At 37.5% G+C, this 72089-nt stretch overlaps 2 protein-coding genes and 2 long non-coding RNA genes across 4 annotated transcripts; 3 read left to right on the top strand and 1 right to left on the bottom strand.

The window, feature by feature from the left end:
- Positions 1-34201: 34201 nt before the first annotated feature.
- On the top strand, positions 34202-41736 carry LOC133818836 (serine carboxypeptidase-like 34). Its single transcript, XM_062251928.1, has 10 exons — positions 34202-34770; positions 38159-38269; positions 38396-38491; positions 38717-38809; positions 39957-40045; positions 40207-40512; positions 40691-40827; positions 41097-41189; positions 41263-41368; positions 41467-41736. Exons 1-10 carry the CDS (start codon positions 34470-34472, stop codon positions 41614-41616), a joined length of 1482 nt encoding a protein of 493 aa, XP_062107912.1. The 5' UTR covers positions 34202-34469; the 3' UTR covers positions 41617-41736.
- Positions 41702-45636, bottom strand: LOC133818837 (porphobilinogen deaminase, chloroplastic). Its single transcript, XM_062251929.1, has 5 exons — positions 45231-45636; positions 44220-44625; positions 43155-43361; positions 42282-42459; positions 41702-42173 (listed from the first exon to the last, which is right to left on the bottom strand). Exons 1-5 carry the CDS (start codon positions 45473-45475, stop codon positions 42061-42063), a joined length of 1149 nt encoding a protein of 382 aa, XP_062107913.1. The 5' UTR covers positions 45476-45636; the 3' UTR covers positions 41702-42060.
- Positions 45637-52523: 6887 nt separating this feature from the next.
- Positions 52524-54666, top strand: LOC133816476 (uncharacterized). Its single transcript, XR_009885272.1, has 4 exons — positions 52524-52565; positions 52957-53035; positions 54357-54433; positions 54526-54666. It is a non-coding gene; the product is annotated as an uncharacterized LOC133816476 (long non-coding RNA).
- A 1340-nt stretch (positions 54667-56006) lies between these two features.
- On the top strand, positions 56007-56922 carry LOC133816475 (uncharacterized). Its single transcript, XR_009885271.1, has 2 exons — positions 56007-56572; positions 56872-56922. It is a non-coding gene; the product is annotated as an uncharacterized LOC133816475 (long non-coding RNA).
- Positions 56923-72089: the final 15167 nt, after the last annotated feature.

Here is a 72089-nt window from a genome sequence, read left to right as displayed (position 1 = left end):
TAACCTTTAAAATATATTTTTGGGATGTCAATGTTTACAGTAAACGTTTTAGTGAAATGTTTTATCTTTGACCAAAATTTTTAACCCTAAACTGTTAATCATACTTCGTTACACGATTATGGCCAAATGACTCAATTAGCGAGTTTAGCATTGTTTAAAATGTACACTGTAACGGTCCCTGGGTAGTAGGGCATTACAAACTTGGTATCAAAGCGATCCAAGGTTAAGGTTCCCAAAGACAAGCTGGGCATGTACACTCATCACTAAAGATAGCTTCACTCAGGGAATGGTAACTATTTCTGTAGTTATGTGTTTAACTGCTTAAATAGAATGTAAATGCTTTACCTGCATATTGTATTAAGGAGCATGAGATTCTGATAGAGCCTGGCTCTTAACTATATGATTACATGTTTAGTGAATATATATATATATATATGTGTGATATTTGCAGGCTGGAGTTGGAAGCATGGTGTATATGTTGGAAGAGCAGGGATTATGATTGATGTACGAATGCTATGGGCATGTTTTTACCACTGCAGTGGTTTGTGATTGTAGTGTGGTATGATTGTTCTAGTGGGGAAGGCTTTTGCATATGCTCATCATGTTTAATAGGTCAAGTTATTGATTGCAAATCATTTAGTAGTTATGTATCCAAGGCAGATAATGAGACCTGGTGGTGGTTATACTGACACCGGGAATTACAGCCAGGGTTTGAGTTCTTCACCTGCCCCTCAGAATTTTCAGCAGGTGTTTACAGATGTGCAATTAAGATTGCAGAGGCAAGAGGAGGAAATTAGGTGTTTGAAACAATAGCAGGTTCTATCAAGGAACACCTCTTCCCTTGCTATGCCAGGAGTGGCACCAGTATTGGCTCAGCCTAGGGTTGAGAACAGATGGGAATTTCTCTGTGGAAGATTCTAGGAATATTACCCTCCAATCTTTGAGGGAGGCCTAGATCTATTCAGAGCTGAGCAATGGATGAGCATGATCAGTTCCATTCTCGATAGTATGGGGGTGGTAGGTCACGATAGGGGGATATGTGCTACATATGTATTGCGGGATGATGCCAGACGTGGTGGGAAGTAGTATCCCGGACACGAGACACAGCTGTGATTGACTGGAAAGAATTTAGGCAGTTGTTCAATGAGAGATATTACTGTGATGCAGCCAAGACTGCTAAGATGAATGAGTTTCTGAACCTCGTTCAGGGCAATGCAATAGTAACAGAGTATGTTAATATATTTGATGGGTTGGCCAAGTTTGCTTTTGATATGGTACCCACGGATGTAGCTCGTAAGGAAAGGTTTTTATCCAGGGATTGAATCCCAGTATAATTCAGGGCATTAGAGTAGCCCCAATGCATGAAATCTCTACCTACGCTCAGGTGGTAGGAAAGGCTCTTACTGTTGAGAGCATAGGAAATTAGACTGAAAAGGAGAGTGCTAGAGATCACGGAGCTCAAGCAATGATACCTCCATTTATTGGATCGAGCAAGGACAAGGATTGGAAAGTTTACCCAGAATGCACTCAGTGTAAGAGGCATCATCTGGGAGAATGTCGAGCAAAGGCATGTTCTTATGTGGAATGGTTGGGCATTTCAAGAAGGATTGCCCAAGGCGAAGGAAGGATAAGAAAAAGGGGGTGGACAACTCGACTCAAGCTCGAGTGTTCATTTTGATGCAGTCAGAGTCAGAGACTGAGGCTAGTTCCTTAGTGATGGCAGGTCAGCTTCCTAGTTCTGATTTCTTTGTATTGTGTTGACTAGTTGTGGTGCCATGTTATAAAGACACTAACTTGTTATATAGATCGCATGGTTATGTTGTGATGAGTTAGAGTTTTGGTGGAAAGGACTCATCAATTGTTTTGATAAAGTTGCTTATGACTAACTTCAGTATGATCCTGGATATGGATAGGTTAACCAAGTGTGGGGCAATGCTAGATTGCAAGGAAATGATAGTAACTCTTGGGTTTGAGAGTGGGAAACCCTTGTGGTAGTTGGCACAGTGCATGGAATTTTGTATGCTAATGACATCTATATTTAGAGCTAGAGATCTATTGTAGGAGGATGCATAGAACTCCTAGCTAGTGTGATGGATACCACTTAGGTTGTGCCAGTGGGATTAGGATAGACTGGATTAGTCTGTGAGTTTCTGGATGTGTTTCCAAGGGATTGTCAGGATTACATTTACACAAAGAGATAGAATGGCGATTGGATTGGTGCCAGGGATGGAATCAGGTCTAGGGTACTGTATTGAACGGCTTTCAGCAGAGTTGTAAGAATTAAAGGACTCAGTTATTGAGTAATATGGTATTCTCCAAGGTGGAACTTTGATATGGTTATTATCAGCTGAAGATCAAGGAGAAGAATATGTAGAAGTCTGACTGTTGTATCGGATAAGGGTTGTAATGCCCCAAAATCACTAATGAGGTTTAATGGTCGGATTAGTAGGTCGGGAGGGCCATAATTGATTTATTATGCCATTAAATTATTATATGCATGTTTATGTGAATTATATTATTATATGATGACAAATGCATGCATGTGGGTCCACATTTCATTATAGGGGCATTTTGGTAATTTGGCCCGTTGAGGGCATAATTGTGTATTTTCATGCATGTTGGTGAACTATTGATGAGGCCACATTATAATGTGGATTTTTTTGAGCCATTCGGCATGATACGATCTTTTAATGCAAGTTAGCAGTTTTGTCATAACGGGGTTGATTTCGGGGCTCGGGGTGAGTCTCGGTGTAATTTGGTGATTAGATCATTACTGGGAATTAATGGGTAATGGGATGTGATTTATTAGCATTTGAGAATATTGGGAATAACGGTTTTGGAGAGCGTTAATTATGATTAACGAGATAGGCGGGAACGGATAATTTTGCCCTTGGTGGTTGTTAAGGGTTTTATTTAAGTCTAGGGGCAATATTGTCTTTTGACCTAAGGATAGATATAAACCATTTGAAGGCTGTAGAAACTTGCAACAATAGAGTGTCTTCATCTTCTTCTCTCGTTCATCTTTTCTCCTCCTTTTCTCTTTGGATTTTTGAGCTTCATTTGAGGAATCAAGCTTGGGAAGTGAACCTTGAGGGTCTAGGGTTGTGCTCCACCATTGAAGAGGGTTCCATACTAAGCTTAAGGTAAGTTTCTATCCATTAGAACTCTGGTTTTCTGCTCTGTTTTCATTTGATTTTCAACTTGAATTCTAGATTGGATAGTTGAGAATTGATGGGAGTTTTTGACAAAGATTGATTGGGTTATGATGCCTAGGACTTGTAGAGTGGATATTTGGGTTCATTTGGGATTTTGGGATCAAGTTTTTAAGGTTGGAAGTGGAGAAATTGGAGGGAAAAACTAGGGCAGTTCAGCATTGTCCTAGGGCTACAACACCCAAAGGAGGGCGCTACAACGCTAGCCAGGGCAAACTTCCCTACTTGTAGCGCTATGGCGCTGGGGGGCAGCGCTACCCTGTTCTTCCTGATTCCTATTTTGAGCACTTTTGAGGGTTTTGGCTCGGGGTTTCAATTCCTAAGGCTCGGGATTGAATCTAATAACTGTTTGGCTACGATTCGGGGTCTCGGGAGTGAGGTTTAGGTCAAGAACCTTTTGTTGCTCATTTTTATTAATGGGAGTTATATTTGGTTATGACTAGGAGACCGCTAAGGAATCCAAGGATCAATCATTCTCAAGGGTCGCTCTTTTAACTTATTTCACGCGCGAACTAGAGGTAAGAAAACTGCACCCCATATGTTACATGCATGGTTATTAATGAGGCATGTTAAGTGTGTTAAATGTGGACTTTGATTGCATATTAAATGCTTAGCAATCTTGCTTATTTGTGAATGGCACTGTCTCATTAGTCAGAATCGGCAATGGTGTCGGTATTAACTGTGAAGTTGTGACTCATTAGTCAAGTTCGGCAATAGTACTGAGCATTGGTCGTATGGTATTGGCTTATGAGTCAAGAATGGTATTAGCGTGTTTAATGCAAGCCAAAAATATTAGATCTAATTGACATAAGCATTATCGTCCTGAGCATGAAATGCATGACTGACCTTAAGTTTGATGAAAAACAAAAGCACTTGTCTAGTCTAATGGCTAGTTACTTAGAGCCAGGGCTAGAAGGCCCAGGTGACTGCATCGTCGCATGGCTAAGGGTGCGAAGCCCAAGTTAGTGACTCACTCATCAGTCACTCATCTGGTTTAAGTTAGTGACTTACTCATCAATCACTCGTCTGATTTAAGTTAGTGACTTACACATCAGTCACTCATCTGATTAGGGCTACATGCCCCAACATGATTATCAGAATCTTGATATTATCTTATTAGGGCTACAAGCCCTAGCATGGTTACTAGAACCTTGAAATGATATTCACTCATCTGTTTAGGGCTACAAGCTCTGTATGATTGTCATGATCATCATTTGATATTATATGCATGCAGTAATGAGTTTTCTTGCTGAGCCTTGGCTCACGGGTGCTATGTGGTTCAGGTAAAGGGAAAGAAAAGCTCACCCAACCTTGAGTGGAGAGCTTAGGTGGCGATGTGTACATATGTGGCCGCTTGACCACCACAGCCAAGGTGTTTCTTAGAGGAACTAGGGATTAACCCTATTTTTGGCCGCTTAGGTCGGCAGGTTGTAATTTTTACACTATAATGACCATTTTGTATTGTAAACAACTTGTAAACGTTTTTATGGCCCATGTACAGTTTTATGTTTTAAATAAAATATATCCTTTCCTTTTTATTGAGATTTTTCAGCTTAGCCTTTTAATAACATCTAGATGCACATTTATAACCAAATGACTCGATTAGCAAGTTAAGCACGGTTCAAAGTTTACAGTAACGGTCTTGGAGTAACCAGGGCGTTACAAGGGCACTGGGAGTGCTGAGTTATGTTTTGAGGATTTGGTTAATGCCAAGTTGTTTTGATGAATTAGATGGACTAAGTATTCAAGGATTATCTGAATTGGATTTGTGATCGTCTAGATCGACGGTGTTGTGGTTTATTCTCTTCGGAGATTTGCCAAGGTCAAGGAATGCCTTAGGGGTAGGAGTTTCCTTGAATGGGCTGGATATTATTTGTGTTTTGGGAAAGAGTTCTGAGTTATCTTACCGATCAAAACCAGTTGGTAGGTTGTTATAACACCTCAATGACATGGAAAATGGATTGCCTATGCATCATGTTAGTGAAAGGATATGACCAGAACTAGAGTAGAGTTACTAGTGGGTCAAGTGGCCAACTTTATGTTTGAGTTACTCTAGTAGAGAGGATCAAAGGAAAAATAGTTAAGTGAACCATAGATGGGAAGAATTGAGAGGAAAGTCTTGCTGGATTAGCTAAGGACTATGCAGTGTCAAGTATGAGTTTATTGTGGTATAGGGATCGGACTCGAGATCCGATGAACACTGAGATTAAACAAGAGATTCTTGATGAATCTCATATTACCCTCTTAGTCTCTTCATCCAGACATCATGGAAAATGTAACAGAATCTGAAAGATTTATATTGGTGGTCTGGGATGGAGATAGACGTAACAGAATACGTGGCAAAGTTCCTAACCTGTTAGCAAGTCAAGACAGAGTATTAGGAATCAGTAGGGCCATTACAGCCTTTGTGTATTTCATAGTGGAAGTAAAGAAACATCACGATGGGTTTCGTGATGGGCTGCCCAGAATTGTGGGACAGCGTGATTTGGATTGGGTCATTATGGACTAGTATTTTAAGTCAGCTCGCTTTGTATTAGTAAGGATGAGTAATACAGTTGATCAGTATACAGACCTCTATGTGAGAGAGGTAGTATGCCTTCTTCAGAATTCAAGGTCTATGTTACTAGATTAAGACTCTGTTTTTACTTCCAAGTCTTGGGGAAGATTGCAGAAGGCAATGAGTATATAGATGGAATTTAATACTATTCATTATCCTCAGACTGATGGTAAATCAGAGAGAGAGTTATCCAATTATTGGAAAGGCACCTTATGAGACGTTGTATGGAGGAGCATGTAAATCACCCATTCATTGGAATGAGATGGGTGAGATGTTATAACTGGATCCTGAGGTAGCTCAGGGGACCATTGAGGTTATTGAAAAGATTAGAGTTTGGATGCTTACTTCTCAGAGTAAATGGAAAATTTATGTTGATTTGAAATGAAGGAACATGGAGTTCCAAGTGGAAGATTGTATCTTCCTTAGAATATCACCATGGAAAGGGGTGAGGAGGTAAGGGCAAGTTGAGCCCTATATTTTTGGAACCGTTTGAATCCTGGATAGGATCGGTCAGGTTGCCTATGGATTGGCCTTATCTTTGGCACTGTCGGCCGTATACAGTGTTTTTCATATTTCCATGTTGTGGAAACATGTGGTTGATGAGACTCATGTGTTGAGTTATAAGGATCTGAAATTAGCAGTTAAGTATCCTGTAAAGGGTAGCCAGTTCAAATTTTAACAGAAAGAACAAGGTTCTGAGGAATAAAGTTGTACCTTGGGTTAAGGTATTATAAGAAAACAGTGAGGTCGAGGGAGGGACCTGGGAATGGAATCAATTATGCGGAATTGATATTCCGAGCTGTTCAGATAAATTTTGAGGACAAAACTTTTGTAAGGAGGGGATAGTTGTAATGACCCAAATTTCCTAATAAGGCTTAGGGCCTTGATTAGTAGGTCAGGAGGGCCATAATTGATTTATTATGCAATTAAATGATTATGTGCATGTTTAGGTGTATTAAATATGCATGTGAACCCATTTCTGTTCAATTGGGAAATTTTCATATTTTGGCCATTTCGGGTATATTTGGCATATATGTGGCATGTGTGTAGTGCTTCATTATTATTTTGTTATGCTAGGGTTACTCAGCATGAGAAGATCCTAGGAGGTTAGCTAGTGGGAAAGTCACAACGGGATTTATACTTGACTCGGAGTGAGTGAAGGGGTATTTAGCACATTACCGGGATATTGGGTAATGGGAATAAATATTTGATGATAAATTGGGAGTTAGTGAGATCAGGGGGAAATTCTGGGAGTTTTGACTATTTTACCCCCGGGGGCATTTTCGAGTCCCCGAGCATTAGGATTTGCTTGAGGCTACTTAATCTTGAAGTAACCTGTTAGAATCATAAAAGAACGTTCAGAACATTCTCACTTCCTTCTGTTCCCTTTTCGACACCCGATCACCTTTTCCAAGGAATCTTGAGTTCTAGGACTCAGTTACAAGCGAGGATCGAGGCATAGCGATTCTAGGGTTAGAAGCTTATTAGCTGAAGGATTTAGTTGGGAAACGACATAATCGAAGGTAATCAAAGTTTTAAGTTCTATGTTTTTAAAGTTTTTAAGCTTGGATTGGATTTTGTGTTTTGATGAGATTTTGAATGAATTGAATCTTGGGTTTTGTTGGTTTTGGATCATGGGGATTTTCGGGAACTTTGATTTTGGGATTTGGATATGTTTGGGTAGGAATTTGGAAGGTTTTTAAATGGTAAAAATGAGGTTTTTGGGCTGGTTCGTGGTTAGGTCGGGGCCCTGTTCTAGGGCACTGTGACCCAGGCTTGAAGAAGGAGGAGGCTGACTTCTGTCTGGAGGCGAGTCGCGGCATGGTGTTTGCAGGGTCGCGACGCTTAAGAGAAATTTTGCCAGATTTGGTTTTTAGTTGTGGGAACTTAACTATAAGGGCCTGCGATCGATTCTACTACCCAGTTGAGTGGGATCCGACGTCCCGAAGGCTTGGGTTGGGTCCGGAAGTATTTATTTACTCAATTTGATGAGGTTTCATATTATGGTTGTGACTAGGTTATCGCTAGGGACTTGGAAACAGGATCGTTCTTGTGGCTCGTTTATTGGTAACCTGTGCTTGGACCAAGGTAAGAAAATTGCATCCAGTATGTGATGCATGAGATACATGTGATTAGGGCATGACATGAATATTGAATATGAGATTGATCAGAGCTTGAGTCTCTATAAATATGCATGATCATAATTATGCTAGTGATTGTTAAGTAAGAATGTTGAATGCTCTACATTTGGGTATTTGACATATGGTACATGCCTGGTTGCATTGCTTACTTGAGTATGGCTCTGACCCATGAGTAATAAATCGGCATGAGTTGTATGGTATTGGCTTAAGAGTCAAGAACGACATTGATGTGTTCAACACAAGCCAAAATGATTAGATCTAATCAACATAAGCATTGAATGAATCATCATGAACATTAATGCTTGACCGACCTCAAGTTCGATGAAAATTAAAAGCGCTTGTCTAGTCTAAAGGCTAGTTACTTAGAGCCAAGGCCAAAAGGCTCAGGTGACTGAAACGTCACATGGCTATGGGTGTTGAGCCCAAGTTTGTGAGTCACTCATCAGTCACTTATCTTATTAGGGTGCGGAGCCCAAAGTGTGACTCTCTAGTAACCTATCTGATTAGGGTGCAGAGCCCAAAGTGTGACTCACTCATTCGATTAGGGCTACAAGCCCCAGCATGATTACCAGAATCTCAAAGTGTGAATCACTCATCTGATTTGGGCTACAAGCCCCAGAATGATTTCCAAAATCATAAAGTGATATTCACTCATCTGATTAGGGTACAGACCCCAGCGCGTGACTTAATTGTCACTTATTTCAGTCACTTATTTTAGATGGACACATTGGCCATCTATTTTCATTATGACTTTAAAGTCATCAATACAAAGGGCAGGGCCCATAAATCACCTATACAAAGGGCAGGGCCCACAACCATTATTTGGACTTATTTGCATGCATGACTAGGGCTATTATTGTTAGGCATGCCTATTATGATTTAGTAACATGTTCTTATTGTTCATGAGCATATTGAGTTTTCTTGCTGAGCTTCGGCTCATGGGTGCAATGTGGTGCAGGTAAAGGAAAAAGATAGTTGGATCATCCTTGAGTTGGAGAGCTTAGGTGACGATGTGTACATATGCGGCTGCTCGACCACCACGACTGAGGGTTTAAAGAGGAACTAGGGTTAAACTCTATTTTGCCGCTTAGATCGGCTAGCTGTAAATATTTTGTTGTAATTAACCTTTAAAATATATTTTTCGGATCCCAATGTATACAGTAAACATTTCAGTGAAACGTTGTATCTTTGACCAAAATTTTAACCCTAAACCATTAATCATACTTAGTTACACGATTATGGCCAAATGACTCGATTAGCGAGTTTAGCACTGTTTAAAATGTACACCGTAATGGTCCCTGGGTAGTAGGGCATTACACTCATACAGGAGTTCGCGCATTTGATGTTTCACCCGAAGGAGCCGTCTAGTGGTGGGGATTCCCGAGAAGCCCGCGTGCTCTTGACAATACTTGTTTTTTGCATAGTTTCTAAGTATTTTCCTGGTCTTTTAGAAATTCTAATATCTGCATTTTCATTTTGCAGACCAAATGAGGTTGTCGGTGACCCAAGCTGGGGCGCCCGCAACTCATGTTACTACGCATGCGGCCTTCGTAAAGGTGTCTGTGGCTCAAGTTGTGGGGCCTGCAATCCAAGTTTAGGGGCCTTGGGTGGTGGATCTACCTGCCATTAACCTTTTGTGTGGATCTCCCACCACTGGAGAAAGGACTTCTAGGGCAAACAAAGTCCTCGAAACTACTAGAGTTCTCGACGTGCTGGAAAGCCCTGCTGTTGAGATCCTCTAGTTACTTATATATCCAGAGCATTACGAGGGGGAGGATCTTGACAAGTACCAGGCCATGGTGGATCACTTTCATTCTCGCCTGGATGATGGCGATAAGACTTTCCAAGCGCTGGACGAGCACATCTAACAGTACAAGCTGCCAAAGGGCAGACCTCCATTGCCTCCAATTGGCATGACCAAATTGGAAATCATCTTCGCAGAGAAGTTGGGTGACCTTGTCATCCCATTGGCGCCGGAGCTCCTTCAAGGGATAAGCTCCACAATGTGTGAGATGACTTCTCGCAGCATCACGTTGGTCGGAAGCAATAACGAGGCTGCTCTCCTCGCCATCTGCCAATACTCCACCACTAGGGTAAGTGTTGGTCCTTTTTCCTTAGTCTTGGAGGATTTCTTCCATTTTTGGTTTTGACTATTTTTTGTTTCAAGTTGTAGTGATATGCCAACATTTGGTGGACATTATGACGAAGAGGTCCTTTGAACTAAAGAATGCCTAGGAGGAATTGGCCAAGTTGGGGGTCTAATAGACCATCCCTCCCAAGGAGCTGGAGCAGCTCAAAAAGGCCCTAGAGGGAGAGAATGTCTGCTCCTAGGCACTTGAAAAGGTATTTGCTGAGACAAACAAGGCAGCTAAGGAGGAGAAGGCCTATTCTCGAGCACGTGAGGAAGCATTGTCCAAGGCAGTGGAGGATGAAAAGGCTCATTCTCAAGCACTTGGGGAGGCGTTGACTAAGGAAACTGAGGAGGCCAAGGTCACCAGATAATAATCTACCAAAGCCTTGGGAAAGGCTTCTCATGCTGCCAGGGCCAGCGGCAAAGCCACTCAAGCATATGACAAAGCTCGGGTTACTGTAGCTGAGGTGGAGTCCCTTCGACACGAAGTGTAGGAGCTCAAAAAGGAGGTCAATGAGCTCACCAAAGATATTCTTTATGTGGCTTGGCTGAGTAATCAGGACATGGATCTTGCTTTTGACTTAGTAGGCCAACATGAGGTTGTTGTTCAAGAAGCACCTCCAAGGGGAGGAAGTTGTTGCTGCTTCTGCAAAGGCTGCCAAGGAAGTGGGTCGAGTCCCGAAGTCCGACCTGATCATTGATATTATTGAAGAGGTTCTTCTTGGAGATGTTTAAGCTGTCCTTTTTTATTTTTTCTTTTGGACATTAGGCCTGTGAGCCATCTTTCATTGGGGTACAAACAAATTTAATGCTCGAGCCACCGAGTAAAATTGTACAAAAAACAATTAATGGCTTTTTTGCTCTATTTACTTATCTTCTTTCATTTTTTACTTAACACATTTTACGTACATTATTTAGTAATAATGAAAATTGGAGTTAAATTGCACAAGGTTTTTCTCAACTAGGAAAATCAGGTCTTGTGTGCCCAAGTTCATGCAACTAGGGACATGTACCCGAGTCTTAGTGACTCGGGTCTTTGAAAGCACATAATAATTTTGGCTCTCAGACACTTAGTGTTGCTTTGCAAGCGCTTGGTCCTCGGGAAGTAACTTTGAGTTATTTATCTTGTGCACCCAGTATAAGAGACTTAGGTCTTTTGTGTCCAAGTTTAGGCAACTTGAGACTTGTGCCTGAGTCTAGGGGACTCGGGTCTTGTTTGCTTAAGTTTAGGAGACTTAAGACTTGTACCCGAGTCTAATGTAATTGGGTCTTAGATCCTTTACCATTATGGAACTCGGGAACTTAGTGTTGCTTCATGGGCGCTTTTCCGCGGTAAGTAACATGAGTTCTCCGCCCTTAGTTATTTTAAGTAGTGACACTAGGTTTACTCTAGGGTGCCCAAATAGGCTCCTCTAACTTAGTTCCCTAGGTCATGCTTCTTGGAAACTCTCACAAGCTTTATGACACTAGGTTTACTGCACCCATAATAGGCTCCTTAAATTGAGTTCCCCAGGTCATGCTCAACTAGCGGTTATCTCATATGGTGACTATCCCACTTATGCCCCCCAAGTGATCAGAGAATAGTCTGCACTCACTTGTCCAGGCCAGCAAGCGAGTACTTCCTTGGGTAGAAAAATGGAGATAATTAAAAATTTAAAAATACAAGCAAATTTTCTTAATTTCATCTATCATGTTTTGCATACACAATTTTCACTGAGTGCCCGTAGGCTACATATGATTCATAAAATTTTGAAAATACATAAACTGCTTGCATCATTGGTAATACCGGAAAAGGTGCTCAGCGATCCAGGCATGGGGTATCAATTCCCCATTTAGTCGAGCCAACTTGTATGTTCTAGGACACACAATGCTCTCAACCTGGTATGGGCCTTCCCTATTTAGGGCCCAACACTTCAGCACTTGGATCTCGAGTTGCCGGGAAAACTCTTCGCAACACCAAATCCCCGACCTCGAATTTTATGTCCTTCACTTTAGAATTGAAGTACTTGGCCACTTTTAATTTGTTGGTAGGACGCTACACGTAGCTTTGAAGCTTGTCAGAGCTCCTCAACAAGGTCCAACAATTCTTGAAGTAAAGCATGATTTTTTATCGGGTCATAAGTTGCTAGTCGGTGCATGGAGACTGGAGCCTCAAATGGGAGCATGGCCTTATACCCATATTCCATGGAGAATGGCGAATGGCCAGTGGATGTCCTAGCAGTGGTACGATAACTCCATAACACTTTACGCAGCTCATCAGGCCAAGAGCTTTTCGTCTGTTCTAGCAATTTCTTCAAAGTGGCTTTAAGCATCTTGTTGACTGCTTCCACTTTCTATTTGCCTGAGGATGGGATACGAAGGAGAAACTCTTCACTACTCCATGCCTTTCACAGAAGTCGATAAACAACTCACTGTCGAATTGTAGGCCATTGTCGGAAACTATCTTCCTCGAGAGCCTGAAGCGACAAACAATGTTTTTGATGATGAAGTCCGGTGCCTTTTTGGAGGTGATCATAGCGAGAGGTTCAGCCTCAACCCACTTCGTGAAGTATTCGACTGCCACAATCGCGTATTTTTCTCCTCCATTTCCCGTGGGCAAAGAACCTATTAGGTCAATGCTCCAAACTGCAAAGGGCCAGTGACTTGTCATCTGAGTGAGCTCATTTAGAGGAGCTTAGGGAATGTTGGCGTAGTGCTGGCATTTGTCGCATCTTTTGACATAATCCATTGAATCATCATTCATCGTAGGTCAGAAGTATCCTTGTTTTATAATTTTCTTGGCAAGGCTCTGCCTCTCAGCGTGGTCACCACAGAAGCCCTCAGGCACTTCTCGGATGATGAACTTGGCTTCCTTCCTACTCAGACACATATCAGAGTAGTGGCAATGAATATCTTCACTTGTACAACTTACTGTCCACGATTACGTATCGAGAAGCCTGGTAAAGTAGCTTCTGAGCAACTTTCTTGTCCTGTGGTAGTTCTCTGGAGATAAGGTACTTCATGATGGGATCCATCCAACCCTTCAAGGTCTGGACCACTTCCACTTCCTTGAACATTGTGATGCTTGAAGAAGCCAAGTAGTCAATCGAGACTACATTGAGCATCTCCACATCCTTGGTGGTAGCTAGCTTGGCCAGAGAATCAGCGTTGGAATTTCGCTCATGTGTAACTTTTCAGATTGTAAACGTTTTGAAGTTGTGTCATATCTTGGGTCTTAGCCAAGCAAGCAGTCATCTTGGTTCCTCGAGCTTGTTACTCTCTGAGAACCTAGTTCACAACCAGTTGAGAGTCACTGTATATTTCGAGTCCCTCAACCTTAATCTCCAGGGCTCGCAGTCTAGCTATCAAGGCCTTGTACTCAGCTTTGTTGTTTGAGGCATCAAACCTGAATCTCAAGGCATTGTGAACCCTATGTCCCTCGAGAGACACTAGATTAAACCTGGTCTAACCTTGTTCTCGCTGGAGGACCCATCCACGAATAGCATCCATATGGGTCCGACAGATTGGGCCTCCTCGGGCCTTTCGTGCATTCACATGCACTCCTTGGTGAAGTCCACCAGCGCTTGTTCCATTGTGGTAGTCCTCGGATGGTAAGTGATATTGAACTGAGTAAGTTCAACTGCCCATTTAAGGAGCCTCCTGGAGGACTCTGGCTTTTGGAGGACTTGCCTTAGAGACTGGTTGGTGAGAACTTTGATGGGATGTGCCTGGAAATAAGGCCTATGTTTCTGAGAAGCTATTATCAAACAAAAGTTCAGCTTCTCCTTTAATTGATATCTTGACTCCGGTCCAAGGAGTCTCTAACTCTTGTAATAGACAGGGTGTTGGGTGCAGCCTTCCTTGCACACTAGGGCTGCGTTAATGGCACTCTCTGTAACAGTCGTGTAAAGGAGAAGGGGTTCTCTGTCTACGGGCTTTGACAATATTGGGGAATTTCCATGTGCGCTTTGAGATGTTAGAAAGCCTGCTCACATTCCTCCATCCATTCAAATCTTTGACCTCCTCAGAGTGTGTTGAAGAATGGGAATCACTTATTGGTAGCCTTGGATACAAAGCGGCTGAGACCTGCTATCCGACCAGTCAAGATTTGCACATATTTGTGCTTCCTTAGAGACGACATCTTGATCAACTAGGTCAATGTACTCAGAATACTAAGGAGTGTACTTCTCCTCAGGAGAGCCAGTTCTCATTGGCTTCTTACTCCCCCTACCTTTCGCCCCGCATTTACTTTCGCTAGGGCCCTCGCTAGGCGCAACTGACTGGGCAGGAGCAGCTGTTACATCACTAAAAGCAGACTAAAAAAACATTGAATCGAGTGGGAGCTACTCCGTATCCGGCGGGTGTGGTATTGTACCCGGCTTATGTGACAGCTGGACTATACTGTGGGGAACTCATTACACTCATTTGGATTGGAGTGTAAGGCAAGAATTGGACCCAAAGCTGTGGCAGCAAGGACTGTAACAGCTGGAAAAAAATGGTCCTCCAAATGCTCCAACTTGGGCATCCTCACAATGGAAATATTCTTGGGCCCGATGAATGAAATCATTATGTCTGTGGCATCCGCACATTTGTAGGTCATGCTATAGAGAAGAACCTGGTCAAAAACCAGCTTGTAGGGCCATCAACTGTTGGTCATCATCACTTCTTCTTTAAAGCGCTTTATGTACTCTTTAAGGGTCTCAAATGTTCCTTGCTTAATGTTAGCCAAGGCATTGACCTCGAAATGAATCTTCCAAGCAACAATGAACTATCTTCGAAACACGGCGGATAGTTGGTGCCAAGAGTGGATGGAACCTGGTCTGTGCTTCTTAAACCCCTCATCAGCTGGTCCCATCAAGGTTAACGGGAAATAGTGGCATCTGGCGACCTCAAAGACGCGGTGAACAGACATCAGGCGGTTGAACTTGGATAGATGGTCGAAAGGGTCTGTAACTCCATTGTAAGGAGTGATATCTACCATATTAATGCCTCGAGGTAATGGGGTGATAAGTTCAACTTTGATCATATACTTTTAATTTCCTTAGGCTTAGAAATTGTTAGTTTTTAGTTATTTCAATTATTTTAATTTTGTTTTTGGTATTTTGTGATTTTTGGGTAAGAAATCATTTCAAGGATAAAAATACACATTTATTAATATAAAAATAAATTAAGTTTGATTAAATATTTCTATAAATTTAATTTAATATATATATTTTGGAAATACTTAATTTTCATTTGAGACTGTTACAACCATATTTTGGAAATGGTTGGAGCTAAATCTTCACGAGCGATTTTGAGACTGTTACAACCATATTTTGGAAATTATTCAAGAAATAAAAGTTGTAGATATTTTCCTAAGCTTTCTAAAAAATATTGAACCGTCTAATTCAGATTTATATAGAGGGAGATATGACTAAAATATGATTAGTTGCGTGGGAAAATTCAGTTTCTTGAGGAATACGAAAATATCAGATTCAAACTCCAATTTTGCAACCAACAAGCAGATATTTTTACTCCAAATTTGAAAATTACAGATATCACAATAATATTGAAAAAAAATTAATATCTATTAGTTTTAGTTTAAGTTTTAAATGTTAAATTTTATTTTGATTAGTTTTAGTTAGTATGAGACTATTATAAATAGAGGTCTATCTCTATTTGAAAACACGCTCTATTCTCTCTTTTAGAGAGACATTCTCTTCTACTCTTTTTCTTTTAGTAAATTTAGTTTTTATTTAATGTTGTGCTTATTGTTAATGGTGATTTCAAAGCACTACATATGATTTCTTAATTTTAATAATTTTCATTGATCTTTTATTCCCTTATATTAAATTGTTTCTATTTGAATGTTATGAATCTTGTAAAATCTTGTTTAGATGGCGACTAATTAGGGTTTTTCATTGTTCTACTATTATCTTAGAATTGCAATTCACCTAATACTTTAGGATTCTAAGCAGAGTGATAAATTACAATTAGGATATTGTGACGGGTATCTTGATTGTGATGAAAAATAGAACCTAGGTTAAATAAATTGCATGCTTAATGAATTTGTTGCCTAGATTAACCTGTTTCCACAAAATGTAATGATTTTCCTTGGTTAAATAGAACGCATGTTTAATGGGTCTCTTGCTTGGTAAAAAGGGTTAATTAAGAGCGCTTAGCTTCAATTAATTATAATAGGGAAACTCGGATAATTGACTGCTTAAGTGTTATCTGCGGGGTTAATAGTTTAATTGGGAATATAGATCAATGTTATGATTAAAATGCTTGAATGAATATTTAGTGGTGGAGGATGACATCTTAACTATTTTAACTATTAACTATATTTTTAATTATTTTTATTGGTATTTTTATTTTTATTTTCAAAAACCCTTTATTTATTAATAATTTTTTGTCATTTGAATGATAAATTGAATAGTAGTCCTCGTGGGTTCGATCCTTATTTACCGCTATACTGAAGTAGTTGTTATAAGTGATTAAAATTAATAATTAAATTTGACACGACACACGAAACCCGTCAAATTGTTGGCACTGTTGCCAGGGACTATTTTATTCAATTTGTTATTTTTATTTTTAATTTTAATTTTACTAACTTGGTCTATTAGTTATGGTTTATGTTTTCAGAACTTTCATATAATTTAGTTGGGGACATGGCAATGTACTATCAAATGTTTATCAATTCATTCAATGTCTCACAACAAACAAATAGTTATGACCAAACATAATGACCACATGAGCAAGACTCAGTCGAGCTAATGACGTTAAACAAAGCATTTGTGAGAGTTTTTCATACCCATATCCTTTTATTTTGCATTGATTTTTATTTAATTTGTGCATTAAGGACAATGTTTACATTAAGTGTGGGGGAGGACAACTGTTGTATTCTATTTTTTTTATTATTAGTTTTTAAAAAACATGGTTAAGTTGAAAGTAATTAGTCTATGATAAGATTTTTAGTTGTGATTGATATGATTTTAGGAGAATGATAGATTTTGCATGAATTGTGTGCTTGACTTTTTTTTATTATTATTACTTCTTAGATTTGATTCTTAATTTTTAAATTTACACATGATTGAATTTGCTTAGTTGCTAGTACATAGTGAGATTTATGCATGCTAAGATAATAGTTTTTGTTTAGTTTCTACCACTCTAGAACTTATTAGATGATCATCTGAGGCGAAATTTATAAGCAACATATGATTAAGGATATGATTTAGGAAATTTCTTTGGACCAGTTGAGCCTTAAAACCCTACCTTATTTATTTATTCCCTTGTTACCAATTTTGAGCTTTATTGATGCCCTTTTTTTTTTTTTTTACCCTAATACATGAGCCTTATGAAAAAATAATAATATATCATTATCTTTAAACTTGTAACACCATAGATATAGTACTTGATTGTTTATTTATCATGAATGAGTTGTAAAGAGGGAAGGTATTGAGATTAATGTTTTGTATTAGGGTTGTGCTTTAAATGTATAAAATCCCCTATTCCTCTAGAAAAAAAAAGTTTGCAAGATGAAAAAAAGAAAGAAAAAAAAATACTTGCAATAATTCAAGTGTGGGTGAAATAGTGAGATTTATGTTTGGAAAAAAAATAAACATTTTGTAAATTGTTGGGGAATATTTGTAAGGGTTAAAAGTAGAAGAAAAATGTATGCTATGGTGTGATTTGAACCTAAATTGTCTTTCTCATTACCATTAACTTTAGCCATACATTACAAGCCTAATAAGTCTTATTGATCCGTTGATTATGTGTACTTACACTAGTGGAGAATGATTAAATAATAAGCCTATGGAGTGGATATTCTTAATAATAAATTTATATATTTGAGACACTTTTAATTAGTTTTGGCATGTATAAATTGATTTAGGTGCAATTGATATAGTGAATTTAATTGTGCACATACATACAAGAATTGGGTTTAAGAGGTAATCATACTTAAGTTGAAATTCTAAGAATTGTGAATCTAGATTTTTCTTGGAATTATATATTTGTGCAATCTTTGACACGATTATTATTTTTGACAAGACCATGACTTTATATTTTTATTGTTTATGTGTTTAGTTTAGTTTAGTTTTAGTTTTGTGTTTGCTAAAGAACTAACAAAATCTAAGTGTTTGATCATATATTTTTAATTTTCTTAGGCTTAGAAATTGTTAGCTTTTAGTTATTTTAATGATTTTAGTTTTGTTTTTGGTATTTTGTGATTTTTGGGTAAGAAATAATTTCAAGAGTAAAAGTACACATTTATACCTTTTTAAGCCCTGTGTTTTGACTCATTACGTGTTTGGATCCTTTGTTTTGACAAATTATTTTTTGGATTCTGTGTTTTGTAAAATGGTTCAAATATGCCCCTAAACCTAATTTTGATGAACAAAAAATTGAGTATAACAACACAGTTCTTAGGCAGAATGACTGTATTTTTGTTCTGAGTTGTTAGTTTGATGATTGCTCCTATTTTGTTGGTCTATTAGACTTATTTTAGTGTTTACTTTATGTGTTCTTCATCTTTGGTAGTCAAAGGCTTAGTTGTTAATGTTGTTAGCAATTCTATATTTGTTTTTTTTTATTGTGTTTGAAAAGAAAGTCTCGGTTTGCTTTATGTGGAAATGGAGTTGCGATTCATTTCACTCTCTTTACATTCTTATTTGTAATTAATGAATTGTCTCCTCTGTGTAGGATGGGAACACTTCAAAAAAAATAAACAGATGTCTATATCCAAATTGTGGGACTAAGGTGACAGTCTGACATCTATAATAAGTCCTGTCTTTTGAAAGCACTGGCCAAGAGGCATCACCCTTTTTGTTGTAGTGATAATCTTTTATATTTTTGGCTTTGGATTTTATTTGGTTTAGGACAAATCTTGATATGTACTTTGGATTTTGATTTTATGTATTTAATTTATATTAACTATACTCTGAGTTTGAATTTTATGTACATATTCTTTCAAAGATTAACAATCGTTTGATACAGTTGTGAGCAGAATGAGATTCATCCCCACGCGTAAAACCAAATTGTAACCCTATATATTTTATCTTGATTATTAACTTTTTTTTACAAGTGAAATGAATCACATAAGAACGAAATAGAAGGGGAGGGGCTACTTCCAGTCAACAAGTTAATTATCTAGCCAAATTGTATACAAAGTCAAAATATGAGTCACTAAAAAACAAAGCGACTGATATAAGACAAAGTTACCTCCGGAAATTTAGACAAAACAAATTGAGACCTGTTTACCCAAAAAAATGGTTGTTGATAACATGGCAAGAATTTCTCACACGTGGTTGACACGTGGCAAAAGTACTGCTCGACTATCGACCAGAAGCACACCGCATCGTCAGGGTTAGTTTTTGATACGACCAGGCTGGTCGTATAACCTGATTTATTTCATTCTTAAGCTGTAATCTTATAATAACTGCATTAAATATTTCTTTATTATTATCTTGATACGCGATTATTAAGGAAAGATAGGGCACGTTGGCATGTGTAACCCTCCTTGAGCCTATAAATATGCATGAAATAGCTCAAGGAAGAGACTTTTGATTTTTGATTCCTGAATCTTTTTGCTAAATATTGAGAGAAAAAAAGAGCTATAATGAATTGTGCATCGTCTTATTGTAATACATTCAAGGTTTGTGAAACTCAAGAACCCTAGTTCTTTGATCATGACTTTGAGATTCAATAATAAGAATATCACTAAGTGGACGTAGGTCATTACCATTCTTTGGGGCTGAACCACTATAATTCCTTGGTGTTTTCTTCCTTTCTGTTAGATCATTTTTCTCATTGTTGTTTTATACTTTGTCGTGCATTTGATTCCGTGTCGTTGGCCAAATCAAGGGTCAACATTCTGGTGCTTTCATTGAGAGGTTGAGAAAGAACTGTGAAAAAATCTAATGACGAAAACATCCAAGAAGACTGGACAGGCTGCTGGTGCTGCACCATCCCAACCTCCTCCCCCAAATGTGGCTGAGAATGAACCTCATTTGGAGTTTGATGAGGAGGAATTAGATTCCGAAACACTGAGGGCAACGCTGGGAGTATTGCGAGATGAGTTGGCTAATCTGAGGGCCAATCAAGAGAATGCTATGGAGACGATGGCATTACAACAAAGAGAAATAGAACGCCAGCGTCAGGAGCTGAGTGAGCGGCAAGCTGAGATGGATCGTCGGCAGAGGGATTCCATGTCCACCCTTAAAGCATCCATTCAACTGGCTAGGATTCAAGCTTTACCAGCCTCCCAACCATATCAGCCACCAAGCGCACCACCTCAAAGAGGACCCAATCCAAGCCCTCCGCTCCAGCCAACAAGCCCTCAAAGGCTGGAGCAGCCGCCTATGGCTCAGGATGATGTCCCACCAAGGGGTACTGAGCAGGAGCCTCCATCTCAGGCTGGTCGAGGCAATCCCCAGCGCCCGAGGCAGAATAAGGCCAAGAAACCACCCCGCAGCCCTAGACGCCCAGGGGATGAAGAGCCGAATCTACGAAGCAGGGGACAGCATCCTTCTGCCAACAGAAGGAACGGAGAGTCAGGCTCTGCGGTGAGGGGCCCCCCACGGCATAACAATGCACGGGGACCCAACGACCAACACAGGACTCCCCCTGCTGCTCGAGAGATGCCACCCCGAGGAGGAAATAACGTGAACAGCCGGTCACACCATAGTCAGCCACAATTCAGAGATGGCCATAGCTATAATGAAGTTGATTCCGGCAGAGGAAATGCTGACCGGAGAAATGAAGAAAGAGGTGGAGGCAGAAGGCCCCCACCTAGAGAAAATAGGCCAGCTAGCCACAACGCTGGGGGGTAGCCCAGGCAGCCGAACGTCTTTAGTCGGCTAGGTGCTAGCGAGCAGAGACGTAGAGACGATGATCTTAGGGACGTACTTAACGACCGCCGTGAGAGGCACGATGAGTACGCTCCCCCGACACCAGCGGCCCCAGCAGTCCCAGAAGCTATTCAGGCTCAGATTGATGCTTTGAACCAGGCAGTACAGCAACTGGTTGGGGGATGAACGTCCCATATCGAGTACGATAGGAGGAGGGGCACCCCCTTCATACAGAGGATTGTTGCGGCCGAAACCCCCAGTAAGTTCAAGATGCCTCCATTGCAAAACTTCGACAGGTACGGAGACCCAGTATCTCACGTCAATAATTTTGAGATACAAAATGGACATACAAAAAGTGTCGGAAGACGCCCGCTGCTGGATCTTCCCTGCGACACTATTTGCCACCGCTCAGAAATGGTTCTTCAAGTTCCTTCCTACTAGTATAGTATCTTGGGAAATGTTCGTGAAGGAATTTTACAGACAGTTCTACGAGGGTCGTGTACACCCCACAAAGGCCAACCAGCTGGTCAAGATACGCCAGAAAGAGGGAGAGCCCTTGAAAGAATATGTCCAACGCTTCATGCGAGCTGCAGTTGGAGCCAAGACAGTGGGCAATGAAGGTAAGATGATGGCTCTAACTGCTGGAGTTGGGCGACATTCACCCCTCTTGAGTAGCCTCAGAAAGCATGGGGTTAGAAGTGTGGGATCTTAAAATTTAAATCTAGATGCATGCTTCCTATTATTTTTCCAAACACATAATAGAAACATAGAATAACACGACATACATATGAACATTAGATTCGTAAATTAACATAAACACAATGATGTAGAAACTTACGAATACGCAGCAGAACTGGAACAACTCCTTCCTTCAATCTCTCTAACTCTTGATTCCTTTCTGTAGCAGAGTATTATCAAGAGATTGAACTAGATCAGCAACACAGTCTTCCTCACCAAGCCTTTGATCAATCTAGAACTAGTGTGGGCTGGTTCTCAACACATGAGAAAGAGATCTAGAAAAGAAGAAGAGAAAGTGGCTAAGAAAGGATTAGAGTGTCTAGGTTTTCACTTACCCAATGAATTAACTGATACTAACTTCTGAAAACCCTAGATATCATATTCCTTATATAGACAACTTAATGGGCTTTATTTAAATTTAAATTTTGAATTAATTAAACTAATAAACAAAAAGATAAAAGCCTTGGGCTCCCACAAATGGACTTGGGCCCAATACTTTTATTTTGAATTTAAATCCCAATTGAGCCTAAATTCAAAACCTTTTATTTATTTATTTATTTTAATTAATTAACTAAATCCTTATTCAAATTAACTAATTATAATTTGAAACTTGATTTAATTTTTATTTATTTATATTGACACCAATTTATCAATATTAATAAATTTACCCAAAGATTCTCTTTTATTCTCTAAATCTCATATCTCTATAAATTTTCCAAAATTGACCTAGTCAACTTTAAAAAAATCCTAATTGATAATTAAATCAATTAATTGAGACATTCTAGATGATTTACTCAAAGGTGATGCGGGGACCATGGATCCATGAAATCAAGCTCCAACAAGTTACCGTGAATTTATTTACAAATAATTTCACTACCTTATTAATTCCTCGTGACTCCACTATAGACTTGGAATTGAACTCTTGAATTCATAGAACGTATTTTCCAAAGCATTAATACGTTATCCATTGTTATAACCATTACAGTTAGTCAATCCTCTATCAATGACTTACTAACAAGCTGGGTGAAAATTACCGTTTTACCCCTCATCAGTATTTTATCCTTAACTCCCACTAAGTTCCTTATAAATGATATTTCCGTGAACTTAATCACAGAAATGAGATCTCAATCATTTAACCTTTTGAACAAAGCAATTAAGGAAATCATCTTTTCACTTCTCATACAGAAGTTATAGATTTCATATCTATGAATAATACTCCCACTCAATTTCATTACTAAATCTCCAAGATGTAAGTATGGGCTAGACCGTAGGGTAAGCTGGTAACGAACAAGTCAAAAGATTTAAATAATATAATTAGCAGAATATTATCACTCAGAATTAAGATCGACTTAACCTATGGTCAACGTTGTGATATTGATTAGATTCGATAACAACGATACTTATTTATCAATCAATAATCAATATCGGTCCTAGTCCGATGTAACCAAATACATCCGATCATATCTACTTGGTCAATGCCTTGGACAAGACATCACACTCCTAATGTGTAAGTAGATCATATCGTAGATTTCCTAATCAGTGAAAATCCAATGCACTGATCTAATCTAGGACTTGTTCTTTTGAACATATAATTACAACTATAATCCACTGTGACCTAGTCACCATAATTGTAACTATCCATATGTTCAGGATTTTATGAATGTTTGTATTAATTGAATAAACATGTAATAAAACAAGCGAACAATGCAATTGAATAAACAAAATGATTTCTACTTCTTTTATTGATAATAATAACGTGTTACATAAGAAAAATGGTTTTATTAAGGGCATAAAACCCAACAAGAAGTACCCAAGAGTTCTTGGATCGGGCTGATCGATATATCAAGCTCGAAGATGCGATTTCCAACGAAGGGAAATCACCAAATAAAGACTAGGGGCCCAAAGTACCCACCAAAGTCGCCAACGGGTCGGAAAAGCCCAATGGCAACGGCAAAGGCAACGGGAATATCAATGGTAGGAATGGTGGAAATCGGGCAAACAATGAACCCTCGGCTTCTGAGAGTAAGCGCCCCAAAGGCAATCGATATGAGCCGAGATTCACCAACTACACGGCCCTTGTCGAAAGCCGAGCTGAAGTCTACCAGGCGACCAGCTCAAGCGTGCCTTACAAACGACCCGCACCTATAAGGAAAGATATCTCCAAGAGAGATACAACAAAGTTCTGTCATTTTCACAATGACTACGGGCACAACACCAATGAATGTAACCAATTGAAGGATGAGATTGAGTTCCTGATCAAGCAGGGACATTTAAGAAGATATGTGCGAGCCGCATGAGGGTCTCAATGAGAGGCTCAAGGTGGCAACGAGCAAGCGCTTGCACGCCAACGCTCGCCACCTCTACAGCCAGCTCCTGTGGCAGGCACTTTACTCACCATCTGCAGAGGCCCACATCTTACAGGAGACAGTGGGAAGGCAAGGGAACAATACGCTCGAACCCTACGCCACAACCAGGACATCGAGATGATGAGTGTGGAAGATCGAGCACCAAAAAAGGCTCGTATAGAGGAGGAATTGATAACCTTCTCTGATGATGATGCCTAGCACAAATTGCCAACATGATGGTGAAAAGGGTGTTGGTCAACACAGGAAGTTCGGTTAACATCCTATACAAATCTTCGTTGGAAAGAATGAAGTTGTCCGTCAAAGACCTGGAGCCATGCAACCAAACCATTTATGGTTTTTCTAGTGAAGGGCTCACCCTAATAGGGTCAATTAGGCTTTCAGTTACAGCAGGTACTGCACCTGCTAATAGGACATTACTCACTACTTTTATAGTTGCTGATTGTCCTTCAGCATACAATGCTGTAATTGGGAGACTGATTATGGTCAACCTACGAGCCGTCACCTCGATATGGCACCTCACCATAAAATTCCCAACAGACGCAGGGACATGTTGCGTATTGGGAAATCAGTGGGAAGTGAGGGAGTGCTACAACGCCTCGATCACCAAGGCGAAGAAGGGTGTATCAAGAGATGTTCACAGGAAAGAGTTGCAAATGGCAACTGATGCTCAGGCCCACTCGGGTGATAATGTCACCCAATAGGGCGTTGCCCAAAGTGAGGATAGGGATTTAGATCCTCTCTTTAGGGATTTGGAGGAAGAAGTTGGACCCATCGAGGACCTTGAAGAGGTCCAACTCGATGAAGAAAATCCGACCAGGGTTGTGAAAGTCGGTAAAAACTTAGAGACAACAATAAAACAAGCATTGGTGGAATTTTTAAAGAGGAACCAGGAAGTCTTTGCCTGGTCGCATAAAGACATGGTTGGGATAGATCCTGCAGTCATCAGCCATGTCCTAAACATCGACAAGAGTTTTCCACCAGTGCAACAAAAAAGAAGGTTGCTCAACAAAGATAGATCAAGGGCCTTAAAAGAAGAATTCGAGAAGCTGAAGGAGAATGGGTTCATCATGGTGGCGTTTTATCCATCGTGGGTCTCTAATCCCGTGCTAGTTCCCAAGCTGAATGGCAAGTGGCGTACGTGCATGGATTTTACAAACTTAAATAAAGCCTGCCCCAAAGATTATTTCCCACTCCCAAGAATCGACCAACTGGTCGATGCCACTGCAGGGCATGAAATCCTCTCATTCATGGATGCGTACTCCAGGTATAATCAGATTAGTATGCATCCCCCTAATGAGGATCACACTAGCTTTCGGATTGATACATGGCTCTACTGTTACAAAGTGATGCCCTTCGGTTTGAAAAACGCTGGTGCGACTTACCAGCGACTCGTCAACTACATGTGTTAAGGAACTGATCGGCACAAACATGGAGGTCTATGTTGATGACATGCTGGTCAAGTCAAAGAAAGCGGAAGGGCATGTAAAGGATTTGCAGGAGTGCTTCAACATCTTGAACAAATATCAGATGAAGCTGAATCCCCTTAAATGCTCTTTCAGAGTAGAATCAGGGAAGTTCTTGGGATTTATAGTTAACTTGAGAGGAATTGAAGCCAATCCCAAGAAAATTAAATCCCTGATCGACATGAAATCGCCAGCAAAGATTAAGGATGTTCAAAGCTTAACCGGAAGCATTGCCGCTCTTAGTAGATTCATTTCAAAGTCAACAAATAAGTGCGTCCCATTCTTTAATCTACTTAGAGGCAATAAAAATTTTGAATGGACGGAGGAGTGTGAACAGGCTTTTCAAGCACTAAAAACTCATATGGCGCAACCGCCCATCTTGTCAAAGCTGGTCAATAAAGAAACTTTGTTCATCTACCTGGCAATCACGGAATATGCTGCTAGTGCTGTTTTAGTAAGGGAGGAAGAAGGCGTGCAGAAGGTTGTTTACTATGAAAGCAAAAGGCTAATTGGAGCAGAACAGCGGTACCCGCCCATCAAGAAGCTAGCCTATTGCCTAGTTTTGGCCTCCAGGAAGCTGCGGCCTTACTTTAAAGCTCACCCAATTACGGTTTTGACCGACCAGCCTCTACGACAAGTCCTGCAAAAACCAGAGGCTACAGGTAGATTGTTAAAATGGGCAGTCAAGCTTGGGCAGTTCGATATATCTTACTTGCCACGAGCAGCAATAAAAGGACAAGCCCTGGCTGACTTCATTGCAGAATTCACTGAACTTACAGATGGCAAGCAGATTGAAGAGCCTAATGAGCTTGAATGTCAAAACCAAGCTCCCACGTGGAAATTATTTAATGATGGTTCTTTTAACGAGTGCCACGCTGGGGCAGGAGTGATATTGATAACGCCGGAAAGGCATCGATTTCACTGCGCAATCAGGTTTGATTTAGTTCTAACAATGAGGTCGAGTATGAAGCATTACTCGCTGGATAACGGTTAGCCAGGGACGTGAATATAAAAGTGCTTAACATCTACAGTGATTCTTAGCTGGTGGTGAATTAAGTCATGGGAGAATACCAAGCGCGAGGTTTAAAGATGGTTGCCTATCTGAACAAAACAAAAGATCTATTGGCTCAGTTCGACAAATACAGTCTCCAGCAAGTACCTCGCGACCAGAATTCCCATGCTGATGCTTTGGCCAAATTAGCAAGTGTGAAGGATGTTGATACTCTGAATATAGTGCCGGTTGAGCAGCTAACAATGCCAAGCATCCAAGCAGAGGAGACCGCTATGGTGATCCAGATGATGGATGCATGGATGACACCATATATAGAGTATCTAACGCAAGGCATATTACCAATGGACAGAAACAAAGCCAGGACCCTTCAGCGATAGGCTTCTAGTTATATCCTGGTCGATGGAATCTTGTACTGAAGGGGATATTCAATGCCACTCCTCAGGTGTATTTCGAAAGAGAAGGCCAAAGAGTTGATAAAAGAGGTACACGAAGGCTTTTATGGAGACCACGCTGGGGGGCAAAGCTTGTCAAAAAAGATACTGAGGCAAGGATACTTTTGGCCCACGATGAACGAAGATTCGATGGAGTTTGTACGGAGGTGCGAAAAATGCCAAAGGTTATCCAAAATCCCATGAGCATCCCCTAATGAGCTTAAACAGATGCAAAGTCCGTGGCCATTTGCAGTTTGGGGCATAGATTTGATGGGATCTTTGCCCACAGGGAAGGGCGGCATCAAGTATGTCGTGGTTGTCGTCGACTATTTCACTAAATGGGCCGAAGCCGAGCCACTCGCAACCATAACGACCAAGAAGGTTCTGGATTTTGTGATCAAAAACATTGTTTGTCGCTATGGATTGCCAAGGAAGATTGTCTCAGATAACGGCACCCAGTTTGATAGTGATTTATTCACGGACTTCTGCGAGCGACATGACATTATCAAGAGCTTTTCTTCAGTCGCTCACCCCCAAGCAAATGGAAAAGTTGAAGCATTCAACAAAACGCTGAAGGATACACTGAAGAAAAGACTAGAAGAAGCTAAGGGGGCGTGGCCAGAACAATTGCCTGAAGTACTTTGGTCGTACAGAACTACCCACCGAACAGCAACAGGCCATACTCCATTCTCTTTGACTTATGGATATGAGGCTATGTTTCCTGTTGAGTTAGATCTGCCTTCGCATCGCAGAATAACGTACGACCAAGGCTCGAACAGCCAACTATTGATGGAATCCCTCGACTTGATCGATGAGAAACATGAGCAAGCCCAACTCCGAGTAGTTGCGTTCCAGCAAAAAGTCGCCTGGTATTTTAACTCTAAAGTGCGAGAAAGAAAGTTCAGCGTTGGAGATCTTGTACTTTGAAGAGTTTTTCTAAACACCCGCGACCAAGCTGCTGGAGTACTCGGACCTAATTGGGAAGGGCCATACCAGATTGAAGAAGTCCTTCACCCAGGCACCTATAAACTTGCTCGCTTAAACAGATATCTCACTCCTCGCTATTGGAATGGAGAACACCTGCGCAAGTACTATCGATAAACAATTCTTCTTAAAGAATTGGCTTGTATTAATTTTACTTTTTCCAAGTTTTGAAAAAGGGTTGGTCATTTTATGTGACTGATCGCTTATAAGTGTAAGATCTTATTGATCACTCGTACAAACATGTTTTGTCCATTTATTACGAGAAATATAAGGTACTGTGCACATCCAATCATTTCTTGCCAATTATTGTATTTATTACAAGTATGTGCTCATTATATGTGTTGTTTTGTTGTATTACAATATTTATTATTTTGCTCCGAGCAGTATTGTTCGAACAGGTTTTGGTCAAGGCAAGTGACCAAGGACCTAAAGCTCCTCGATCACTTGGGGGGCATATAAGGTACTAGTAAGCAAAGCATATCATCAAAAGGTATGTAAACACATGAGCAAAATAAGTGAAAGCATGCTAGGGTACTTAGAGTATTTTTCAAAATTTTGTATTTTGTTAAATCAAACCAAAGTGTTATGCTAAGTTCGGTCATGCGAACAGATGTTATAATAAAACGAAAATGTATTATAATATCAAAAACAAATTACTTTACACCGCGAGCAATATTGCTCGGATGTAATTTTTTGATTAAAAGGAAAATAGCTGCCCACACAGCAATGAAAAATTAATGTCTTTACATCACAACCCGTAGGTCATGTAATTAAAAGATTAAATGATAGAAAGGGAAAAGACTAAGAGGCAGGAGGGTCTTGAGGAGCGTCCTGGTCGACAGCTGCGCCAGTTTCATTATCTGCACCATCTATCCCTGTTGCCAGAGAGATCTTTGGGGAAGCAGGAACATTATACCTCTCTTCTTCCTCCAGGCGAATGGCACACTGAGACATTAGAGTCCGCCTCAGGCGTTCTGACAGGTAGCTGAAGTTGGCCTCCCGATTGTGCTTCCAAAACTCGTAGAAGAAAAGATTAGTGGCTTCCTTGTACTTCTCCAAGTTCTTGGCTTCGAGTTCCTCAATCTCCTTCACATGCTTTTCCAGCTCCTCCGTCTCTTGTCTTCTCGCAATCAAATCAAGCTCGAGCTTTTTGCATTGTTGGTAGTTGAGTTTGGCGCTTTCCCTGAATGTTTCTTTGTCTTCATTGGATTTCTTCAGGGTGTCCCGAACCTCCAGCAACTCCTCGGTCAGAGTGGCTTTTTGCTCAAGCAGTTCCTCTTTCTGCTAAGACAGCTCCGCACTCTTCTCAAGCAACTCACCATTCTGCTTAGTTAGCTCATTGTTCTTCTCGAGCAGGTCAGCATTTTTCCCTTCAAGTGCTTTCTTAGCCTCAGCAAGCCTGGTGTCAAAAATTTTAGTCTTGGACACCATTGCACCCGCACGGCGCCAGTTAGCAGTCATGGTCAATAATCCCTGCAATCAGATGAAAAGGGTAAGGCGATGGCAGAAAATTAAAAGCAAATTATTCAGCATCAAGAAGTAACTTACGCTAACTATCTCATTCAGCCCTCAGTTGAGTATTTGGTCAATCTCCGTGGAAATGGTTTCATTAACGGCCTCTTGACTGCGTTTGTGTTTGGGGAGCTTGTATATCCTCTCCCTGGCTGAGCTGACCACGATGCTGGACAGGGAGCCTTCGGGCTGAGTGCGTTGTGTTTGGCTGGTAGGGACCTGAGGAGTAGGGTGCTAGTCGACGGGTGTTGGAGGAGTGGAATGCTGGTCGACTGGAGGAGTTGAGGCCAGCTGCTCGAATGGCGATGGAGGTGGCATGTTCTCCTTCGAAGGGATAGTGGCTGGAGGGTCCTCAGTTCGGGCCTTCTTTGAGGCGATTTTACTACTCTCCCCCTGAGTCCTCTTGTTGTCCTTCTTCTTGCCTGAAGATGCAGCGGCAACCTTGTAATGCTCGAACACGTCTTCAAATGACATATCTGCACAAAAAGAAACAACACGAGCAGTGAGACAAGATGTATAGATGGAACTAAAAATGAAAATAAAGAGATTATACGTAAAGTACCTGTGCTACAACTACTGGTCGCTACATTACTTACTGAACTACTTATTGCCTGGAAGAAATTTGAACTTAAGTTTGGAGTATATTTAAAGTTTTCGTCCTCGTCAAATAAGTGACAGGGAATTGGAAAACTATCTAAGAGCGAAAGATCAGTACCATTCTCATCTGAAGATTCATCGATGGGAGCGAGAGGTTCAGTGGCCTTTTTTCCCTTTCCCTGAGGGGCGGGGGGAGCAGCAGCTCGTGGAGTGTTGGAGGGTTCCCTGATTGTCACTCCGGTTGTCCTCCTTTGAGGTTGTGACACATCCGGGTGCTGCTCGGGAATCTCCTCGCCAGTGGAGCTTCCCACCGTTGACTCCCTCACATCCTAGTAAGGAGCCAAAAGCCCAACCAGCCTAAGGTTAGTCTCTGTGACCAAATGATTGACGCTCTTCTCCACGTCATTCATACTGGCCAAGAGGGCTGATCTTAACTCCATGTGTGAAGTGGGGTCTGGTCGCAACCGTGGGCCTGAAAGGCATTAAAAATCTAAGAAAGTGCAGGAAAAAATTAAAGATTGACGACCAGTGGTGCAAAGACGTTACCTCCTTGAGTGAAGGCCATGTTGTTCGCGACCATGTCAGTCGTAAGGCAATACTCCTGATGGTACTTCCCCACGTTCGATGTGTGAGTGGTGTCAAACAGGAAAGTGCGCTCTGTTTCCTGATGACGAAAGTGGAAAAACCTCGTGCTTTCTTGGTTGGGGTTAGACTTGAGGTCGAACAGATAATTGACCTCATGTGGTGTGAGGACAGGCCATTTTTTGTGGCTATAAAGGATATAGAGTGCAGCAAGCATTCTATATCCATTGGGAGTTATTTGAAAAGGGGCGACCCCAAAGTAGTTGGCCATCCCTTGGAAAAAAGGATGAAGAGGCAAGGTAGCCCTTGCCTCAATGTGGTACCTCGACCAGGCGCTGAAAGCGCCTTCAGGCAAGTTCGCCCGGTGGTCTTGAGTGGGTCGGACTAGTGTCACCCCAGGGAGTCCATATTTTCTGATATAGTTGGCGATCATCCTGATCATTACCCGGCTGACAAGTGCAACATACCATTCAACATCTGGTTGAATAGCATTTCGGGGTTGAGCATGAGTTTGGATGTTTGGGTCAGGAATACTTTCTTATCGACCATTGGTCGAGGGAATTTCATCCCGAGGAACAGGCTGATTTGTAGGATTGGAAGTTTTAGTTTTTGCTCGACCCATATTTTGGACGAGGGTCGATGGAGTGTTTGAAGTGGCACGAGAAAAGGGAATTTCAGGTATTAGTAACGACGGTTGCTCCTCGTCCTCAAGCAGTTGAGCTAGCAGGTCGTCGTCGATGGGTCTTTCACCTCCCCACGGATCTTGCATGAAAAGCTGCGAACAGAGAAAGGGGGAGGTAAGACGTAAAGCTTAAAAGCTTGTGTTGAGAGTTGGAATAACGTTGCTCACGTATAAAAATTTAGTTTTTATACGGCCAGCAGCATTCTAACAAAAACACTAAGTTCTATACAAGCAGATTGAAAAACAGATTGAAAAGCGGAAGTAAAAAGTTTTTCAAGAAAAAGCTTTTTCGACTTCGAAGGGGCGGGAAAAACCCAGTTTTTCAACTAGCTTAAAAATCGAATTTTCACTTCGATTTTATGCCCTAAATCTACAATCTCGACTAGCAAACTGGCTCCTAACTCCTACGGAACGTTATTTCGCTATCCTATCAAGCATCAATCAATATGCCCATTGCCCCAAAACAGTTTCGGCCAATAATAGTCAAGAACACAGATTTGAATACATAAAAAACAGTTTTGCATGACATCTCAAACATCCAAGGGGTTCGTAAAACTTACTTGGATGAAAAGAGGGGTCTGAAACGAAAGCTTCAAGCGTCCGAACGAAGGATCCTTAGAACAGCAATGGAAGCTCCTTGAATTTTTTGGGCTTTGAAAGTCGAGGTCCTTAGGAGTTCTTGACAAGAAAATGGCGAATGAAAAGTAAAAAGTAAAAAAATAGATTTGGGGTATTATATATAGTGACCGCGACACATTAAAAGAGGTAATCATGAATTACTTTTTCTAAGCATGGGGAAGTGAAATGGTTGTCGGACACATTCTTGGGAAACCAAAAAGACTTTATTAGACATGATTGGTCACCTTTTTCGAGAAATCATGGGCGGCTCTGATAGATTTCGTGGGGTATTCGAAGAGTCGGTTTCCTAAGTTTACTTATTGCTGGTCGCAATAAATAAACTTGGGGGGCAAATGTTTACCCAAAAAATGGTTGCTGATGATGTGGCGAGAATTTCTCACATGTGGTTGACACGTGGCAAAAGTACTGCTCGACTATCGACCAGAAGCACACCGCATCGTCAGGGTTAATTTTTTATACGACCAGACTAGTCGTATAACCTGATTTATTTCCTTCTTAAGCTGTAATCTTATAATAACTGCATTGAATATTTCTTCATTATTATCTTGATACGCGATTATTAAGGAAAGATAGGGCACGTTGGCATGTGTAACCCTCCTTGAGCCTATAAATATGCATGAAATAGCTCAAGGAAGGGACTTTTGATTTTTGATTCTTGAATCTTTTTGCTAAATATTGGGAGAAAAGAAAGAGCTATAGTGAATTGTACATCGCCTTATTGTAATACATTCAAGGTTTGTGAAACTCAAGAACCCTAGTTCTTTGATCACGACTTTGAGATTCAATAATAACAATATCACTAAGTGGGCGTAGGTCATTACCATTCTTTGGGGCCGAACCACTATAATTCCTTGGTGTTTTCTTCCTTTCCGTTAAATCATTTTTCTCATTCTTGTTTTATACTTTGTCGTACATTTGACTCCGTGTCGTTGGCCAAATCGAGGGTCAACAAGACCATCTAATTGAGTCGTCCGAGCAAAACAAGCTACTTGAGCCAAAAAAAGAATCACCTACAAAATAAACAGATAAATAAAAAGTGGACTAGCACGCTAAATAATAATAATGACATGAAGAAACTTTTTGATATTAGGAAGAAATATCATCTCAAATTATTATTTTTATGAAAAAAAAAACTAAAACTTATCTGTAAAGTCTCTAAAGCTAAATGTGTCACCATTAGATCTAAATTATTTTTTTATGCCCAATGATTAGAGTTGTCTCTTTCAAGGCACAAGACAAGCATATGAAGGCACAAGTCAATAAAACACCTACAAGCATAAATAATTAAATAAATAAACGGTGATTCATCATAATAAGTAATGATAATGAAAAAATTGATTTTTGGAGAAATATCTTCCGAAATTATTATTTTTATAGAAAACTAAAACTCATTTGTGAAGTCGATGCAGCTGAAAGTATCACCATTAGAATTGAATTGTTTATTATGTCCTACGGTTGGAGCTGTCTCTAAATAATGAAAAAAATAATGATAATGATAAAATTAATAATATGAAAAAATTGATTTTGGGAGAAATATCTTTAGAAATTATTACTTTTATAGAAAACTAAAGCCGTTGGAGCTGAATGTGTCACTATTAGAATTGAATTATTTATTAGGTCCTGCGGTTGGGGTTGTCTCTAACTCTCTTTCAAGGCACAAACACACGTGTACGAAAGCACAAACTTAGTCACTAAAACACCTAACACATAAATGGATAAATAAAATTGAATTAGCATGCTACTTAATGATAAAGATATTATTAATGATAAGAAAAAAATTGATGTTGGAAGAAACATCTTTCCAAATTATTATTTTTATGATGAAAAAAAAAACATTATCTATGAAATCCTTGAAGCTGAGTGGTCACCAATAAATTACAACTATTTATTATGTCCAACTAGCTAAGAAGGCACAAAATGAGCCTTAGTGATAAGTAAATTAAAAATAATGAATTTCAGAATCAAAAGTAATTACAAAGTAAATATTAAAAGACTTTTAAAACCAAGATAATGCCAATGACCTTACATTTCTTAACTGAAAAAAAAAAAAAAAGATGTTAACTTTTGCTTCTTGTTAGAATTTAGAAAATGACTAATCCTTATCTTGATTATTAGTTAGTACGCCAATAACTAACAATTGATAGCTTGGAATGGTCAATAGATAAGAAAGGTTGAAAAGTCCAAATTAAGAGTCGATTGGCTTTTGACTTAATTGAAAGCTAACAAATGAAAAGATAAAAATAAAAATAAAAATTTATATAATACATATATTTATAGTTGTATTCACTATTGAGAATTCCAATATAAATGATATGGACATCTACTTTTCCAAAAAAAACTGCCAAAAAGAAACGGTGTCCACAGCTTTAGGGGAATAAAAATAGTGAATAGGATCTTTCAATATAGCTCCAGCTGAGAGAGAATGGAAAGAAAAAAAAGAGCCAGCAGAAGACTACACATGAGTCTTATCTGTCTCATTTGAATCTTTCTCTATACATAATCCACACGTACAGTTTACATATTCCTTTATATACATATATATATAAATAGCTACTCTCGTAGTTATATTTTCACATCTTGTAGTATTGAATATTTATTTACCCTACAATCAATAATGGGTATGAATTATTATCTTCTTTTCCTTGTTCATTTTTTGGTGAGTTTGAGCTTGAGCTTGTTAGTTGGTGGGAGTGGTAGTGGTAATAGTGAATATCATTATAAATTGAGAGAGAAAATCAAAGCAGAGCAAGAGGCGGACCGAGTGGTGGGATTGCCGGGGCAGCCTCCGGTGAGTTTCAACCACTACGCCGGATATGTAACCGTCAACCAAACTCATGGAAGAGCCTTGTTCTATTGGTTCTTTGAAGCCATAAACCAATCTCAACACAAACCTCTCCTCTTATGGCTTAACGGAGGTACGACGTCGCTCCCTCTATATATATATATATATATATTTCCTTCCCATATATACTCGGCATTTAATTTAATTACTCTTTAATTCACTAATTAAACTTATATATATTTAATTAATTCTCATTGTCGAGAATGGAACTATATGGAATATACCATTTTACTATAATTAATTTTCGGCCAAAAGAATAAAAATTTATTTAGGAAACAGCTATAAATCGATCTGCTTCTATAACGAATTAATGTCCTCTCTTTTCCAATCTTTATACATTAACATAAATAAAATATATTTTTTTATTTTACCGTATAAAGAAATTAATAGAAAAATCTTTGTCGACTTACCACTTATTCTATAATATTAATTGGCATATCTAGTCAAACATAATAATTCTTACACCCTTTTCAAAAAATATCTATTATAAATTTTAAAGAAAAAGTAGGTTTTATTGGTAAAAATTTTTAAATATAAAAATAGAAATATTATTTTATTTTTGTTTGTTTATTTTTAAAAAATAAAAATATATTTCGTAACTATTTTTATTTTTTATTTTTAAAAACAAAAAATAATAAATATGTTTGATAATTTTTATTTATATTTTTTGTTTGACATGTTGATTTGAAGAAAATAAAAAAAAATCGAAAATGTTTTAAACAAATTTTGAAAGTGAAATAATTTTATTTTCAAAATTTTAATTAAAATTTTAAAAAATAATAAATAAAAATAGAATTACAAAACTTATTTCATGTTTAACTGTTAAATTTTTAATTAATTAAATAAAAAACTATTTTTTTTTAAGTGTTATCAAACACCACCGTAATTAATTGCATCCGTATTAATTCCACTAAAACTAATTTCTGCTAGTAAGTGGTAAAAATATATTTTTAAATACTTGCGCCCGTTTTACTGGACTGATAATATAATGCAACATTTACAAATTAGCTAGCTACTCGTATACTATGATATTTTATCTTCACTGTACTATAATTTTTTGCACGACAAAACTTTTAAATTTGGTTTATTGTCTAGATGGAATATTGATTCTTGAATTAATTACGTACATTCCAACACTCAAGATTTAATATTTAGAATTCCCATTTTCAAATATTTGTTTTTATATTTTTGTTTACACAGCACCAAAATATTTATGATGACGATGATATAGGGACTAAGAATTAATTAATAATAATAATACTTGTTTTATTTTTCATTTTTGTAATATTTTTTTATTTCGATTCATTTAAATATATATATATTACCTTTTCTACGCACTGTTCCTATTATAATAATCGAGTGTTTTATAATTATTAAATTAAACTTTTCTCTTTGTTTCAATGTGTAGCATATATATATAAATATATAGAAGACTTTTCAATAGTTATTATTCGTGGATGGTTACCATAAATTACTAAACAAGTTTTTAATGAATAATGATTATAATGATGATGAAAATATATAAAATTAATAATTTCGATTTTTTTAGATTAAGTAGGCAATAAACATTAGTTGGAAATATAATGGTTACATTAATTATTCTTATTAATTCCAAAATGATTTTTTTCTCATGGAATAGATAAAATGAATGAATCAAGAATGGAGAATGAATATTAAATAAGATTTTTTTTATTCTTTAATTAATAAATATATGATGCCATCATGTAGTCTTTCCAAAAGTTTGAAAAAGTCAAAATTTATTATTAGAAATATTAATTAACAATTATAAATATGGATTATTGATCATAATCTGATGGTTAATATTAAAGTAATAGTAACTATTAAGAGTGCTCATATATATATATATATATTAGATATAAACAACGTGCACATTTGTTTAGTTTTATTTATAAAATTTATTAATTATTTTTATTAAATTTATATTAATATCATATAAATTTTAAATAAATATTATATTTTAATTAAATAATATATTTATTTATGTTTAAGCTTATGTTTGTTCTAGTTTTTAAATTTAGGAGTGACAACAAGAGATTATATATTATATGTTTAATGTAATATTAAATATTATACGTGGATTTTAAATTTAAGTTTCTTGCTAGTATTTTTAAAAAAAAAAGCAATTTGTTGCTAATTGACAGTAGATTATATTATATATTTAATATGATATTATTCTAATAAATGAGTTTAAGTTTAATTAAATTTTATTTAATTTATAAAATGTATGATTTTATTATTTTTAAATAATTATTATCGTAAAATATCTCAAAAATATCTTATTTTAATTTATTTTAATTATTTATTATTTTAAAATAATTATTATTGTAAAATATCTAAAAAATATTCTATTTTAATTTGTTTAGTTATTTATTATTTGTAAATAATTATCATGGTAAAATATCTAAAAAACATTATATTTTAATTTTTTTAATTATTTATTTAAGTTTAAGTGTTTACAAGCTATTATTAAATATAAGAATATTTTGTTAAATATAAAAATATTTTGTTAAAATTAATATTAAAAAAAATAAAAAATCATTAAAACCAAAAAAAATTTGTTATCTATATAGAAGAGATATATATTAGAAAGATAGATTTTTTAGTAAGTTAAGTAAATCTGTATTATTATATCATTGGATTCTTTTATTTTGCAAATGACAAGATAAGGGGCGTGTGCTTACAATGAATGAATCAAGTATGAATGTGTGGTTGTAATATTTCCTTGTCATAATATTATATATATTTATTTAAATGAATTGTGCAAACCTTATCATGTTTGAGAAATTAAGTCTAATCGAGGTGAAATGACAAGGGATCAAGTGGAATATTCTACTGGCAGGTTTTTAGCACACAATTGAGCTGCTACTTAATTAATTAGCATAATTAAGATTATTAATAAAGATATCGACAAATTAAGAATAGCTAGATATAGTAGATATAACAATTAATGGGAAGATTAGTGCATTTATAATAATCAAAGAAAGGGGAATTCTTTTATAATATTATGATTGTTCTTTTATATATCTATTAATTATATACACAATATATATTAATAATAATAATAATAGCAATATCAGCTACAAAACTTTCAAGGCTAAATATTTTTAAACATCTGTAACCAACTAGATAGAGTATACCCAAGTTTATTATATATGAATAATAGCATGGATTTCGTAAGATACAAAATCGTAATATATGCTTATAATAATAATAATAATAATAATATTCTAGCTAATACTGAAATATTAGTTATATAAAAGCAAAAAAACAAAGAACAAAGAACATGATTTGTTTTATGATTAAGTATTTGATCATTAGACAATCAATAATTACTACCAATTTTTCCGTACATTTATATAATGTAAACAAGCCAATATATATGACTTGGTTATACATTTGTACTATTTATATATAAAAAAAATCTCATGTATTTATTACAGGACCTGGGTGTTCATCCATTGGTTTTGGAGCAGCAGAAGAACTAGGGCCTTTCTTTCCTCAAAAAGGCAGCAAACCTAAGCTAAAGCTCAACCCTTACACATGGAACAATGGTATTAATACAGTTTCAATTTTACATATATTTATAAGATTCCATTTTATTAATGTAATTCATTATTAATTATTCCATCTATTTTCTCTAAAATCCCATTATTTGTTACTTCTATATTTAATTTCAGCTGCCAATTTATTGTTTCTGGAATCTCCTGTTGGAGTTGGATTTTCTTACACCAATACCAGCAGTGACATTGATAAACTTGGCGATACAATTACCGGTAATTATATATATATATATATATTATACTGAGCGCAGATCCAAATTAATAATTTGTCATATTTTATAATTTAAAGGTTTAATCATATATATATATATATACATATATTGGTATGATCATTTATACATATGCCATACAGTGATGAAGTCTAAAGTTCCCAAATAATTATTTTTCTTACCAGAAATTTTTTACTATATATATATATATATGTGTGTGTGTTTGTAGCGAAGGACTCGTACAATTTCCTAGTCAATTGGTTTAAAAGATTTCCTCAATTTCAGTCCCATAAATTGTATATTGCTGGAGAAAGCTATGCAGGTACGTCTTAATTTATTGCTTTTTCTTTCCCTTATAAAGTTAATTATAAGTATTCTTACTAAGTGTCATTGAACAATCTTGAGTTTTATGTCAATCATGAAAGAGAGTATTTCCTCAACTAAAAAAACTGTTGTTTTTTTTTTTATAAAACTGCTTTCTGAAAACAAATAGAAGGTTTGACATTGTATTCATAAAATAATTTTTAAAAACAAGTCACAAAAAACATCAAATTTTGAGAATAACAAACTATTGTTTTTAATTGGTATCAACTTTTTCTTTTATCAAATTTTTTCTCACACAACATTTTTAATTATTATTATTATCTTTTATTACTTTCTCTCTTATTAATTTATCTCTCATCACTTTTTATTTCCTTACTTTCTCTAATATCATTTTCTTTCTCATCACTTATTATCTTATTATTTTCTCTCTCATCAGTTCCTATATCCTCATTTTCTCTTTCTTCATATTTTTATCTTGCCAGTTTCTCTCTTTTTTTTTTTTGCATCAATTTCTCTCTTCTCAATTTTTCTTCATCAAAATTTCCCTACTTTCTTTCTCTTTATTTTTCATCACTTTTCTTTTACATTATTTTATCTCATTATTTATTACAAACTCTTAAAAGATTTTTCTTTTTGTAAATATATTTATTAACTTTTTATTTAAGATTTTTTTTTTAAATAAAACTAAAAAATTATTTTTAGAATACATTATAAAAAATTATCAAACAGACCAAATGAATACAAGTGTTAATTTATTTTATCATAATATAACCCATTAAAATAGGGTATGAAAGAGAAAAGTTCTTTTTGACCTAAAGATATTTTTAAATTAAAGAAGGCGTACTTTAGAAATACATAAGGAATTTCTTTTTGTACGTAATATAAATGACATTGACAACTATACATCACTTTTTAAAAAGATATAGTTCTTCGAAGTTATAACCCCTATATAGTTACCTGTGATTATCATCTTATTATCATTTATATTGTAGTGTACTATAGCGACACAAATATACTATACTTAAAATTATAAATGATTTGACCTACTATTATTGAGTTTAAATTTTATGTATCACGATTATTTCCTAGTTTATTGGGATCATAAAATAATAATTTACACTTTTTACACTTTTATTTGATCTCAGGACATTATGTTCCCCAGTTGTCCGAGGTCATTTTTGACCAAAACAAGCGCGTGGCAGAGAGAAATTACATAAATCTTAAAGGCTTCATGGTACGTAATATATATAGATCATCCACCACCAGCATCACTTGAGATATATATAATATTAATTATTGAATTATTAAAAAAGTTGGTTTGGCATATTATTAATATTATTATCAAGATCGTGAATATATAAACATATATATATATATATACGTATGTAAGTGTAGGTAGGGAATGGTCTAATGGACGACGAAACAGATCAGAAAGGAATGATCGAATATGCATGGAACCACGCAGTGATATCCGATAGGCTATACGATGGGATTAAGAAGAAATGCAATTTCAGTGATCCAGATTCACAAGATGATGATAATAACAAGTGCAGTATTCTATTGAACAAGTATTTTGATGTGTATAAGATCATTGACATGTACAGCTTATACAGTCCCAAATGTGTCGTCAATAACACCACCACTACTAACCAATTCCCTGTTTTCCAACGCTTTCGCACTAACCATTTATTTTCTGAATCTGTAAGTACTTGTTCTTCGATCCTTTACTTTCTCTCTAGCTACCTACCCACCTTTTCAATAAATAAATCTCTCTGCTCTAGCTAATCAACTCATCATCAGTCCATATTATATATAATTATTAATTAGCAGGCTCCTCATATATAACAGTATAAAAAATGGTATTATAACAATTTGGCAGCGTGGGTGGCACAAGAGGCCAGCAGGATACGACCCATGTGCATCGGATTACTCAGAGGCATATTTTAATAGGCCTGATGTCCAAGCTGCATTGCATGCCAATATCACTAAAATTCCCTATCCATGGACTCATTGCAGGTATATTTTATTATTCACTCTCACATATCACATGCATTATTGCTAATCACAACTAACTCTCTCTCTCTCTCTCTCTCTATATATATATATATATAACTATCGTTAATTTATCTAAGTTTCATATGCACGTCTCTTCTACGCAAAGCATGTACATGTATGGTTTACTTTTAATTTGTTCACAATATTTTATACTTAATGCTTTTTTTTCTCTCTATTATTATTATGTATATTTGTGTATTATTAAAGCAAAGCAAACTCATTCTTGACAGCGATAAGATTCAGTTTTGGAAGGATGCCCCGACTTCGGTACTTCCTATAATTAAAAAGCTTATTGCTGGAGGGCTTCGCATTTGGGTTTACAGGTATATATAATATAATTAGTGGGAGATTATATATAATATATTATATGAAATGATTATTTTTGGAAATATACAGCGGGGATACTGATGGGAGAATTCCAGTCACATCTACTAGATACACATTGACAAAGCTGGGACTACAAATAACTCAAGATTGGACTCCTTGGTACAACAGTAAACAGGTATAACAATCTATTCCTTTTTATTTTCTTTTATTTATTTTTATTTTGTAAATTTTTAATTAGTGCAATTTCCTTTTTTTTCTTTTTGGTCCTCATAGGTCGGAGGTTGGACAGTTGAGTACAAGGGGCTAGATTTTGTGACCATAAGAGGAGCTGGTCATGAAGTTCCTCAATTTGCACCAAGGCAGTCCCTTATGCTGATTGAGCACTTCTTGACCAATACGAAATTGCCAGCTAAACCATTTTAACATTTCCTTTAATATTCATTCACTGTATTTTTCTTTTTTTAGGAAAATTGAAAAACCAAATAAAGGATTGTTGGATAGAATCAAATTGTTCCAAATCATCAAATGGTGTCTGTTTAGCTAGACAGCAGTAATTTGGGGAAACACAATAGTTTCTTCACGAATAATTTACTACTGTTGTGTAATCTTGAAATGGAAGAGAGAGAAAGAGAAGGCAACGTTACAAAAAAAAAATCATCTTGAACTAATCACTCAAAATACAACAACTTAACCCTAATCTTCGTGATTGATTCCTCGACTAAATTACAATTAATACATAATTATTCTTCATAATGTTACAAAAAAACAACAACTTTAAGCTATGAATATACTCAATTGGGAACCACCACCTAAAATTGCATAAAAAGCCTCAATCTTCTTATGTTCTAACACTAAAAAATCAGCTACTCAGCTGTCAAAAAAGCCAGGACCTGCCTGTGAAAGAAGCTCCTTCCCTGCATCCTTTCCCATATTGACCATATCTTCATAAGTATATGGTCCTTTTCTGGATGTCTCAATCACTGAAGGACAAGGAAGACGAAAACCGTGTTATAAAGGGACGAAAATGGCATATCTAGGACATCACTGAAGATGAAATTGAGTAAAAGCTTTATTTTTTGCTGTCGTACCTCGAAATCCATCAGGGGAAGCCACTAACCCTCTGAATATGCAATTACCATCCTCATCTTTGCTAGCATATCCAGCAATAGGAGTGCGGCAAGATCCATCCAGTGTTAGGAGGAAGGCCCTCTCACATGCAACTGCTAGCCTCGTCTCCTCATGATTCAGTGAGGCTATGTAATTTTCCTGTAAGCCAAAAGTAACTAAAGATTAAAAGGACGAGAAGTGTCACCAGGTGAAAAAATTTCAGACACTACTGCAAGAATAATACGTTATTAGAGAAACCGAATGCTTAATTTTTCAAAAAAAAAAGTAAATAAATAAAATAAAGAATATGCAAGAATTATGACAAGGGACTATGCTTTGGAGCCTAGTATGCTCAGAAGCGACTATGCTTGTATTTACATCTATCCAATATGTCAGCGCAGAAAACAACAACCAAGTCAAGTACCAAAATGTCCGAGGTGATTGACGTGTCCTAAATAGAAAATCTTTTACTCGTGTAAGATGCCACATCCTCAGGGCATCAGCTGGATAAAATTCCATATCCACCGAGCAAGATGCCCTGCTACTAACTCCAACATCAAATCCATATTCAAACTAATAAGCATAGACATACAGAATCTATCACATCACATCCAAAACCATAACCGTTCAAGTTCAGAAGAGAGCACAACTAACTAAACTAATGGCTTTGCATCAAGTACACTCCTAGATGTGTTAAACTATTAACTACCATATGGAAACTTAATTATTCTATAAAACAGTCATTAACATTTCATGGATAACAAATTACTAAGGGGAATAGCTAGGTCATAGAAACGAACAAAATCATTCATGAGGTAACTCCTAGATGAAAATTTGTGAAGTTAAAAACCCACCATTTTATCGTCATCACTTCGACAGGCAATTCCAATAGCACCTTGAGCAACAGCTGGAAGCATTTCATCTATTGGAAGAATGGAAGTCACATTTTCTGTCATATTTAAGCGCTTAAGTCCAGCTAATGCCAACAAGGTTGCTTGGACAACCCCTTCACTAAGTTTTCTCAACCTTGTCTGGACATTGCCACGAAAATTCTCTTCTACCTGCCAAGAAATTAAAAAGCATAAACAAGTTGCAAAGGAACGTGACAATTCAAAAAAAAAATACAGCCTTTTATGACTTCAGATAGAAAATAAAACAATTTCCAGTCAAGAAACCCAGAAGAGCCTTGCCAGGGGATTAGGATCTTAGCAATAAATCTGTTTATTTCATTAAAATGGCAAAAGGAACAAAAAGATCTCCATTCCACTTTTCAGTTCATTAGAACTAGTAAAGAATAAAGTGATTGTTTAGCTACCAAAACTGAGTAGCGAAGAAATGACTGCCAACTTGACACATGTTGAATATCCTCACAACAAATAATTTGAATATGCATACAATTATATGAAACAAAAAACATTTAAGCAGTTTCCTAAATAATACCACTGCAAAGAACGGATCTAGATGATTCGTCAGCCATAGTATATGCAATATGTCAATAATTATACATCAGAGAAGTAAAAAAGTCCAAAAGAAAAGCAAACAAGAAGCAAGAGACAGCAACAAACAATTTGTCCCATTGACAAAAAATCTACAACTGCCAACCATGATAGAGCAAATTATGATAATTTTAAAGCAATTTAACACTGTCAAATTTTTTCTTTCATGGTACCAATATAACATTGTAAAAAATTTCTTTTGCAGTCCCAATCAACTCCAAACACAACAGTCAATTGTGACGACCCCAAGTACTAAAGTTCATCCTTTTTAAGTTGCGAGTTCACAAATGAACTATATACTATTCACATGAACTGCAAATATACATAATGGAATGTTCAAAGCAACTTTGATCGTGGGCTTGTCCTAAAACACGTTCTGAGTCACGTTTCATCTTATATTATATTATATTAATGGTATCTTACCTTGAGTGACGGAAATCTGTGGAGTATCTGTGATTTCCGTCTAAGTGAAGCAGTACCAATAATGCTCCCAGCTGGGAGCTCTGCAAGTGAAGCAGCACTCAATGAGATAAACGCATCACGAACATCCTCACGAGGAAGATTGCATGGAAGAATGGTTTTTTCTGGCAAGTAGGTTGGAACATCTTTCATTGAGTGGACAGCAATGTCGATGTCGCTATTAAGCAGTGCCTCATCAATTTCTTTAGTGAATAATCCCTTTCCACCTATGTCAGCAAGGGGTTGAGTTAGTATTTTATCACCTGTTGTTTTTATGATTACAATCTCAATAGCTCCTTCTTCTGCTAGCTCCGCATGTTTTGCCATGAGTTTATCTCTAGTCTCGTAAGCTTGGGCAAGTGCTAATGGGCTATCCTATATTCAGATAAAATATTAATAACTCACCAAAACACTGTTTTACTTTAAAAAAAAACTTAGAGAGTATAAAATCACAAGCAATAAGCATGTAATACAATCAGAGAACATTAGAAAATTAAGATATAAAACAGTTCCATTAAATGTTTCAGCCATGTTTCTTCCACTTGAAACAAAAAAAAAAAAAATCCCTAAAATCTTCAGCATCACCATAGAAAGAAGTCCAATAAAGGTATTAGTTATTGTGCATATATTTGTTACAAGCACCAAATTTATAGCATCAGTATTTACTATAATGATTTCTCTATAGAAACACATTCGTGATTATAAGTTTTAAGTATATAGTATAAAAAGAAATCGATAATAAAACATAATTAATCGTTTGGGTCAACACACCATGTATAGATGCACAAAGAACTTTTGTCAACACATCAAGATCCGAAAGAATAAACAGGAAAGGGGCATAATGAGAAAAACCCCATGTCAATTCGAACACCCAAATTTGAAAGAAAAAAATGAACAAAAATCAAGCTACATTTGCAATTTTTCATGAAGTCAAAACAAGCTAAAACGAAGAACTAAAATTGAAAAAAAACGCACCTTCCTCTAGTCCCAATTCTGATAAGAGCGACTCTAGTCTTCTGGGTCTGTTGTTCAACTGCAACTGAGGCCCTTATGATCCCAATTCCATGGTTTCTTATACATGTCGTTCTCGGGCTCGGTAAAGAGAACCCAAGAACAGACACCGACCCACTGCTGGACAAGCTAACCGGGTATGAAGGCCGAGCCATGAGACCCTGGTTTAGGAGCATTGTAGAAGAAAGGAAATCCATTTTCAAACTCATTGATGGAATAAGATAGAGAAAAGTGGAGAGAGGGTCGGAAGGAGATTGAAGATGGGATGGATAGTTTGGGTTCGAAGGAAATCTGTCTTAATGAAGTCGAAGGATGTTGTTGGATAGGATTGCAGGGTATGGCTCTATCCAATACGGCTCTTGTCGTACAGTTCTTACTTTGGGTTTAGGAGAGGACCTACTTTTGTAATCGTGGGGTATGCGTGCCACGATGGCTAAAGTTTCGTTTTATAAACATGTACCTGTTAGGGAAATTTTTGAGATTTTTTTTTTAATCCGTGATTTGTTTCATTATTTATTTGGATTCTATATTTTATAAAATGATTAAAATAGAATCATAAACTCAATTTTGATAAAGAAAAAATTAAATATAACAACACAGTTTTTAAGCAGAATGATTTTATTTTTGTTCTGAATTATTAGTTTAGTAAATTATTTGTGATTTTAGTTGAAAAAACATTGACCAAAATCGAGTTTAGGGTTCTATTTTAACTATTTTACAAAACATAGGGTTCAAAAAGTAATTTGTCAAAATACAGGATCCAAACAGATAATAGGAAAAAACACATAGTCCAAAAAAGTATAAACCATTTTTTAAAATCTATGCTTAATGTTAATGTTGAGGGCATTAGGGTTGTACTTCATTCATTTTGGTGGATTATAGTATATTTTAACTACATCAATACAGATATTGCCAACATTTAACAGTAACCTGCTTAAATAAGATAAAAATAATAATTTAACATGTGCAACAGTTTTAGCAGTTTGATCAGACTAATCCACCCGAAATGATTTTCAATATTTTTTTCAGTTTTCAAATAATCAAATTTAATAAATTATAAGTACAATGTACATCTTTCAAGCTTAAAAATACTATTCTAAATTTATTGATAAAAATATTCTTTTTATTTTTTTAAAAATATTATTTATGTAATGTAAACTCATTTTTTCATCAATTTGTACAGAGCAATAAATAAATAGTTGTTTTGTATGTAAAATATCAAAGTGGAACATAATGATGAACAATGAGTCAAAGAAAAGAGGAATAAATGCAGTGATAAATGAATGAGACAAATATTTATAGTGGTTCGGCCCAAAAAAGATGACCTACATCCACTTTAGTCAGTATTATAAATGATGATCTTTGAACCCTCAAGAGCAAGTTGAGTTTGATCCTGCTCTTGGGGCAGTTACAGTAATAGAGAGTAGGAGCTCTCTCCAAAAATGAATAGTTACTGACTTGTTGCTCGACCCTTGTTACATATCAGTTTGCACTATTTTATAGTCGCGGTGATGGGAAGGGCTAATGGTGGCACCTTGTTTCCTGATCAAGCTAAATTTCGGCACACTTGGCTGGAGACAGGTTTCTGTCTCACCAAAAATGGTTGAAGGCACAATTTGGTGCGGAAGAAGGCTTAGGTGGCGAGGACCACCGACGAGTATCTGAGGCGACCGACGAGCTCGTCTGGAGACCTGCGAGTAGGGCTAACGGCTGGCGACCGAGATTGGCGACCGATAATCTTGGCTGGCGATCGACGAGGGCCTCAGGCCACCAGCTACGGCGGGGACTTAATTGGTGCTTGTGATGTGTGTTGGTCCGACTTGTGCATCAGGCTAGGGCGATTTTCTAGGGCTCTTTTCTTCTTACGATTTGAGTTGGCGTGGCCATCTTGGGATCATTTGGCTTCATGCGATGGGAGAATTAGGCTGACTCTAGTGATTCCCACCTTTTCTAAAGTGTCGAGGAAGTGGCGAGGGCCACTCCTCACGGCGGCTGGTGGTGACTGTTGTGCCTTAACACGTCATCGCTTCACGGGGCGCCACATGAAAGTGGAAAATTTTGGGTATAACATTTTCCTCCCAAGTCAGGCTCTATGCTGGTGTGAGGCTGACTTACATAGGTGAGGGTGGTCCACTTGCTGTAGTCTGCCACTCCGTTGTCTTTGGGCTCATTCTGGCTTCGGCTCCTTTGGTTGGGGAGTCGCCGAGTGGAAGAGATGAATTTGAAGCTCTCATGGAAGACTACCAGGAAAGCTTGTCCTCATCGCTGGGAACTCAACTTTCAGTCGTTCCCCATCCTTCTTCACCTGTGGTGGGGAATGGTTGGCACTACACCAAACACCCATTACCATAACACATCATTATAATACTATTTAAAAAGAGTTATGGTATATTCTTTTAAGATATTCTGTTTTTTATTTCAAATATTATGATTGATCTATATACATGTATGTGTTATATATATATGTGTGTAAATTTCCTTATTAATTTTCTGTGCATTGTATACGCTTGTGTTTAATATGATTTATTATAATGTGTGTCTACATGTGAAATAAAGAATAAAAATAAGAGCATCTCTCTTGTTCAATTTGGGACTTTCTTGCCCAATTGGGTGTTGGTCAATTAGGGTTGATATTTGAGGTGTTGAATGCAGTCGTGAGGTGTGAGTTTTTAGACTGGAGTGACTATATTTGTACTTTAGGTCCTGTTTATATAAATGATCACCATTTTTACAGATTCGCACATATAACCACTTCTTTGCTCTTTTATTCTTTCAATTGAGGTACACGTCTTCTCTTCTCCACTCTGTTTAAATGTGTAGTGGTATATTTGTAGAAGCTCTCTTTCTATTTGTGAGTTAAACGACATCTTGGAATGTTAACTTTGCTTGATTTTTTAACTATGTCAATATATACATAAAGGGTCTCCAATACAGCAAATACTTTAGCACACTTTTGAATGATTATGTTGGCCTATACTTATTTAGCACACTTATCATCATATATGTGAACTTATCACAACTACATTATATGCTTCTTTATATAACAAAAGCAACATTTGTTTTCTTTAGATAATAAATAATTAAGTATTTCTCTATTTACTTTTTGTTGGTGTTTAGATATCCTGTCCTATTTAGATATCAATTTGGATTGAAAAAGATAATGATTTTTTTTTTATCTCAAGTTGCTGATTTTGCATTGTATTGTTATTATGTTTCTATGTATTTTAATCATGCATATACGAATATTGTTTAGCAAGGTACACTTCCAACTATTCATTTTCATTTCTTTGACTTCATTGTCTTTGAAATCCTCATAACTAATATAAAATTAAGAGTAATATAGATGATACTTGGCAGTATACAATCTTTAAAAAAAAATTAACTGATACACTTCTTTGTAATACATTTGGTTTAGCTTGGTTGTCGTTACTTTTATAATTCTGCATTTTTTTCTTTGTCGTTGCTTGTTTGATGATTCTGCATTACTTGTAATGTCTACATTTTCTAAGTATAGAAACACACCCTAATTATAAAGAAGATTTACATAATCTCTCATAAGAAATCTTGACTAAACACTTATTAATTTAGTTTTAGAGTGTGGTATTATGGTTTTGTTTATGGTAGTTTACAATCACCATGCTTGAATTTTATGTGTTTATATGCATTATTCTAGTGAAGTCTCTATCCACCCATCACCATATTCAAGAGATTGATCTTCTTAGTGAAATGCCTTGATTAGCTATTGCCTAGCCAATATTAACTGAAGTTGCACAGAGTGAACTCATCTATATGCCAATTTCAACATATATCGTGCATATTACATCCTTTGTTGTTTTCTCTAACCTTTTTTGCACATCAAATTAATAAGTCAGTCAAGTTCTTCTGAACCAAAGCGTCATTTACATGCATTATTTAAAAGGGTAGAATAAGAACTTGTTTTGTGAGGTGACTCTAACTTGCATTTAATATCCCTAAAATTCTCATTTGGTTAACTAAGTCTTGCATATTTCCGTCAAAGAGACTGAACCACCCTTTCTTTGTTGTACTGAACACTTTAAACAAAAAACCAACCATTCTTTTTTTCTTTTCCTTTTTCTTTTTCTTTTAAAAATTCAAAAATTAAACATGATGAAAGAATAGCTTTGGAATTTCTTCAAAAAATTATAAGCATCTTGTGTATAGTTTCTTTCTAGAGTAGGCCCCAAGACGAGAGAGGTTCATGTTACAATCAGGCTCACTTAGAAGTGTTGGGGTTTTATGCCCTAATTAAAACTCAAATTCTTTGTAATCTCATTTTATTATCAATAAAAAAATATAAATCATTTTTTGACTTGGTCAATCACTTTGCTCACATGTTTTATTTTCATGATTATTTGTTTAATATAAACTTCTATTAAATCCCGAGCATATAGCTAATCTTATTTATAGTGACGTAATCACAGTGGAATATAAATATGATTATATGTTCTAAGATTAGTCAGTGCACTGGATTTACACTGACTTGCCAATCTACGATATGATCTACTTACACATTACAGTGTTATGTTCTTTCTAGAATATTAGCAAAGTAGATAAGATCGGATGTATTTGTTACATCGGACTGGACCGATATTGACAGTTGATAAGATAAGTAAACATACAGTTATTATCTATTCTAGTCATATCATATAGTTTACCATAGGTCAATTCAATCTCAATTCTGAGTGGTTAGTATTCTAACTGATTGTATTATTTGAGTTCTATGACTTGTTCGTTACCAGCTTACCCTACGGACTAGCCCATACTTACATCTTGGGAACTCGGTAGTATAATTGAGTGGGAGTGTTAATCATAGATATGAACATCTATAGCTTCTGATGAAGAAGTGAAACGATGGTTTCCTTTTAGTTTGGTTCAAGGTGTTAAATGATAGAGATCTCATTTCAGTAATTAAATTAGTTTACTGAAATATCATTTACAAGGAACTAAGTGTTTTAAGGATAAAATACAATGAGGGGTAAAACGGTATTTTAGTCCTATCTCATTGTAGACCGTCTATAGAGGATTGAGTGACAATTATGGTTGTAACAATGGATAATTAATAGCGTATCTATATTTGTTATAGAGCGTTCTATGAATTCAAGAGTACAATTCCAAGTCTATAGTGGAGTCACGAGGAATTAATAAGTTAGTAAATTTATTTGTTATATTTATGATAACTTATTGGAGCTTGATTTCATAGGCCCATGGTCCCCATTGTAGATTGGATAAAATCATCTAGATAGTCTCAATTAATTGATTTAATCATCAATTAGAATTATCAAAGTTGACCAGGTCAATTTTGGATAGTTTCACAGAGTTGTGTAATTTTGAGAAGAAAAGAGAAATTATGGCAGATTTATTAATTAAGATAAATTGGTATCTAAATTAATAAATAAGTTTAAATCAATATTCAAATTATAAATAATTAATTTGATAAAGGATTTAAATAATTATTTAATTAATTAAATCAATAGAAAATAATACAGGCCTTGATTTTAAGTCCAATGGGCTTATAATCAAATGGGAAATTTCACGGGCCTATAGCCCATGATAATTTCGACCTAGGGCTTCAAAATGGCTATTATTTTATTAATTTTTTAATTAAATTAAATGGCCTAATTGAGTCTATAAAAGGAGTGCTTAGAGAGAAGTCAAAACAATAAGTTTGATAAGTCACAAGTCAGATTTTCTGATAGTTTTAGATTCTCTCTAAACACAAGTCCTTTTCTAAGCCTCTTTGTTATTTTCTCCTCTTCTCTCTATATCTATCTCATGTGTTGAGAATTGCCCATACTAGTCTAGGTGGTTCTAAGGATACATTGGAAGATTGTGAAGAAAATAGAAGATCGTTCAGTTTCTTGATAATACTCTGCGACAGAAAGGATACAAGAGTTATAGAAACTGAAGGAAGGACTCTTAATTCCGCTGCGTATACTGTAAGTATTATATTCTTTGCTTCTCTTTGAATTCAATTTTAGAAACATGATTTAGGCTATCTCGTATTAAGTTGTTTAATATTAGATATACATGAAAATAAATAAAGATCATGCATAAGCTAATCCAACAGGAAGAGCTCTTCCATTCTGTCAAAAAATCTAACATGTTCATAAACATTAATCAGGATGTTATATCTATTGATGTCTACTTTATCTATAGAATGTCACAAGCTGAAAATTTTGTTCAACAGGTTGAAAACAGAGCTAAAAAAACTCTCTTTATAAACTTTCATTTCACTGGGAAAGTCTTATTGCTTGATCTATGGAATATTTTGCTATGCTTTCTTTAATATGATTATTTCTGAATTATTATAGCTTAAATTAAATTGTTTGAATGCAGGTGGTGATGGCTTTCGTTGGAGAAACTCGAGGCATTCAAAAGTGATTGAGTTGGAGGGTGACAAGGGTTATGGTAAGATATATTATACAGTACATACCCTGCAGACAAGGTGAGAAGCTTTTTAAGTAAAGCAAAATGTATCCCGTGTACCATGATTCTTTTTTTCTTAACCAATATAGCAAAACAACAACAAGAAGAAATAACAAGTCTGGCTATTAGAGACTGTTGGTTTATACCTTAGGCAAAATGGGGAAGGGTGATGTATGTGCTATTATAATTTTGATATATGTATTTGTGAACAAATTTCATCAGGTCTTGTAAGTGCCATTGTGGTTTTGGACTGTCAAACAGTCAAAGACACTCTAACTGGTGTCTTATTTTTTTAATTTTTTAATTAATTTTCTAAACTAAACTAAATTTTATGAATTATTCACACTGATTAAGAACTTTAATTCTCATTTAGAAAAAAAAATTCTCTATTAAGATTATTTTCTGGGCTAAAAAAACATTCTATAGTTTGTTATTTTGAGGATAATGAAATTTGAAATATCAAATACTTTAAAAGCTAACTAAAATTTTATGTCAATATGATTTGTGGGTCTTAAAGAAATTCTCCTTTTTCGATCGCCATGGGAAAAAAAAGTTTGACATTGTCCATTGTAAATGTGTAGTTCAATTCGAGTAAAGTTAATCTTTGCATTGTTAATTAGATTCCTCTTATCCATATGCATAAAAGTAATAAATAGAAGCTAATGGTTCTATATTTTGTTTGTTCATAGACTAACAGAAAAGTAATATGTAATATCAATTGAAGATAAGAAACTAATATTGTGTTGGGGTTCATATTTCTTAATGTCTTCTTAACGTTTTCTATTATTTAATATATTATTTGTTGGATTCTAAGGGAGCTTTGAGAACCTAGGCCCCAATACATACATGCAGGTACTATTATTTCTCTCTCAATTTCTAATTCTATAGATAATTATTTACTCTTCTCACTTCTCCTTCACAGGCTTAGATTGGACTGAGTTGCTTGTATTATTTTGCTAATTAAGAAAAGTGAGAAGATTCATTTGGTTTCATTTACATATTTTGCTTAGTTTTTTATTTCTTATGCACTCAAGATGTTTGAAAAAATGCCTAATAGAATGACAAAAAAAAGTGGATTTATAATTAATAATATTCTAATATATATATACACTTATAAGCTTTATTTAGGCATGAGTTTAATCTCTCTATTTTTCTGAGTTCTATAGATATATTATATATATAACTCTTCTTTGTTTTGACTACTATTATATAAATTAATCTGTTCATTTACTTTTTTTGGCAGAGGAAGATTAAATTATCATATATAAAGCTCAGGTGTAGTTTTAGAAGTGGAAGAGAGTAGCTTTGGGCCTTATCACCAGGTACTACACTCGTAGTCTCTTGACTGTCTACTGAACATCTTTGAATCTTTAAATCTATATGTATTAGTGTGTGTAGAGTTTCCACTATTTTTCCATTCTATCATAATTGGTAAAGTAGATTGCTTTTTCTGTTTTGGTGGGTTTGCTTTGATCTGGGTTTGTTTTTGTTTCATAATTCATTTATACACGTTGGATTGAATGGGGGTATATAATCTGATATCTAATCTAGGAATTGGGATTTTTTTTTGCGTGGTTGACGTGACGTGACTTTCTTGGGTTGATTATTCATACCAAATTAGTAGGTAATGAAGCTGAAAAGTTAATTGCTTTTTTTAGTGAAGAAGGGTCCAGGAAGTCTCTTTTTCCATCTCTATTTTGTTTTTGCATTTCACTCTCATTCTCTCTATTTTAGTCTCTTTCCCATATTCCTTTTCCTTCTTTACAATATAATTGTCGAATAGCTGTATATATTTGTGATTTCTTGTTCTGGATTTAGAGAAAGTTGGAAGTTTTACCATAGTTTTTCTTTTATTTGCAAATCTGATGTTCTTATATTTTCTTAGTCGTTCCAAGTTTTTGGTTTTGTTGCTTATTTTTAATCAGTAATATATATTTTGATTTGGTGTTTGAAATATATTTGATGATCTTATATATGTAATCAATATATTTGGTGTTTTGGTGTTTAATCAGTATTGAATATCCTGGTATTGCTTGAGTTTCTACCAAGTTCAGAGTTTCTGACCCCCCAGTTGAATTCAACTTCTTATTTTTTACTGCAAAGTCATAAAAAATTATGGGACAATATCATTTTAGTATATATGTGTACTTCTTTAAATTGTATTAGTCATTGGTTCAATTTATCAGCAAAATAATAATCAGATTTAAATTGTTCATTAAATTTGACCATGGATTACTTTATATATCATTGCTATAAGACCAGACCAGTGACTATATTCTTATAAAATTCATCATATATATATATTAATAATTATCTATAAATTCCCTATGTTTTGTATTTTTTTAATCAGAAATAAAAATAAATGAATAATTAATAATGATTCTTAGAGACAGTGTTTTATGTGTTTCTCTTAGAGACAATGTTTTATGTGTTTGGTTTTAATGGTATTAGCATAGTAGAATTTTGATTCTCTTTACTCACTCTTCCATATTTAATACCGTATCATTGTTACTGAAGAATGCTTCATTATTTATATGATGTATTTGATTGACTTCTGTTAAAAAGTTTTCTTTTAGTGGTCGGTCTGGTAGTTACCATGTGAATTATTTGTGACATCATATATATCCTTCTTTGTGGTTATAGATTGGAAACAGAGGAATTGTAGCTGTTGGAGAGAATTGCAAGTCCCTGACAGATCTTAGCCTCCGATTTTGTGATAGGTGAATTCTTCTTTTCATTGTTTATAGAATTACAAATATTTGAGTATGAATTACACTTTGATTTCTGTCTTCACTTGCATATTAATTATTAGGGTCGGGGACGAGGCACTTGTTGCCATTGGTAAGTGTAACTCCCTACAGTATCTAAACGTTAGTGGTTGTCATCAAATTGGTGATGCTGGAATAATGGCCATTGCAAGAGGTTGTCCTCAACTTACCTACCTAGACATGAGTGTTCTCCAGGTGTGTTCTCCTACTTAATAACCACCAATTACCACCACTTGATTATATGTACACATAGACCCACTACTTTAGTGCAGGTTTGTCTTGCTCACTGTGGTAGAGTATAATTTTTCTGTGTAATAATGCTTATTACCATCATTTGTAATCTCGTTAAAATAAACCTTTACGATAACTCATTGATGCCAAAGTATGTCTAGGTTGACTTTGCTCTGTTTGCTTGTATATTTTAGGGGCTATCAACATTTTTAAAGTTTCTATGTTTTCTAAGCTTAGTTTTGATCCAATTCATACCAGCCATCTAGGGGACTCGGGAACAAAATTAATCAATAAAAGAAGTTATAAAATCAGCTTACACGTTAAAATGAGTTCATTGTGCCCTGTTTCATTGTGTGTAGCAAAGGACATGGTTTAAAAAGTTAACATGTGTTGTTAAACATGCTTTTATCTGTTATCTACCTGTTTGGTTCTTTTACTGTAAAGCTATTAGATAATTCTTAGTCCTTACCTTCCTAGTGACACATTTCTATTTATGCTTTTGCAACCTGTCAGTAATTACTATATGAATGGACAATTTATATCTCACTATATTCTTTTTGGGCTATTTGGTATTTGGACATATGTTTTAAGTGTTGTTGACAGTTGTGTATACTGAACCGTATCTTATCATTGTTAGATTAAGCAATCACTCTTTTAGACACAATGGTTCTTTTATTTGTAGCAAATCATACAGTTTAACTGTTATGTATGCTTTTCTAATTTTTTCCATTCATACTTCTCTTCTTAAGGTACCATTTTCTATCTTATAGTTATGTAAATTAGAACTAGAATTTTTCTATGCAAATAAAACCCGACAGCGGTGCTCCCTTTTGAGCAATTGCAATGGTGAATCTAAGAATAATAGTATTGACTCTCAATATAAATGTAATAAACTTTAATTGGACTAATATAAGATGAGTTTTTGTTTTAATTAAGAAGTTTCTGATTTTTATGCCATGCTTAGGAGGCTGGAAATTATGTAAAAGATGATGTATGGCTTGCCCTTATTGTTGAGACAAGCAATGCTTCTGATCTCCATGGATATACTGTCAGGGCTTTATACAGGGCATTCTAACATCATCTGAACAGGTGGGCTTTTTATTTCCCTTGTGCACACTATAAATGATTAATGGAAAGATTGTAGTACTTTTATTACTACAAAATTTATCTATTAAGTGGTAGCTTCTAGATCTGTTATGGTTTTCTATGAATCTGTTAGTCTTACTCGAATTTTTAGCTCATTATAATTGATGTATTCTCTTCTTCTATTTAACACTTCTATATATTTCAATAAAGTTCAGTTCATTCATTCTCTATCCTCTCTGATTTTCTCATTCACTTTCATTTCTGAATTTAACTGTTTGTTTTGTGGAAAATTCATATGCTTAGATTTTTCTTTCTTAATAGGCTTATATGATCATGTTAGAAGACGAACGACCAACAAAAAGATGACTTTCATCAGCCCTTGTCAAGGTATAAAGAAGAAAGTCTTTTGTTGTGCTTTAGAATTATGCTGCTGAATGTTTCTTTCATTTTCATTAAGTTTTAGGTATTGATAGAGTACTCTGTTTCTTTCATTTTCACTAAGTGGGAAATTTTGCTTTTATTACTGAGCTTTAATTGTTTATGCCTCTTAGTTGGATTTTTTATTACTGAGCTTTAATTGTTTATGCCCCTTGGTCATTTGTTTCTATGTTTTCTGCTTTTGCAGTAGCAATTGAATCTTGTTGTTCTATGCTTTTTATGTGTTGATAATTGAGTAACACTTTTATTTTTTGAATAGGTCAGTACATCAGAGCTGTCTTTCTACATTTATGCTTCGTACTTCCTAGAAATTTCATGATCTTCCTATGCATGCAGGTTCTGAGTTTTTCTCTGTTTGTGCTAGGATTGGATCTTTAAATTAATGCTCTTTAAATTAATACATGCAGGTTCTGAGTTTTTCTCTGTATTTCTTGTTTAATTTTAGAGGGAAGAAGCAATATGTTTTATTGCTTCAGTCGTTGTTTTGCATGGTAGTACATCTTGCTATACCCTGCTGTTTCGTCAAGTTTTGGAGTTATTACAAATTTAATTTAAACTTTATATGCTTACAGGTGGAAACTAGCTTAAGTCTTATGTTCTTAATAATAAAATGACTTTTTTTTTACAATGTGCAGGTATATTGAGATGATTTCTTTGGAGCAATTCTTGACAACATTTGTAGTTGAGGCCTTTAGAATGGAAGAATGTATTTCACTAATTTTTGTATACATTTCTTGTTTTGTATTTAGTGATTAAGGAATCTGAATTGGGCATAAATTATGTTGTAATATGATTTTTTTAAGCCTAGACTAGTAGACTAAATATTGTAATTACATTTTGAGTAATTAATAAAAATTTATTTATGTTACCTTATTTGGCTTCAACTTTCATATTTGTTTTCCTAGTTTTGTGTAAGTAAAAAAAGATTATGTTTCTCAAAGCTAATATAACACATGTGTTATACTAAAGTGTAATATGACACAAATAATGTGTAATACTAAAGTCTAGTATAACACAAAAAATGTGTTATACTAAAGTGTAGTATAACACAAAAAAAGTGTTATAATAAAGTGTAGTATAACACAAATTTATAAGTATTGAAATGTGTTATATAATCGACTATAAATAACATAATTAAACACTTATCTATTTATTAAAATAACACAGAAATTGTGTTATCGTTGACAGTACAATAACACATCTGTATAACATTGATAAAGTGTTATGTAAAGTACCCTGACCTACGATAACATAGTCGGTCTCAACACATCAGAAAGTGTTATCGTATGTTTTGATAACATTTTCGGTGTTATTAAAAGCATTTTTTCTTGTAGTGTGGGATGGAGGGCGTGCATTTCTGACATGATCAAAGGCTCCAACGGACCGCTAGAGTCGAGTGGAAGCCCCTCTCACCAAATTCCTTTATGGGTACCCGTAGGTGGTTGGCCCAAGGCACTCCCTCGATCGGGGGTCGAGATTTGACTAGCGAGTGACGATGGGCCTATATATCGTCCGACTCGCTAGCCTCTTGTTCGGTGGTCGCCCAAACAGGGCCTCTACCTCCAATTGTTCCCCACTGGCGCTCTCGACCTCTTGGAGTCGCCTGCCCTATTCTGTGGTTGCTCAGAGTACCAGCTGCTGTCTTTGTGTGCTTGGACCTTATTGGTCTTCGCAACAGCAAACAAAAAGGGGCCCAAGATTTGCTCGACACTGATTGCTCTTCATGGAGGGAGTTGGCTTCTCCTCCATTTTTTGTTCCTAACTCGTGCTCGTATTTTTTCATCTTCTTTGAGAATGATTGTATGAGTTGCGTAGTGCTGACCATAGAGGGAGGATGGCAGATTTTCTGAGTGGATCCTTTCTTCTGGTGGTGCATGACTGTAACGCCCTACTACCTTAGAGTCGTTACCATGTGATTTTAAAACATGCAATTAACTCGCTGATTGAGTTATTAGACCAAAAGTGTGATTAATTAAAGTAAAGACCCATTTCCTTAAGAATTCAGTATAAAAGTTTGGACATTCATTTAAATCATAAAAGTGTTGCATTGGGATCCCAAAATATTGTTTTAAAACATATTTACTCTCAAAATTTAGTGTATAGTCGACCTAGGCGACAAAGTCAAACGTGTATAGTACATTCCTCAAACTATCCCCAGTCGTGGCAGTCAGGTAGGCCAAACATGTACACATCGCTCCATGCCCTCCAACTCATAGTTGATCGATCTATTCCTTGCCCATACCTGAACCATAGAGCACCCGTGAGCCGAGGCCCAGCAAGAAAACTTCACAGCATAGCATACAATAATTTATTTCAACAAATGCATAACTAATCAAACACAACAAACAATATACAAGTTTCTATCAAAAATTACAACAGTGGCCTACGCCGATCAGGGTGCGTTACCAGGCACCAACCAAGTTCACGGTCTTAACCAAGCGGGTGAGTACGACACCCTTAGTGGGTCTCGCCCTGGCGGTCTGCATTCAGCATGCTTAATGCCGATCCTGGCCTTTGTCGTTCCCGGCCTTTGCCGCTCCCAGCCTTTGTTGATCCCGAACTTTGCCGCTTCGTCACAAACACATGCATGACGTAATAGTTACAAATAATTACACATAACACCAAGCACAACATAGCACTATGGGCACAAACAGTTTTCTTACCTTGAGTTCCGAGCTGATAGCACCAGGCGATCCCGAGCACGATCCCTAATCCCGAGTCTTAGCGGTAAAACCCTAGTCACGATGTAATAACGAATAACTATAAAATCCTATATCAATTAGAGGCTTCAGAATAATATACTAGCCTTCGAGACCTCGAATTCTACTAAACCGGGTAGTAGATACCTTTCCGAGCCTTTAGATTTGAGTTTCCGAGCTTGAAACTCTTAATTGGCCAATATTCTCTATTTGAGTCGTGGTGCCCTACCTCTTAAGCGTCGCGACCCTCTATAAGTAAGAGAGCCTTCCAAGTCATTTCCCTGGACATGCGCCGCGACGCGTCCCCGCGAACCTAGATTTTCCAGCACTTCTCATGCGTTTTCCCCGAGCTAAACTCACTAGAATTCAATATAAATATATACTAAAGTCAAAATTGAGTCTAGGAACCTCAATAACACATCCTAAACAATACAAACAACCTAAAATCCAAATTAAATCCTTAACCCAACTCAAAAACCAAAACTAACTTTAAAACTTAGCCAAAGCTCAAACTAATCAGAAAATCCCCCAGCAAAATAGGTTATAAACCTTACGTTGATCACGATTTCGACCCTGAACTGATCCTCAAGTAATCCTAACTTCAATTCTTGGATTTCCTAGCCAATTCCTCAAGAACTTCAAAATCTTCCAAAGCACCAAGAAGAGAAGAGAAAAATGAGAGAGAGAGAACTGTGAGATTGTTTTTTTGTTTTTGCTTGTTTTCTCAGGCCCCTCAAGTCTATCCTAAGCCTAGGGAATGACCAAAAAGCCCCTAGTGTTATCTTAGCCCTTTAACGCCACCAAGGGCAAACCCGTTATTTGCCACAGTTCCCACTAATCCTCAAGTAGTCCTATAAATTCCCAATTAATCCTGTCGTACCCAATTTATCACCAATTAACTACCCATTACCTAGTAAATCCTGAATACGCACTAAATTCCCAAAATATCCCTAGGCTCACCCCAAGCTGGGCATTTAACCTCATTGTGACTATTCTGCTAATTTGCTCACTAGGATTGCCTCAGACCACACATCTTAAATATATCCCCATAACACTGGGGTTTTACTTATAACACATACATAATTACATTTATGCCCTCATCGAGCCAAAATTGCAGACATGCCCTAATTTACATAAATGGGCTCACATGCATATTTAATACACATAACACATGCATATCTAGTCACATTACCACACAAATCATTTATACTGCATAATCACACATATATTAAATTAATTTCTACATATAAATTTGATTGTGCCCTCCTGGCACAGTAACCAAGACACTCGCCTTAATAGCAAATTCGGGACGTTACAACTATCCCCTCCTTATTGAAATTTCGTCCTCAAAATTTATTCAAACATCTCGGGATACTAATCCCAAACATCTGACTCTAACTTCGAAGTCAAGTTATTTGCCCCGTGATTTCCTTGTAACACCTTCACTAGAGTGGCAGTCTCATCCCGTAAGGCTTTGTCTCTCTTATCCAGAATTTCCACTGCCCTTTCCTTACACCATAAATTCCACTGAAATTCCAAAGTCTCTTCGCCCAATTAGGGTAGTACTCAACACTTTTTACCTTAGCATTGGCATCAGTAACACCTCATAAGCCTCTACCCATGATGGGGTAAGGCTAATCTGTAGGCCCCTGGCCTAATCCTCATTAGGATCTCTCAGGTGTATCAAATCTAGAGTTCAAACCCTTATTTCTTTCTCAAACTATCTTACCCCCTTTTTTTTTTTTTTGCCCACAATAATTGGAGAAATACAAAGTCTCCAATTCGGGAACCCCATGTCCCCATGTTCAAATTTGCGAATTATTATATGTCCTATCAACTAAGCATACACCCCTGCCCTAACAATCCTTAGTAACTTCATTAGTCCTTCAAACTGATTCTGTACCAGGATATTTCCTATCCCTCTTTTCATTTCCTAGAATCAGTACTCATCATTCCTTATCTCACAATGTCTTATTCAGAGTCACTCTAACCGTCAACTGGTATCCATCACTACTACAGTCCATCAAAGGGACCGTATTTGCCTTATTGTCTCGAAAACTTATATATTCGAAGTAAAATACTTAGAGTCTAAATTGTTCCTTCTGGTTATCAGTATGTCTGAAGATAGCCAACAATTCCAAATCCCAATCTTATACTGACCACCCTCTATGACCCCTTTTAGAACTCGGGAAATAAAGGGTCTTAATCCGACACTATTGACTTCAGTGTCCCACAAAGACGTACAGTACGCACATACTCATTTCTATGATAACTTGCTCACTCAAACTAGAGTGTGCTAATCTAATATGTCAAGTCACCACTTCTCGCATCCATTCATCTTACCTGCAATCTGAGGTGATTCACCATTACGGTCCATAACTATACCCCTCCATACTAGCTCCAGGATACCCTAGAGTCATAATAGCCCTTTTGGCTCCTGTTTATCATTTCTTACTTACTAAAAGATTAGGCAGTGTGCCTTCCGGTATACAAAGTTTAGGTCTTAACGCCTATTCAAACTTCCTGGATACAACAATCATAAGGGGGTAGTATAAGATTCATTCAGAATCTCTACCTCGACACCAACACCCATCGGATGACTTATCTAATCCTCATATCTTAATTTATCTATGCTAATGACGTTAGGATTCTTAACCATTCCTACAAGATCTTCTTCTTCTGTATTTCATTGTTCATAGAGGTATATCTACTAACTATCAATCACGGGTTCTATACAAATCCCAGTCATTACCTCACCCTAATCGTGGCTAACCGGCATTACTGCCAATTTAAAGTCCCATGTAGAGCATTTATGTTCTTATTCCTTTATCCAGCGTGAAGCACGAACAATCACCTTTTCAGTCTACACACGGACGCACCCTAATCCTTGACGCATCGCACTAATACTCCATGTTCTAAACAAGGACTGTGTCCATCGCAACGTCCTCCTGTACCAGTCCCTCACATGCATATCCTAGTACCATGGCATGTGATCAACCCTTATTTCAACTTCTGAGAATCTGGCACCCAACTATCCATTCAGACCAACTTTAGGTTTCTACGTTGCTCTAGTCAAGGGTATGACGATCCTCGAAGATGCTTTAAGTAAAAGCCAAGGTGTCTCACCAGTCCCACCGTGCTCTCAACCCCTAAGGCGTTCCCTTAACAATTGCCTTAAGGCCTCTATCTTAACTGAATCATATGCAATTCTATCACTCCCCATAATGTGACCTTGAATATCATTTGGAGAAATCAGAACTTATCCCTTTTGGAACCTACCTGAAATCCCCGCTTCCTCAGCCTTAGTAGTATCAGCGGAAATGTTATTCATGTTCTGTTCTTGAACAGAAGTAGTCCAAAATATTCTCGATCAACCCAAATACGAATTGACCACACCATTCTTGAACTCTCTACTTGTTGAGTTTACGTGGGCCGCTGGAGCATTGGTCAGTTCAAGTGAAAACCCATCACATCATACCTGGCATGAGTGGCAATTCTTGAAATATCTCTTTCCTTGATCCTCATCTGGTAATAAAAAAATTGAGGGTAAATTCTCGAGAGCACTATCCTACCTTGCAACCAGACGAATGAATCCTCCATTCTTGGCAATGGACACCTATTCTTGGCAATTAGTTTATTTGGGTATCCATATGCGGTACACATTCTCACAGACTTGGCCTTCACCTTAACAAATGGTGTTGACTTGTCCCATGGTAAGATGCTTCGTCTGATCACCTTTAAGTCAAATCACTTCTTTGACTGAACCTTTAATTTTGTTTGTTCAGCTAGCATCATTCTTCATGATGTCTCTGATAATGGTTCTATTCATACATTAATCTCGTAGCACACTCAATTTCCTAGTTGCGACAGAGATCCTAGCGAATCCTTATAAATCTATATGAAACCTCACTGTCCAATCCAGCTTCCCTCTGGTCCAACTAATATAATCTCTGGTTGCACCTACCACAATGGCTAGGCATCTCGTGAACACAACCAGGTCCTTCCTTTCAAACTTAGAAGTCCCCATCCTCTCTTACAGTCCATGGTTGTCCCTTATTTGGCAACTAATCCCTACTTAGGATCATATTGAGATCCTCATATAACCATCTTAATAAATTAATATTGCTAACTTTCTACCCATAATACTCTGACCCATTTCCTAGAAATTACCAACTTTCCTTAGCAAACACAAGATCTCAAGCCCCAAAGCATAATAACCATATAGTATGCACCACATATCTATGTTTCCACTATGAGATATGTAGCACCAAATTTAATCAATACGATATAAAGGAACGAGAACTAGAAAGCCAACCTATCGTCTTCGAGGAACCAGCCTCAAGCTTTGACTGCATTAAGGCAGACACTCGAGCCGGAGTCGGGCTATCCGCACTCTTTGTGTAACGCCCCAGATAGCCAAGACCGTTACACTGTGTGTTTATAAAGGTGCAAGACTTGCTAATCAAGTCATTTAACTCAAAATGTGTTACTGAACTATAGTTGAACTAGGGTTAAAAGATTTTGGTCTCAAAGCTTCATTTCTTTTAAATAAACATTCTTTTTACATGGGATCCCAAGAGTAATAAGTTAAAGACTGTTTACAAAAGATTCAAGATCTAGATACAATGATTAGCCACTCTAAGGCAAAACAGACGGTTAAGCACTTCTCGTCCTGTTCCACTCCTCGGCCGTGGCGGCTGAACAGCTGATTATGTACATTCAGTCCCGCAGCTCTCCATCTCAGGATTGGTCCAACTTGCCTTTGCCTTTACCTGCACCACGTAGCACCCGTGAGCCAAGGCCCACTAAGAAGACACAATAACAGAGCATAATCATTCAACAGACAATCAGATAACTCATACTGCATAAGCATGTACTCAATAGTTTAAGCATTCATGTTAATCAAGTATTCAGCATACCAAGTATAACACTTTATATCAACAATCAATCCACATATGATAACTAGGTTTAACGCCCTTAGGCCGCACCCTCTATTTATCCCACTGACTCCGACCTGCTTAAACCGAGCTTAGTGAATATTAAACTATCCTTAGCTACCAGTGGCTGATCCGCGCCCTGTGCACAAGTATAATTTACGGCACCCTTAGGCCATTTATCACATGTCCCATGGCATAATACCATCTATGACATCATACATATATAGGGAGCTCTTAGTCCCATCACAAACACATAACCGGGTGCAGTTTTCTTACCTTTGGATTCACTAGCTTTGTTCAATTTGATCCCCAAGCACGATCCCGTCCGAGCCCTAGCGTACACCTAGTCACAGCCATAGATCAGAATCATCACCAAACCTCAAGTCCAAAACCTAGCCTCGGGACCAATCCCGAGCCCTCGGGACCAATCCCGAGCCCTCGGGACCAATCCCGAGCCCTCGGGACCAATCCCGAGCCCTCGAGATTCCCCAATTCCACCAATCGAGGTGGTGGAATCAAACCCCAAACCCCCGGGCAAAAACCCTTGAAAATAACCGAAAAACCCCTTTCTGGAAAAAGGGTAGCGCTACAACACTCTAAGGAGAGCGCTACAGTGCTACAACACAGAACCTAAAATTCCCCAGAACACATGGCCTAGCGCTACAGCTCCCAGTACTAGCGATGTAGCGCTAGTCACAGCACAGCCCTGTAGAGCATTTTCTCCTTTGAATTTTCCCGAGCCAAACTGACTCAAAACCCAACCAAACCTCAACCAAACTTCAAAGCAAGCCTCCCAACATCCTCCACTCATCCCAAACATCCCAACCACACATAACTCAATCACATGCACCCCAAATCAAAGGAATCACCATGGCTGGACCTAAAGCTCATAAACTCAATAAAAACAACAACTGAAACACAGAACTTAAACTAGAATTCCTTACCTTTGCTGGATGAGCTTAGCCTAGGTTTTCTCCCACTCTTGCTTAGCCTTCTCCTCCTCAAATCCTCAGCCTCAACTTCCTAGGATTCCCACAGAACTTTGCTTAGAAAAACCAGCTTAACACCATTACCAAGAACTGAATATTAACCTCAAAATCTTACCTCAAATGGATGGTTTGCTTTTGCAAAATCCTTGCTAATTCTTCAAGCCAGACCAAGGACCCTAGCCTCAAGCTTCTACTCTTACTCTCCCTGAGTTTCTGCCCCAAAAGACCTCAAGAATTTATGAATAAAATCTTAAACCGAGAGAGAGAGAGAGAGTTAGACTTTCAATTTCCCTTTTCCTTCTCTTCTTTCTTTTCCTTCTTTCCTTCAGACTTCTAAGACCTTCTACATATTCCACTAAAGCATAAAGCCTGATAACACTTATCCTTTATAAGCCAAATGACCACAATACCCTCCCATTATATCTAAGCCTTTAAATCAACCTAGGGGCATTTTGGTCATTACACCCAATTCCCGCTAATTCCTCGAGTGTCTCTATTATTTTCTGCTTACTTCCCAACACCTAGCTAATCACCAATTATATTCCTCAATATCAAAATAGACTCCAATATATTCTCTAAATTCCCATAAATACCCTAGGCTCGCCCCGAGCTGGGTATAAATCCTCGCCGTGACTTTTTCACTAAACCGCTCACGAGGATCGTCTCGAGTCACAGATAACAATTATATCCACATAATAATGTGGTCTCAACAATTTATCACAAATATATACAGTTATGCCCTCAACGGGCCAAAATTACGATTATGCCCTTCTAACCTAATCAGGGCCCACATGCATACTAATACACATAGTCATGCATCACAGATATTCAAATAGTCATATAACATGCTTTAATCATTAAATCACATATAATCCAGTTATGCCATCCCGACATACTAATCAAGGCCCTTAAGCCTTATTAGTAAATTGGGTCGTTACACTTTGGTTCTCCCCTCTTCGATCTCAGGCAATCCTTCTTGAAGTGCCCAACTATTCCACATAGAAGACATACCTTCGCTCAGCATTCTCCCAGATTGCATCTCTTGCACCTAGCACATACTAGATAACTTCTCTAGACCTTGTTGCCACTCTGATTGTTATGACCCCTCCTATCAGGACCAAGAGTAGTAGAACTTTCAGAGGTCTTTCTTTTCTGGTTGTTGGGGCCTCTGCCCCTACCTGATCTTACGAACGGGGGTACCATTTGTGACGCCCCACGTCACTATGGCTGCTTTCTGAAATGATGACTGGCCCTACAAACCAAGACAAGTCTTTCCAGCATGCTTTGTCCTCACTCGCACACTTCCTGGGAAAACTTCCCAGGAGGTCACCCATCCCTAGATTACTCCAGGCCAAGCACGCTTAACCATGGAGTTCTCAAGTGATGGGCTACCAAAAAGAAGATGCACCTTCCTGATATAGGTAGTACCCATCAATCCATTTAAGCCCTCTTCAACTGTGTAGTCCCATACCTACAGAGTCTTGGAATCATTACACTCGACCTTCCCCAGGCGGTGTGGGATTGCACAGCTTACCCGGTCTTTCCCCTTACGGATCACAGGATTCTGACTGTCACAATCACCCCCCCTTACGGGCCCGACGTCCCCGTCGGCCACACTTCCGGCTGGGTCAAGGCTCTGATACCATTATGTGACGCCCCACATCACTATGGCTGCTTTCTGGAATGACGACTGGCCCTACAAACCAAGACAAGTCTTTCTAGTGTGCTTTGTCCTCACTCGCACACTTCCTGGGAAAACTTCCCAGGAGGTCACCCATCCCTAGATTACTCCAGGACAAGCACGCTTAACCATGGAGTTCTCAAGTGATGGGCTACCGAAAAGAAGATGCACCTTCCTGATATAGGTAGTACCTATCAATCCATTTAAGCCCTCTTCAACTGTGTAGTCCCATACCTACATAGTCTTGGAATCATTACACTCGACCTTCCCCAGGCGGTGTGGGATTGCACAGCTTACCCGATCTTTCTCCTTACGGATCACGGGATTCTGACTGTCACACCATTGTCTGAGCTTCCTGCCCTACGACACTCTTGCTCCATATCTCACCTCTTGCGTCCTCTATAACAAGGGTCCTAACTACTACCTGAGCGTAGGTAGAAATCTCTTGGACTGGAGCGATCCTAACTCTCTGGGCTACCCTAGGGTTCAGTCCTTGAATGAATCATTCCTTCCGGGCCACATCCATTGGTACCAAATAAAAAGCGAATTTGGCCAACCCATCAAATTCGTTAACATACTCTGTCACTGTCTTACTACCTTGAACCAAATTCATAAACTCATTGGTCTTCACAATTCGAACAACGTCACAGTAGTACCTCTCACTGAACAATTGTCTAAATTCCTCTCAACCCATCTGTACGCCCTGATTTTCCCACGGGCTGATTAACGAGCTGAGATACGGCCTAATCATGACTACCACGTGGACATGCCCAAGACTGGAGCTGCCATAGGAAGGCCCTACCTCCTCAGCTCGAGGTAGCCTAAGGGTTCGCCAAGAATAGACTGAGTTTGGACTCTGAAGGCCACAGGTCGAGGGAAGATCCAGCTCGTGGTACGATCTAGAGTTAGAGGCTGTGACCCTTTATAAAGTCAACCACGCAAGGTAAATGTGCATATATCAAACATCACGTGTCTGATATATCCCTGACTTCTCGGACACACAGCATGAACGTGAATATTCAGACACCCACGACTGGGTTGGGCCGTGCGGCCCATTATTCCCTCACCTATTGATTAGACCACACTTATGTGTTAGGTTTAGGAATTAATCATGAATGTCACAGAGTTGACATGTTAGGTAAGAAGGTCACGGGATGACCTTCTTACCAACTCCCAGGTGCCTTCTCCTATAAATATGGAGACCCTGGGAGTTGCAAAGGGTTGGATTCTATTATGTAAAAAATACCCTATAAAAGAATACCCAGGATATAGCAATAATATTGACTGGTGGAGTAGAAGGATTTTAACCTTTGAACCACCTAAAAAACGTATTTTTTGTCACCATTCCATTTCCAAGATCATTCATCTATTTCAGTTCAACATAAGCACTAATCCTTTTCTCTTATCTTCTTAATTACCTGTTGGCGAAGAACCGCGTCAACACCATCATAAAAACATTTCGGGTCTAGGATACCACTTCCCACCACGTTCAGGCATCCTCTCGCAGCATGCACGTGGCACAAGCTACTCTATCATAGCCTAACACTCCCATATAGTCAAGGATGGACCTAATCATGCCCATCCACTATTCAGCTCTGAACGGATCCAAGCCTCCCTCAAAAATAGGAGGATAATGCTCCTAGAATCTTTCATACAGTAATTCCCATCTATTCCCACCCTCAAGTTGAACTGAAACTGGTGCCATTGTTGTCAAAACATACGGAGCAGCATTCCCTGATGGAACCCACTGTCTCAACCACCTAATCTCTTCCTCTTTCTTTTGCAATCTTGCTTTCATGTCAGCAAACATCTGCTGCCAATCCCAGGGGGCAGCTGGAGGGATCTGGCCTCGACTGTCATCCACAACCCTGATATTAACAATGCCTGGTACAATTGACTGCCTTAGATACATAGCTCCTGAATATATCTGCAGTCAATGACTTAACCTATCAGGCATGATGATCATATCTGAAACTACTCCTCAAACAAGGCCAAACAACACAATAGCTACATATAATAAGCATACCAAGACACTAGTCTATACTGTTCATGCTCTCTATATTAACAAACAGATAAGGCAATTCAGATAAGCAATTAGACAAATATTTCACTTGATATCAACCAACCCTGAGTCGAGCTTGTCTCTGGCAATGAGCGTACATGTTCGATCAATCTCAAAAAACCATAAACCTTGGCTCGCTCTGATACCAAGTTGTAACGCCCTACTACCCTAGAGTCGTTACCATGTGATTTTAAAACGTGCAATTAACTCGATAATCGAGGTATTAGACCAAAAGTGTGATTAATTAAAGTAAAGATCCATTTCGTTAAGAATTTGGTATAAAAGTTTGGACATTCATTTAAATCACAAAAGTGTTACATTGGGATCCCAAAATATTATTTTAAAACATATTTACACTCAAAAGTTAGTGTATAGTTGACCTTTAATTGGCCAATAATCACTATTTGAGCCGCGGTGCACCCTACCCAACACCACGACGCTAAAGCGGTTCAGCGAACCCCCTTAGGCCTTTGGGTTTATGCGGGCCGCGGCGCTTAAAAATAAAGTCGCGGCACGACCCTGCAAACCTAGATTTTCCAGCACTTCTTGTGCGTTTTCCCTAAGCTAAACTCACCAGAATTCAATATAAACATATATTAAAGTGAGAATTGAGTCTAGGAACCTCAATAACACATCCTAAATAGCACAAACAACCTAAAAGCCAAATCAAATCCCTAACCCAACTTAAAAACCAAAACTAACTTTAAAACTCAGCCAAAGCTCAAACTAATTAGAAAATCCCCCAGCAAAACAGGTTATAAACCTTACCTTGATCATGATTCTGGTCCTGAACTGATACTCAAGTAATCTAGCTTCAATTCTTGAATTTCTTGGCAAATTCCTCTAGAACTTCAAAATCTTCCAAAGCACCAAGAAGAGGAGAGAGAAACGATAGAGAGAGAGAGAACTATGACATTGCTTTTTAGATTTTGGTGGTTTTCTTAGGTCCCCCAAGTCTATCCTAAGCCTAGGGAATGACCAAAAATTATCTTAGCCCTTTAACACCACCAAGGGCAAACTCATTATTTGCCACATTTCCCGCTAATCCTCGAGTAGTCCTATAAATTCCAAATTAATATTGATGTACCCAATTTATCACCAATTAACTACCCATTACCCAATAAATGCCGAATACACACTAAATTCCCCAAATACCCCTAGGCTCAACCGAGCCGGGCATTTAATTACGTTGTGACTATTCCGCTAATCTGCTCACTAGGATCGCCTCGGACCACACATCTCAAATACATCCCAATCACACTGGGGTCTTACTCGTAACACATACATAATTACATTTATGCCCTCATCGGGCCAAAATTGCAGTCATGCCCCAATATACAGAAATGGGCCCATATGCATATTTAATACACATAAACATGCATATCTAGTCACATTACCGCATGAATCATTTATACTGCATTATCACACATTTATTTAATTAATTTCTACATATAAATACGATTAGGCCCTCCTGGCACAGTAACTAAGGCACTCAGTCGTAATAACAAATTTGGCACGTTACAATGACTCTCTCGTATTTATAAGAAATGGATATTTGATCATTGTAGACTCGTAAAACCATTACTATGTGAAATTTGGTTGTTGATGTGTGCCTTGACGCTTGTGACTAGTCATGGGACGACTGCTTAGCCTGTACCCATGTGGACTGACGCTCCTTTTACCATAGATGAGTGCGGGCGCTATTGGCGAGGTGTCAAGCGGTGACTGGCATCGGGGCTCGGGCGAGTGCTGCGAGGGTGGGGGGCATGTGTTTCCTCCTCATTGGTGCCATTCATAGATTTTCCATTTTTAGTAGCCATTTTGAACATTGAGTCCTTTCCTGTCACATGCGAGTGGGTCTCGCCTGAGGAGTCCATCCACTGGTGGTGGTAGGGAGCCAAGTAGACATTCCCTTTTTATAAGGTGGCGATGGGGGGCCTTGCACCCTTACTCATTTCATTCTTTGGTTAAAGATAAGTAAGACCACCTTCTCCTTTTCTTCCTCCTTCACATGGAACAACTTGGTTGTCTGGGCATTGAGATCAAACACTAGCCAAAGGAGCCTATAAAGTTGGTAATTTGTCCATTTCATTGAGGACTCTCTCACACATTTTGTTGTCCTCCTCCTTGCCACAAGCTAGTCGCCCCCTTAGGTTCCTCTCCACCATTGGGTTACCTTCCACAAGCGTCTTCTTTGTCTTGATAAGCTTCCTTGTCCATCAATTTCGCACGTTATGAGAAATCTACTTAACTCTTGTTGAATGCTTGTGCTCTTGAATGATCTCTCTATTTCTAGCTTGACCCATGAATTTAGTGGTAGAAATTGATTGGGCTAGGTAGATTTACGATAGATCTTGGTGCAATTTCATCATGGGTCACCTAGATTGGCCATTGGGACGATTTGGGTCTTCCAATTCGGCCATGGCTGCCTATTTCAAGGTTGTCAACGACGCGCGAGGTGGCAATCGACACTCAAGGGAGGTACCGAGAGTGAGGGGTGCTCAGCAAGGGGCGCATAGTGAGGAGGCCAATGGTGAAGTGATCGAACGTGTGGATAGTGCGCACGCTTGGCGATGGGTGCTCGACATGGGGAGCCCATGTGGGGCGTGAAAGGCGACCGTCATGGTCGCCTGTGCACACACGCATGCCTTGCAATTGGTGAGGGGCGCACCCGACGACCTTGGTGAAGGCCTTGTGGCTCAGGGACACTCTCTCCGGTGTTGGTGACTATTCGTCTTGCTAGGCCTTTTGGACTTAGCTACTTATTTCATCACTTCCCCATGTGGTGATGTGCACGCCATCGCAGGCTTTGGCATTTGCGCTTTACTAGAAAAAGGTGTTTCTTCCATCTAAAGGCGTTGTCCCTAGGTTGAGCTACCGAGGCCCCGGGACTCCTTTCCACTTCCGGGGATGATAGGCGAGGTACTTTGCATATTTTTGTGAATTTTCTTTTGTGGGTTGTCGTGCTTTTCACTAGCAAAGAGCATGCCTGTCATACAGACTATCGTTGAGGTTACTGGTACTGACTCTTTGAATGTTGCTTATTTCAAGTACCCTTTTCAGATAGCGGACCTTTGGCCACCCGCATTATTATGGCTCCTCGACAGCCTCAACAGGATTAGGCTCGCCCGAGGCAAGGTGAAGTTCACCCTACTATAGTTGAGTCAGGATCATCATTTAGGAGAGATTCTATCGTGGTCGCTAGGCAGACTCGCGATATACCACCCTCATCAGTTGAGGGTAATTTTTCCTATACCCCATCTTTCATGAGCGAGGCTTAGCTAGAGTGAATGATCTCTAGCCATGTTATTCCAGATACCATTGATTGCAGGAGGCCTAATGAGCAGCCAGATCGCCCTCCGGAGGGCTGGCAAGCATGGAGCCCCCGACACTGGAATCCTGGGGCTATCCTTCCATTGTGTTGACCTTCGATTTGGCCAACGACACAGAGTCAAACATACGACAGGAAATGAGATGATAATTAA

This window comes from Humulus lupulus, chromosome 2 (assembly GCF_963169125.1).
Source record: "Humulus lupulus chromosome 2, drHumLupu1.1, whole genome shotgun sequence".
Lineage (NCBI taxonomy): Eukaryota > Viridiplantae > Streptophyta > Magnoliopsida > Rosales > Cannabaceae > Humulus > Humulus lupulus.
The sequence above is the reverse complement of the archived record's forward strand: the minus strand, read 5'-3'. Positions and strand labels throughout refer to the sequence as shown.

Coding starts and splice junctions, on each gene's coding strand:
- LOC133818837 (XM_062251929.1), bottom strand. CDS start 45,475: ATGAGTTTGAAAATGGATTTCCTTTCTTCTACAATGCTCCTAAACCAG. Junction 43,362..44,219: donor ACAGATTTCCGTCACTCAAG/GTAAGATACCAT, acceptor ATTTCTTGGCAG/GTAGAAGAGAATTTTCGTGG. Junction 42,174..42,281: donor TTCCCCTGATGGATTTCGAG/GTACGACAGCAA, acceptor CTTGTCCTTCAG/TGATTGAGACATCCAGAAAA.
- LOC133818836 (XM_062251928.1), top strand. CDS start 34,470: ATGGGTATGAATTATTATCTTCTTTTCCTTGTTCATTTTTTGGTGAGT. Junction 40,513..40,690: donor ACCATTTATTTTCTGAATCT/GTAAGTACTTGT, acceptor ACAATTTGGCAG/CGTGGGTGGCACAAGAGGCC. Junction 40,828..41,096: donor TATCCATGGACTCATTGCAG/GTATATTTTATT, acceptor CATTCTTGACAG/CGATAAGATTCAGTTTTGGA.